At 37.3% G+C, this 72,089-nt stretch overlaps 2 protein-coding genes and 2 non-coding genes across 4 annotated transcripts; all 4 read right to left on the bottom strand.

Moving 5' to 3' along the window:
• Positions 1-53,168: 53,168 nt before the first annotated feature.
• On the bottom strand, positions 53,169-57,141 carry LOC133801313 (PRA1 family protein A1-like). The gene is made up of 8 exons (XM_062239482.1): positions 56,808-57,141; positions 56,327-56,367; positions 56,155-56,233; positions 55,831-55,917; positions 55,653-55,741; positions 55,447-55,518; positions 55,215-55,339; positions 53,169-53,612 (listed from the first exon to the last, which is right to left on the bottom strand). Exons 1-7 carry the CDS (start codon positions 56,963-56,965, stop codon positions 55,236-55,238), a joined length of 630 nt encoding a protein of 209 aa, XP_062095466.1. The 5' UTR covers positions 56,966-57,141; the 3' UTR covers positions 53,169-53,612; positions 55,215-55,235.
• A 58-nt stretch (positions 57,142-57,199) lies between these two features.
• TRNAV-CAC (transfer RNA valine (anticodon CAC)) lies at positions 57,200-57,273 on the bottom strand. Its single transcript has one exon. It is a non-coding gene; the product is annotated as a tRNA-Val (tRNA).
• A 1,929-nt stretch (positions 57,274-59,202) lies between these two features.
• Positions 59,203-59,655, bottom strand: LOC133800361 (uncharacterized mitochondrial protein AtMg00810-like). Its single transcript, XM_062238320.1, has one exon. It carries the CDS (start codon positions 59,653-59,655, stop codon positions 59,203-59,205), a length of 453 nt encoding a protein of 150 aa, XP_062094304.1.
• Positions 59,656-70,859: 11,204 nt separating this feature from the next.
• On the bottom strand, positions 70,860-70,966 carry LOC133802910 (small nucleolar RNA R71). The gene has a single exon (XR_009877655.1). It is a non-coding gene; the product is annotated as a small nucleolar RNA R71 (small nucleolar RNA).
• Between the last annotated feature and the right edge of the window lie 1,123 nt (positions 70,967-72,089).

The raw sequence follows: 72,089 nt of genomic DNA, 5'->3' as shown, positions 1-72,089 counted from the left end.
GCCAAGAATGGATTCAGATTCAGGGCACTGTATTGAATGGTTCAGCAAGGCTGTGAGAACTTAAGGTTCAGTTACTGAGTAATATGGCGTTCTCCAAGGTGGATCTTCGATCTGGTTATTATCAGCTAGAGATCAGGGAAAAGGATATGTAAAAGAATGTTTTATATCAAATAGGGGCATTGGGAGTGTTGAGTTACGATTTGAGAGTTTGATTACTGTTGAGTGTCTTGATGAATTAGATGAATAGAACATTCAAAGGTTTATTTGAATGGGATTTGTGATCGTCTTGGACGATGGTATTGTGGTGTTTTGTCTGCGGAGATTTGCCAAGGTCAAGGATCGCCTCGCTAGGCAAGAGTTTCCTTGGATGGGCAGGATATTACATGTACCTTGGAAAGAGTTCTGAGTCATCTTACAGATCAAAATCATTTAGTAAGTGGTTATGACACCTCAGTGACAGAGAAAAGTGATTTCTTATGAAACATGTTGGTTAAAGGTTTTGACTTGGACTAGAGTAGAGTTTAAGGTGGGTCAGGTGGTCAGTTTTATGCTTGAGATTACTATCTCAGAGAATATTCAAAGGGAATATTGAGTGGAAAGTCTTAGCTGGATTAGCTAATGGTGTTGCAGTGTCAGATACGAATTTATTATGGTATAAGGATCGGATTTGGAATCCGACGGACACCGGGATTAATTGGGAGATTCTGGATGAATCTCATACTACTCATTTTTTTCTCTTCATTCAGGCATCATGGGAAATGTAACAGGGTTTGAAATTTTTAATAGTGGTGGCCTAAGACGGAGAGGGACCTAATTGTATATGTGGTAAAGTTCTTAGCTTGTTAGCAGACCAAATCAGAGTATCAGAATCAATGGGGCCATTGTAGCCTTTGAGTACTTTATAGTGGAAATAAGAAAGCATCGCGATGGGTTTCATGGTGGGGTTGCCCAGGTTAGTGGGCCAGTATGGGTGGCATTGGGTCATTATGGACCAATATTTAAAGTAAGTTCATTTTATCAGTAAGGATGAGTAATACAGCAGATGCCTTCTTGAGAATTCAAGATCTATCTTATCAGATGAAGACTCTATTATTACTTCCAGGTTTTGGAAGGGTTAAGGAAGGCCATAAGCATATAGATGGAATTCAGTATAGTTTATTGTCCTCAGACTGATGGTAAATCAGAGAGCGGAGAGAGAAAGAGTTATCCAGTATTGGAAAGGGACCTTATGAGATGAGGTATGCTTGAGAATGTTTATCACCCGTTCGTTGGGATGAGATGGGTGAGATGTTATATCTAGATCCTAAGGTTGTTCAGGGGACCATTGATATTATTAGAGGTTAGAGCTTGGATGCTCACTTCTCAGAGTAAATGGAAAAGTTTTACTGAATTGAAAAGCAGGAACTTAGAGTTCCAAGTAAAAGATTGTATCTTCCTAAAAGTATCACCATGGAAAAAAGGGTGAGGAGATGAAGGTAAGTTAAGCCTTAGATTATTTTAACAGTTTGAGTCCTGGATAGCACTTGTTAGGTTGATTTTGGATCGACCTTATTTTTGGCATTGCTGGTTATACACAGTGTATTATGTATTTCCATGTTGAGGACATGGGTTAAAAGAAACTCATGAGTTGAGTTGTGAGAATCTCGGAATTTGAGGCTAAGTTATCCTATAAGGAACAGCCAGTCCAGATATGAAACAGAAAGAATAAGTTTCTGAGGAACAAAGTTGTACCTTGGGTTAAGGTATGTTGCAGAAACAGTGGGGTCGAAGGAACGACCTGGGAAATTGGAGTCAGTTGAGCGGAATTTATATTCCGGGTGGTTCAGATAAATTTTGAGGACGAAATTTCTGTAAGGAGGGGATAGTTGTAATGCCCCAAATTTCCTAATAAGGGTTAGGACCTTGATTAGGAGGTCGGGAGGGCCATAATTGATTTATTATGCTATTAAATGATAATATGCATGTTTAGGTGTATTAAATATGCATGTGAACCCATTTTAGAGTGATTGGGTGATTTTCATATTTTGGCCATTTAAGGCATATTTTGCATATATGTGATATGTGTGTGTGGTGCTTTATTATTATTGGGTTATGCCAAGGTTACCCAGCACAAGACGATCCTAGGAGGTAATCTAGTGGATTAGTCACAATGAGATTTATTCTTGACTCAGAGTGAGTCAAGGGGTATTTAGAGCATTACCAGGTTATTGGGTAATGGAAATCAATATTTGGTGATAAATTGGGAGTTAGTAAGATCAGGGGAAATTCTGGAGGTTTTGACTATTTTGTCCCCGGGAGTGTTTTCTGGACTCCGAGCATTAGGATTTGGTTGAAGCTACTTAAGCTTGAAGTAACATTTTAAGAAATAAAAAGACCGTTCAGTAAGTTCTCTCTCCCTCAAAGTTCCATTTCCGTTTCCCGATCGCATTTTTTAAGGTAACGTGAGTTCTAGGACTCGGATTCAAGCGAGGATCAAGGCATAGCGATCTTAGGAAAGATTAGAAGCTTTTTAGCCTGAGGATTTAGTTGGAAACAACTCAATTTGAGGTAAATCAAGTTGTAAGTTTTAAGTTTTTAAGCTTGAATTGAACTTTGTGTTTTGATGAGTTTTTGTTAGATTTGAAGCATGGGTTTTATGGGTTTGGATCATGGGGATGTTTGAGAACTTTGATTTTTGAGTTTTGAGATGTTTGGATATGTTTTGGGGAGGTTTTAAAAGGTTAAAGTCGAAGAAAAATGGCTGGTCCGAGGTCAGGCTGCGGCCTTGTTCTTGGGCGCCGCGGCCAAAGCTCGAAGAAGCAGGCGGAGTACTTTGGGAGCTCTGGGGGCCACAGCACTAGGTGTAGGGCGCCGCGGCGCTTGCCCCTGGTTTTCTTGTTTTGGCTGGAGGCCACATTTCAAGGTTTTGGGGCCACAACGCTTGAGGGTATATATGGCCGAAATGATGTTTTAAGCTTGGGAACTCAAACCTTAGGCCTTGGGATCATTCCTACTACCCGGATTGGTGGGGTTTGATGTCTCGGAGGCTAGGTCTTGGTTTCAGGATTGGTTTTAGAACTTGAACTTATTGGATCACCGTTCATGGTTGTGACTAGGTTTCACTAGAGGCTTGGAGTGAGGATCGTGCTTGTGGCTCATTTATTGGTAACCTATGCTTGGACCAAAGGTAAGAAAACTGCACCCCATATGTGACATGCATGACTATTCTTGATGCATGTTGGATGTTTAAATGTGAACATTGATGGCATATCAAATGCTTAGCAATCTTTCTCACTTGTGTATGGTTATTAATGAGGCATGTCGAGTGTTTAAATGTGATGCATGTAATTCACGAGAAACATGTGTTTAGGGCATGCCATGAATGTTGAATATGAGATTGATCAGAGCCTGAGTCTCTGTGTTTGTGCATGATCATAATTGTGCTAGTAACTGATAAGTAAGCATGCTGAATGTCCTATGTTTGGATATTTGACATATAATATATGCCTGGTAGCATTGCTTACTTGTGCATGGCACTGACTCATTAGTTAGAATTGGAATTGGTGTCAGCATCAACTGTGAAGCTGTGACTCATTAGTCAAGTTCGGCAGTGGTACTGAGCACTGGTCACATGATATTGACTCATAAGTCAAGAACGGTCTTAGCATGTTTAACACAAGCCGATAGAAGATTAGATCTAATCGACATTTGCATTGAATGACTCGAATCAGCATCAATGCCGGACCGACCCCTAGTTCGATGAAAATTAAAAGCGTTTGTCTAGTCTAAGGGCTAGTTAATTAGAACCAGAGCCAGAAAGGCTAAGGTGACCTACATGTCACATGGCTAGGAGGGTATGGGACCTCCAGGGTATGACTCATTAGTCATCCACACAGAGATAGACTCATTAGTCATCTATACAGAGTGTGACTCATTAGTCACCTATACAGAGTGTGACTCATTAGTCACCTAGACAGAGATGGACTCATTAGTCATCTACACATGGTATGACTCATTAGTCATCTATACAGAGTGTGACTCATTAGTCACCTATGCAGGATGTGACTAATTAGTCACCCACTCCAAGATTGACTTACTAGTCATCTATTCAAGAAACAGGTCCCCAGAGATTGACTCATTAGTCATCTAATCAAATGCAGGACCCCATAATCATTTGTTTGTACCTTCTTGCATGCATGCATGATGAAGGCTATTATTGCTAGGCATGCACATTATGATTTGATGACATGTTAATACTGTTCATGAGCATATTAAGTTTTCTTGCTGGGCTTCGATTCACGGGTGCTATGTAGTGCAGGTAAAGGCAAAAGAAAGCTGGACCATCCTTGAGTTGGAGAGCTTAGGTGACGACATGTACATATGCGGCTGCTTAACCACCACGGCCGAGGGTTGAAATAGGAACTAGGGTTAAACCCTGCTTTGCCGCTTAGATCGGCTAATTGTAAATATTTTCTTATAATAGACCTCTAAATTATATTTTTGGGATCCCAACGTATACAGTAAACGTTCTAGTAAAACGTTATATCTTAACCAAAATTTTTAATCCCTAAACCGCTAATCATACTTAGTTACACATTTATGGCCAAATGACTCGATTAGCGAGTTTAGCACTGTTTATAATGTGCATCGTAACGGTCCCTGGAGTTAGGGCGTTACAGCTAGGGCACCAATCTTGGTGCCCAAACCCTAGATCCTAATTTTGTGCAAAATATCTTTTATTTTATTAATTTTTAAATTATTTGAATTTAAAAGTTTAATTATCTTATTTTATTTTATTAGAAAATAAAATATCTTTTAGTTGGTTAAGATATTTTAATATCTTAAGTTTAAATAATTATTTGAATTTAATTATTTAATTATTCAAATTCAACTAAATTAACAAGATGAAAAAAATGGTTATTTAATTAAAAGTTAGTTTTAATTAAATAAATTAATTAGAAATTGTGTTTCTAATTAATAAGTTAGGAAAAACAAAGTTCCTAAAGATTAGCAAGAAAGCTTAAAGGAGAGGAAAAGCATTCTTGGAGAGTCTTGAAAGCTACAAATGATTAGATTACGATTTTATTTCAAATTTTTTTAAAGGGTTGTAAATTTTATAAATACCTATTATTACTCGGTTCATCATTTATTTATTATTTATTTATTTATTGTATTTATTTAAATAAATATTCATTGATGTTTGATTGATAACACGATCATGCATTAGTCAATTACATGTCATTCATGAAACCCCACACAGTTTCTCATTAATCATGCATCTTTTAGAAACATGATTATCTAGGATTGTCCTATTTGTTTACATGATTTTTTTTAATGAAATCAATTGCATGTAAACTACTAAGTATTAAATTAGTTAAAACTTGGTAACTCACACCATAATAAATGCAATAGTTTTTATAGGCCTTTAAGATAAGCAACTTTATGTAAAAAGTGTTTTAGTAAAGTTAGATGAATGTAATGGGTAACTATTTAGATCGCATTAATTATAGAAACAGGCTCTTTTATAATTATGATTTTTGTAATTAATTACATTCATAGGGTTATTAATAAACTAGTAATTAATTTGGAATTAATTGATTAGTTTAATAAAACACATTTAATCTAAAATAGTAAGTGGGAGAAGGTGAACATCTCAATGTGACATATGGTCTCCATTATTAGTACAACACCGTGAGATATGAATAGGGCCTTGAGGCGGCTTTGTTTCCTTCCCCCTAAGGAAGGTTTCTAGACATATCAATACCAAGGTTGTCTTCTTACGAAGATAGGAGGAAGTGATGTATTTTAGGCTTGACCGACCCTAAGGCAGCACTCTCAAAGTTAAGTCATGAATTCTGAAATAATGGGTTACACTTACAAAGATGTAATTAAGCTTTTGCGGTGGATAATTACATCTTGAACAAACCAGCAGTACTTTATATTTAAAAGAGAAAATAAATAGTTATTTTAAGTTTTAAATTATAATGATAAGATTATCTTATAAGCTATCTGAATTAAACTTGACCGACCCTAAGACGGTACTTTATTTTTTGGATAGTTTTATCGTGGAAAAGTAAATGTTAATTAATGTGTTTTAATTTTTGCATTCATGCATCGTGTTTACTTTCCAAAACATTGATATTTTTTCAAATGTTAATAGTATTGTTTTTTATTTATTTCAGTAATGTCGAACGGTGGCAATCCAATAACCGCTTTACTATCACTTGAAAAAAAATAATGGTGATAATTTTATAAGATGGAAATCAAATCTAACTCTTATGTTAATCTATGAGAACCACAAATTTTTCCTAACTAAGGAATGTCCTGAAGAGTTTGCTGCCATTGCCCCAAAGAATGTTCGGGACAAGTATGATGTATAGATTCAATCCAATAATAAGGCAAAATATTACATGCTTATGAGCATGAATGATGTTCTGAGAACAAAGCATGAAACCATGGAAACTGCATTTGAGATAATGGATTCTCTGCAGGCCATGTTTGGGCAACAATTTGATCAAAGTAGACATGAGGCTACTAGAACCTACATGACTATTAAGATGAAGAAAGGTGTTTCTGTACGTGAACATGTTTTACACATGATTAATGTGATGCATGAAGCAGAAATACATGGGGCCATCATTGATGAGCATACACAAGTAAGCATCATATTTGAACCGCTCACTCCTGCCTTTTATGTGTTCACCACCAACTATATTATGAATAAGTTGGAATTCAACATGACCAACCTATTGAAGGAACTGCAAACATTTGAGTCTCTTAACAAATCCATTACAAAAGAGACTGAAGCAAATTTGGTATAGGAGAAACCTTCAAACTCTGAGGAGAAATCCAAGAAGAGAAAGAAGAACAATAATAAGGACAAGGGAAAGGGCAAAAAGTCAAATAAAGGCAAGAAGGCATCAAAAGCCAAGGAGAACAAAATTGACAACAACTCCAAGAAGAAAGAACTAAAAGGAAAATGTTTCCACTGTGGAGTTGAAGGTCACTGGAAGAGAAATTGCAAGAAGTATCTCTCTAAGCTATAAAAGAAAGATAAATACAATTTACTTGTACTTGAAGTTTGTGCAGTGGAAGACGATATGTCATTCTAGGTTTTAGATTCAGGAGCCACTAACCATGTTTGTTCTTCCATGCAGATACTTGAGTCATCAAGGGAGTTGGCAGATGGCGAGGTGACCATGCTAGTTGGAAGTGGAGCGCTCGTTTCAGCAAGAGCAAAGGGAATATTCCGTTTAAATTTTGGGAACAATTATTTAGTTTTGAACAATGTTTATTTTATTCCTAGATTTTCTAAAAACTTAGTTTCTTTATCCATGTTACATGAACAATTTTTTTATATTTCTTTTAGTAATAATGCGATTTTTATTTCAAATAATGGTTTAAAGATATGTCAAACAGAACATAATAACGGGTTGTATATGCTCAAACCAAATGGGCGAACGCTCAATAATTCAGAATTATTTAAAGTAGCAAAATTGCAAGGTACCAAAAGACAAAAAGTTTCAAACGAGAATGACACATATCTTTGGCATCTTAGACTTGGTCATATAGGTCTAGACAGGATAAATCAGTTAACAAAAGATGGACCTTTGAGAGAACTAAGAGTTGGAACTCTTCTGGTTTTTGAATCTTGTCTAGAAGGAAAAATGGCCAAACGTCATTTCTCAACGAAAGGCAAAAGAGCCAAAGAACCTTTGGAGCTTGTACACAGCGATGTCTGTGGTCCAATCAATGTACAAACAAGAGGTAGGTATGAGTATTTCATCATTTTAATTGACGATTACTCAAGATACGGTCATACTTACCTAATGCTTAGGAAATCTGAAACATTTGGTAAGTTTCAAGAATTCAAAGCTGAGGATGAGAAGCAGTTAGGTAAGACTCTAAAGACACTTTGATCTGATTGAGGTGGAGAATATTTGGATTTATAATTCAAAGATTTCTTGCTGGAGCAGGGTATTCTATCCCAACTCACAGTACTAGGAACGCCACAACAAAATGGTGTTTCTGAAAGAAGAACAAGACCTTGTTGGACATGGTCAGGTCAATGTTAAGCTACTCTTCACTTCCTATTTCATTCTGGGGATATGCACTTCAAACAGCGACGTACATTTTGAATGTAGTCACTTCTGAGACCATTAGCAAAATGCCACTGGAACTGTGGAATGGAAACAAACCTAGTTTGCACCATTTCCGCATTTTGGGCTGTCCTGCTCATGTTCTTAGTAGGGCTGATCATTGGGCGGGTTGGTCGGGTTACAAGGCATTTTTACCCGTCCAATGTCATAATCGGGTTAGAAAAAGTGAATTCGTAACTTGCCCAATTAAGAAAAAAATAAAGTTAACCCGTCCAATAGTTTGGGCGGGTTGGTCAGGTCAACCCGCCCAAACCGAAGTGGTATTTTTTTATATATTTTTGTAGTTTTTTTTCTTTTAAATACTAGTACTAATAGTGTGAAGTTTATCTTTTTAAGCTTAAACAATATTTTAAATTTATAGTAAAAAAATAAAACAAAACTTAATTAATTTATATATTTATTTGAAAAAAATTCTTATATATTAATTGGCAATATATTAATAATTGCATCAACATTAAAAGTATTAAACAATGTAACAAACATATATCATTAAAATGAAAAAGAAAATTAATATAGTCCAAAGTCCAATTACAAATATAAATTTAATTAAGTATATATAGATTTAATATATTGATTTAAATGTATTAAAAATAATAAATTAATAATAAGTTCTTAATTGGGCGGGTTGATAATTATTTTCAACCCGCCCAATGTAACAATTGGGCGGTTTAAATTTTGGTCGGTTTATTCGGGTTGCGTTTTTTGGCAGTTTTTTTGGGTTGGTTTGGGCGGTTTATTCGGGTTGGACGGGTTGTAAAAATTTCTGCACAACCCTAGTTCTTAGACCTAAATCAAGGAAACTTGAATCAAGGTCGGAAGTGTGCATTTTTGTTGGCTATACTCCAGAAACAAGAGGTGGTTATTTCTATAGTCCCAAGGATCAAAAGGTATTTGTTTCAACAAATGCGACATTCCTTGAACATGACTATATGAATAACTATAAATCTCGGAGCAAGGTAGTACTGGAGGAACTCACAGCTGATAAGATTCCATCACAATCATCTTCATCATTAAATGATAAACAAAAAATCGAGGAAACCATGATTCCTAAAAAAGAAATCCCAGTGCAACGTCGTAGTAGGAGGATTGTGAGACAACTTGTTCACTACGAACATGAGGCACATGTCCTTGTTTCTGATTCAGACAAGGACGATCCATTAACCTTTAAAGAGGCAATGGATGATCCTGAAAATGAGAAATGGCAAGAAGCCATGAACCAAGAAATGGAATCGATGTATTCCAATTCTGTCTGGAAACTTGTGGATCCACCTGAAGATGCAGGCCCGTAGGGTGTAAGTGGATAAGAAGAAAATAGGTGTAGATGGGAAAGTAGAGACTTTCAAAGCGAGGCTTGTAGCCAAAGGTTACACTCAGGGAAAAGGTGTTAATTGTGAAGAAACATTTTCTCCTGTGGCCATGCTCAAATCAATTCTTATCCTCTTATCCATAGCGGCGGCCAATGATTATGAGATATGAAAAATGGACGTCAAGACAACATTTCTGAATGGCTATCTTGATGAAAGTATCTATATGGTACAACCAAAATGGTTCATAAAGAAAGGGGAAGATCAAAAGGTGTGCAAGTATCTGAAATCCGTTTATGGATTAAAACAAGCATCTAGATCTTGGAATATCACTTTTGATGAAACAATTAAAACATATGGCTTCAAATAGAATGTCGACGAAGCATGTGTGTATAAATACATCAAAGGAAAAGTGGTGGTTTTCTTAGTTCTTTACGTTGATGACATTTTGCTCATTAGAAACAATGTAGAGACATTGTCAAACGTAAAGAAGTGGTTAGCTGAAAAGTTCCAAATGAAAGATTTGGGCGAGGCGAGCTATGTTCTGGGAATCCAAATCCTAAGGGATAGGAAGAACAAGCTCTTGGCACTTTCTCAGGCTAATTATATAAATAATGTGCTTGAAGGATTCTCTATGGAGAATTCCAAGAAAGGTCAATTACCGACCAGACATGGAATTGCTCTCTCCAAGGAACAATGTCCCAAGACACCTCAGGAGGAAAAGGATATGAGAAAGTATCCCTATGCTTTAGCAGTTGGGATTCTGATGTATGTTATGTTGTGTACTAGGCCCGACATCTGTTATGCAGTTGGGATTGTAAGTCGTTATCAATCAAATCTTATTGGTTTGGAACACTAGATTGCAGTAAATCACATTCTCAAGTATCTTAGGAGAACGGGAGACTATATGTTGGTATATTCAGGGGTGAGCTAAACCCTACTAGACACACTGATTCTGATTTCCAATCAAACAAAGACAGTCGAAAATTGACATATGGGTCTGTGTTCACTCTTGGTGAAGGAGCTGTGGTCTGAAGAAGCATTAAGCAATCCAGCATAGCTGATTCAACCATGGAAGTCGAATACATAGCGGCTTGTGAAGCAGCTAAGGAGGCGGTTTGGTTGAGGAAGTTTTACACTGATCTGGAAGTTGTTCCAAACATAGATAAGTCATTAATCATTTACTATGACAATAGTTGAGCAGTATCTAATTCCAAAGAACCTAGAAGCCACAAGAGATGGAAGCATATAGAAAGGAAATATCATCTGGTAAAAGAGATTATACACCGAGGTGATGTGACTGTTATGAAGATAGTGTCAGAACAAAACCTGGCTGACCCGTTAACCAAGATACTTCCTGCAAAGTCGTTCATGGGTCACATGTGCAATATGAGATTAAGGGAAATGTCTCACTTGCTTTGAGGGCAAGTGGGTGATTGTTAAGATTAATGCCCTAAAAGCATGTAAAGACATTTTATTGGTTTTAAATAGAAGTACAATTTTATTATATTTGAATGTTATAATTCTTTTTTGAATTAATTATATAATAATATCAAGGAAATTCCCTATTCATTCACGAGAATATGATCTTGTATTAGTACGAGAGAATTAAGATCATATATAATGAATAAAATAGTTAGTAACATATTAAAGTAATGAATCTTTAATGAATGGTTGCTAGTGTGGTTTGCTAAGCATACAAGATGCAAGTAATCTAGATTCAGATTACTGATGTGGATAGACATCTTAGTAAAGTTGTTGTATATAATAGAGATTATATATGACAAGACCGATGAGAACTAATTATCTTTATGAACTTGTCGTTTGACGTAAAGATTTAATTCTTGTCATAATAGATGATCATTTGTAGATCGATCTAAATCATGAATATTCATGAACTCCTGTTTATGTTTATTGGATCTTTTGATTCACTCATTAAGGTTTCTTAGAATAATGAGGCTAATGACTTTTATTTTGGAGATTCAATATCATGGATGGCTGGGAACATGAATTACAATATTGGAATCCATGCTTTCCCAATGGATCAAATATTGGTTTCTTTAAGGGTTGATTCTGGAACTGAATAGTTATTAAGCTCAAATTTATAATTATATTATAGATTAATTATTCGCTAGTGAATTAATTGTGTTTAAGGATCAAGAGGTAATTAGAAGGGTAAAACGGTAATTTTGACCAGCTCTAATTAACGAACCAATAATGGAGGACAGAACTACATATATTGATTACCTTCTGGGTGCTAGGCCTGATGACCTTCTGGGTGTTAAGCCTGTTGACTTCAGCTTGAACGAGTGTGGACTTTATCTAGTGAAATGTATTAGGGAGTTTAGGCCGACCACCCATGTGGCTTTTGAACATGTCAGGCCAACCACCCCTAGGGGGTTTAGGCCTGGTCGACTTCCCTATAGGTCCTAGACCTATCTTTTTTGCTCATCGGTCTTTTTCAATACTTCGTCGTTTTTCCCTGATTTGTGATGCCACGTGCTGCTTTCTCATTCACCACGTCATCCCTGGATTTTTTAGGGATAACATTTTCCCCCCAAGTTTATCGTAATATTTTCAACATTACAGTAAACTTGGTCTGGCCTGAGAAACATATCGCAGCAGTACTTTAACAGCAAAGTCCCTCGGGACATTACGTAGTACTTTTATCAAATATCGATAATTTACTCAACACGAATTTTTAAGGAGAATTGTAATTCCTAAAAATAATTATATTTTTCAAGGGAAATAAATTTCCTAAAAATCTAGTATATTTTTCAAGGAATTTTGAAGTCCTAAAAATATAATATATTTTTCAAGGAGTTTTGAAGTCCTAAAAGTATAATATATTTTTCAAGGATATTAATTCCTAAAAATACAAAATATTTTTCAAGGAATTCTAATTTATAAAATTATAATATATTTTTCAAGGAATTTGAATTCCTAATAATATAAGATATTTTTTAAGGAATTTTAATTTTTAACAATATCATATATTTTTCAAGGATTTTGAATTCCTAAAAATATGGTTAGCTTGATAAGCTATAAGTAGGGCCTCACTCATCAGACTCCTGGCCCATGCGCCTCCTTCAGGAAGTTCTAAGCTGTGAAATCCTCCAATTTTTCATAAACTCTGCGTATTTCCTCTTTGGTAAGTATTATTTCCCAATCTTTACGTCTTTGATGAATCTATCTGAATTTCTTTACTTTTCTCTGCTTTGATTCAAAACAACTGACAAGTCTGAACCAAAAACTTGTTTTTAATCAAAAATTGGTTGTATCCTTGCCTCTTTCTGCGTGATGCTTTAGGGTTTAGAGGTCAGTAGGCCGACCACCTTCATATTCACTAGCCTGGGCGATTTCCAGGCTTGTAAAACTCTAACCTAGGCCGACGACTCTTGAGATTCACTAGCCTGGGCGATTTTCAGGCTTGTAAAACCCTTGGCCAAACCACCCTTAAGTTTCCTTGGCCTGGGCGATTTCCAAGCTTATGAAAATTGGGTTGGACGATTTTAGGGCTTCACATCTAGGCATAGGCGACTTCCAGGGTTTCAAATCTAAGTATAGGCGATTTCCAAGATTCCAAATTCAAGCCTAGGCTGCATTCCCTATGCCCTGGGCGATTTCCGGGGTTCCTTAACCCAGGTGGTTGGCCCTAACCCTAGCATAGGCCGACCACCACACTCATTGGGCGATTTCTAGGGTTCCATAGTCTAGGGTGGTCGACCAAGCATAGGTCAATCACCTAGGACCCTAAAAAAAATTCTTTATTGTTGATCTCCTTAGGTTCCTCCTTGTATTTTATGATTTATTGGAGACTTGAACCCTAGCCCCCTTGCGTTTTTCTAAAGCTTATATCTCCAGGGTGGTCGGCCTAAGATGGTAGGCCAAACACCTATGGCCTTTCTTTTATGCTTTTTAAGCTTAGGGCTAAGGTCAACTTAATTCCACTAGGCCGACCCTACTTTTGTGACTTCAATCGATTTCTTCACTTTTTCTCCTTAGTGATGGATATCTCCCCAGCTATTGGCTTCATTATGTTGATGTACTAACTTTACTCTTTATTTTTCCTTTGTTGCAGATGTCCAGCTCCTCTTCGTCAGATAAGTCTGTAAGCGACGTACTCCATAGGCGCTCTTGGAAAGGGTGAAAATGATTTTCCCTCACTCCGTTTTATATTTATTCAGTGAGGAAGATTTCTTGAAAAGGTATAGCCCAATGGTGAGAGTAAAACAGACAACTCGGCAGCCCTTCGAAGATAATCCTCATATTATTAGGCACATCACTCAGGGCTCTTCGCCTGGCTCTTCTCAAATATCTTCTCAACATAGTACTCCCTGTGGCTCTCAGGGCACATCTCATCGAAGTTATTCTTCTCAGCGAAGTCTGTCCGGTCAGCGAGACTCCTTGCAACGCCCTTTGCATCGGGATACCAGTCGGGTTCCCCATCACTCTTCTTCTCAACGAGAACATACCGAGGGCTCTCATCGCCAAGCTACTCATCCTTAGGAGCGTTCTATTCACAGGTTCCGATGCAAAATCGATGTTCTTGTGATGCAATCATGAAAACTTGATTTTTGGCTAAAATGATGCTTTTTTATGCAATTTCGATGCTCTGCACTGAAATTTGACGAAAACTTTGGAGGTTCATATTTTTTCACTCAAATGTCTACTTCAGATAATTTTTTTTTTTAATTTTGTTATTTTTTCAAGATCTACGATATTAGAATGAGAGAGAGTGAGAAAATGAGAGATGTTAAAGAGAGAGAGAGAGAGAGTTCGGATTGAGAGGGAAAATGGGTGTTTGAATGTTAGGGGTATTTTTGTCTAAAAATTAAAATTGTCATATATTTTGGATAGTAACTTATGTTGGCATGTTAAAAAATTTAACTATGTTATTGTGTATATAACATGAAAATTCCCTTATAATTTGACGGGGCTATGTTTCGCATCAATAAATCTCAACCATCACCCGAGCCGATGTGTTATATCCATATATCGGTCCTTTTTTTTTTAAAGTTAATGGTATTATCAACGCATATGAGGGTTCGTTGTTTGTATTAAAACTATTTGTATTTTTTTTTTTTCGGCCCGGACTTTTTTTCCAGTATTATGCAGCACTTCGAATTACGAAAAATAGTCTAAATCAAACGGAACAATCCGCCTCGCCAATATTATATATATATACCTATAAATACATATTATATTGATGGAAACTGAAGGTAAAATAATTAAATTGAGCAATACATGACTTTGCTTGTCTGATCAATTTAACAAAAAAGAAACTTGATCATCGAGTTTGAATAATACAAAGCAATGAAAGAACAAAAAAATGTATTTTTACACCCTATAGAGACTAGACTTATAAATTATAACATCAGACCTCTATATCTTTTCAATCGACTAGTAGTAGTACGTAGACATAAACCCAAAAAATCTTCACCAAAACTTGAAAGCATATTAAAGAGAGAGATCATAATTAAATTAATGAATCCTCGATCTTCAACATATAATTTAGACTATACTAGCTCCGCCGCGGCCGCCACCACCAAAATCAGCTCCGCCACCTCCTATGTGAGCTCCGGGAAGAGGATGAGAATCTCCGCCACTATTTCTACCGCCCAATCCAAACCAAGTACGGCGTCTCCGTCGACAGAATAAAGTCAAAGCAACAAGAACAATGGCCACCGAAAGAAAAACTACTATGAATATTTTTGCAGTCTCCATCTCTAATTTCTTTCTTATGATACAATACAACCCAATAAAATTTGATTCATAAAATTACTTATCTTATAAGCTCTCCTCGTTATATAATACATTTATATATATATATATATTGTGTGTATTGAACTGGTCTAAAACGACATGTTGGGGAAAGCTATACGTAATTACGTATTGGCAATTATTACGTAAGTAATAATAATAATAATAGATATATATATATATAATAAAATAAAAAGGCTTCATAGACGATGATTCATCATAAGTTGATTTTGAGTTCGAATAACATATGTTGTAATACGACAAAAGATGAAGCTAACTATACCAAGTTGTTTTTTTACATGTGATGTAGAATTAATATATTAGGAAAATTTTAGAGTGCACACATGTTTTTGGGAGCAGTGCACCCGTTTTCTAATTTTAATATTATAATGATTTTTTGTGTAATTTTTTATTATAAGGGTGTATATTATAGTTATTTAGAGCATTCTGTAAATTTTTAAAGAATTCGGAATAATTTATAAGCAGTTATCCGCTTTTGTAACGGTTAAAAAGGGTCGTTTGTTCTTTCTTCAACAATTTTTTATCTCTAGTGTACCTCTCAGTAGGATTCGAACCCAAATGAAGTTCTGACGATCTCTCATAGAAAAAAGAACGAATGGATTAAAAATATGGTTCAATCAGATTATATTCTACGCCCATAAGAAAAAACAATCATACGTGTAACACACTATTTAAATGTTATTTTCGGCACTGTAAACTATTCAAAATTTCTTAAAAAATTTAAAAAATACTCTAAATAATTATAATATACATGGTCATAAAAAATAATTCGCCGAAAATCATCATTGTATCAAACTACCAAAAAGATGCACCGATATATCTATTTTTAAGGGTGCACCCTACAAGTACCCAATACATTATAGTTGATATAATATATTTTGTTGTTATTTACGTGTACGAATTGACTTATAGTATTATCTCAATTATAATAGTTAGGATTGGTGTTGCGTGACCCTAAGGTTTTGAAGCATGTGTTTAAAGAGTTTAGCTTTGACCCCAAGAAAGAATATTCAAACAAGCATAATGGCCGAAAGAGAGAAGAAATTTAGTATGATCATCTAGATGAAATGATCAATAATGATATTGACAGATTCACTTTTGCTCAAGTAAGAAAAAAGGTCAATGGAAGCTTTGTTCGATGTAGTTCTATAATAAATACTAAAACGAATGCATTATTAATTAACAATTACTCGTTGAAATATATTAATAAGGTAGTATGAATTAAGGAAAACAAAAGGGTAATTTTACAACTTTGTTGAAACTCCTTATTTTTTTTGGATACTTTATTGAGAAAATTACATTTTATATGAGTTTTTTAATAAAGTTTGCAAAAATATAGGTCATTTTAAAAAAAAAATTATTTTATGATTTTTGTTTTAAGAATTTCTACTTTTATAGATTTAGTTTTTTATATTTTTGTATAAAAATTAGTTTATGTCATAGTTTTATTCTTAAAAAAAAGTATAATCCTTATATTTTTCCACATTAATGACATAGAAACATATTTATGAAAAATCTCCAACTTTATTATATATAGAGATATCCTTTTTGCTTATTTTCAATTCTTTTGAGGGGGAAGATAACTACAATCAATACCAAAATTACACACATCCACTTGTCTCTCAAATGAAGATTATGCTCGATTCTGTCTAAATTTAGAACAATTTGCTGAAAAGCCCCTTCTTTTGGAATTAGTTAGCTTTATCCACACTTAATATCCAGCTAATGCTTTAGAACACCTTTATTTTTTAATTGATTTATAACACTTATATATGGGTTTAGTGGAAAACTATAAAATATTTACAAAAGGAATTGGTAAAACATTTTAATTTTAAATTTGGCGGTAAAATTGATTAATTAGTATTTGTGTAGTTGGTACAACTTTTTAGGAGTGTTCAACATCTAATTCAAACCACATTCCAATTTAATCAAGTTAGTAGATTTGAATATTTACTTAATTTTGATGATAAATTTTTTAAAAAGAATTGTAGCAATGAAAAAATCCATTGAAGACAATATGTATGATACATGAATAATAAAGAAATAAATTCCCTTAAGTTTTGTTTGGATGTTAAATTATGCCAAGAAATTTTTTTGTTGGATAGAAAAGTAGAGAAAAAAAAGTAATTTCTTTGTTTTTTTATTATGGGAAATAGGTCTTATTGAAACCCATCAAGAGCAAAATCGAATGGAAAAAAACTCAAGAGAAGAAAAAGAATGCCTAACAAATGTCATTGATAATTGAAAGATAACAAGAACACTAACTCAATAAAGAAAAAAAGTTTAAAGATAACAATTATGTAGGAGCCCAAAAAAACAGAAACAAAATTTGAAAGATAAAAGTCACTTCTAATATAATCATTAAACTAAATTATCAACCTAGGCAATTCAATATTATTCTTATTAAGGTTAATAATGTTGGAAACTTTTATGAGATATTTTAAAGCACCATGCTCAAATTAGATTTAGAGTGAATAAGAAATTATCTTATAAAGTAATTAAATTATAGGCGAATATATGAAATTTGGAATTTGAGAGATTCTTTCATTGCAAAAGTAACTCTCATTCATTTTCCTTTTAATATTTTAGTTTGAGATTCCCACATTGTCTAAGAATCACTCTACTGACCATCTTAAATAATATAAAAGGAGAGTTCCTCCTTTTTCTTCACTTGCACCATTCGAAATAGCTCTTTTCTATTTTTTAAAATAAAACCTTAATTCATCAACCAAAATATATCTATCAAAATATAAAGATTATCTTGACACTATATACATAATCATATTCTTAAAAATCTTATTGCAATCTAATATAATTGATATATTACATAGTGTTTTTTCATATATTTGGTTTTTTTTATACAATTTTACATTTATATAGTTTTTCTAAAAAATAAATAAATTAAAAAGATATTTGCGGCGAAAGTACCTAAATTATTACATTTATAGTTACAGTTGTTTATTTTGCCGCTAAGTCTACCACGTGATGTCAAATTTGCACATTACTTGTTTACTTTTGCCGTAAATATCTCATAATTTAGGTACTTTTACTGCACATATATCTTAAATTAGGTATTTTCACTGCAAATATTAATTTAATTTTTTCTGTCAATATGTCACAAACGCACTTAACAGTTGGAATAGACGGCTACAACAAAACATGAACATAAGGTACTTTCGCTGGCAAAAAAATAATTTTGGTACTTAAGTGCTACAAATGTAATAATTTAGGTACTTTCGCCGCAAATATTTTTAAATTAAAATATGGAAAAGGATTAAAAATTTACAAATGAATAAAAAATTTGATTTTCTTATATAAATCATTTTTTCATATTATTCTTTATAAAAATAAAATAGTGTGCATTTTTTGGATAACTGAGAATTTTCCATAATTCTCACCAACCTCTTCAATGTCACTTCTCAATCTCTAAAATTGACACTTCACCATCTTTGAGCTATCATTTTTTTGTTGGATTTTTGACGAAATTGATGGCTTTCGATCGACCAGCCTTCCAATTCCAATCATTTTTGTTTGAATATGAGAACTAGATAGTTATTAGTTATAATATATAGACAGGGCCGGCTCAAAGACTTTTGGGGCCTGGGGCATGTTAACAGTTACGAATTTGAATTGTTTCTGGTTTTAATATTTCATTTATTTTGTATTCTAATCGTTTCAGTTCTTTGAAGGTGATTAATTGTATTTCCCCTATATATATATATATATATATATATGCTCTCTATTTTAGGTTGTAAAATATACAAAAATAAAAATTACTTTTCTACCGTTCTTCATATAGTAGCATAGCACTAAGGCTCTCTATTCCCTCCCTCTCTTGACCACCCTCTGGTTTTTCTCCATTTTTTCCGTTGATCGTTCCTCAGCTTTCAGACAACGTTCAAAGTGCTCCAGACGAGGTCTTATCTCTCGTGCACCGATCAAGTTGTCCCTCTGTCCATTCGCACGTCCCAGACCAATCCGGTCCAGCGTGTTCCAGGCTCTCAGGCAAATCAGTTCGGCGACGTTCCATGCAATTCCCAGGTTCATGAAGTCCCAAGCCTCGTGTTCCCTCGTCAAATCCCTGGACCTTTGTCCCTTCGTCAAGTCCCAAGAAGCCAAAAAAAAAAAACACTCTATCTGAAGCACTATTAACCCAAGCCCAAAAAAAAAACCCTTTGTCTGAAGCCCTAGTAACCTAGGCCCATTTTTTTTGTCGCAGCCATTTTTTTGAGTCCGGCAGTCTACCAGTGAGGAAGTTTCTTGTCATACGAGAGGATCTATTCCTCCATCGCAAGCTCAATCCGGTGGCTCTGTAGGATCTCTGTATAGTCATGACAATAGCTCTCTTCATATCACAACCCACAAGCTTGATGGAAAAAAATTATCTCCAATGGCCTCAGTCAGTCAAACTCGTCATTTGTGGATGTGGGAAACTTGGGTACATCACTGGTGATCTCCAAACACCACCATCCACGGATCCTATGTACAAGGTATGGCAAGTTGAAAACTATATAGTTCTTGCATGGCTAATTAATTCAATGGATCAAAAATTAGTCGCAGATATTTATTCTTCAAGATTGCTAAAGAAGTATGGGACGCTGCTCGAAAAATGTACTATGATCTTGGTAACGCTTCTCAAATTTTTGAGATCCGCACCAAACTCAAAGAGATTAAGCAAGGTAGTCAAACTATTACCCAATATTTTTTGGATTTACAAGACTTATGGCAGGAACTTGATCTGTAAATGGATACCACACCACTATGTACCAACTGCACTATAATCCAGTGACAACAACTAGAGAAAGAACACGTCTTTGAGTTCCCATCTGGGTTGAACAATAGTCTGGATGAAGTCAAAGGTCGTCTGGTTGGTCGCTCTCCATTTCCTGATACTGAAGAAGCATTCTCTGAGGTCAGGCGTGAAGAAGCATGTCGTCGTGTCATGCTCACTAACTCGGAACAACAATCAATTGAAAGTTCGACACTTGTTTCTAAACCTGGCCCACGACAATCTGGAAAATCCAATCATGATTCTTGACCTAACCTGAAGGGTGACAGACCTTGGTGTGATCATTGCCAACATCATGGTCACACCCGGTCTACTTGTTGGGAAATTCACGGAAAACCACCAAATTGGACTCCTCGTCACCAGAATGACAAAACGGCCAACCAAGTTCAGAGTGAACCTAAAAATACTGTTGTCCTTTCCTTCAGCAATGCACAAATTGAGCAGTTGTATACTCACTTGAGTCGATCTTCCATGGCACCCAAATCTGGATATGAATCCAATAGTGCTTCAACGGCACATTCTGGTAATTTCTCTTTCGCTGCCCAAACTCCGTGGATAATCGATTCCAGTGCAACAAATCACATGACAGGTTCATCTCATTTATTTGATTTACTGATTTACTTCTTAAATCAATTCTTTATGTTCCTTCTTTGAAATGAAATTTAATTTATGTTCACAAATTGACTTCCAATAACAACTGCCTTGCTAAATTTGTGTCCAATTCTTGCCAATTTTAGGATCTTTCATCGGGGAGGATGATTGGCAGTGCTAGGATTCGTGACGAACTTTATTTCTTCAACAGACAGCATCCAATCAACAAAGTTCCAAGTTATTTTTCTACTTTTGTTTTAAACTTTGTTTCTGATTCCCATTTTAACACCATTATATTATGGCATTGTCGACTTGGGCATCCAAGTTTTTTATATTTAAAACATTTGTTTCTATATTTATTTATCAGTAAAAAGGTTGCTAAATTTCAATGTGATATCTGTCAATTAGCCAAACATACACATGTTTCATTTCCTCCATGGATGTATACACCTTCTAGTTATTTCTTTCTTGTTCGTAGTGATATTTGGGGACCCTCCAAGGTCTCTACTTCTCATGGTAAGTGTTGGTTTATTACGTTTATTAGTGATCACACACATATTACTTGGGTTTTTCTGCTTAAGCATAAGTCTGATACATGTCAGGTTTTTCAAAACTTTCATCATATGATCTAAACACAATTTCAAACCTCTATCAGAATACTTCATACCGACAATGGTACTGAATATTTCAATACCACTCTTGGTCCCGACCTTCTCCAAAATGGGATTGTTCATCAAAGTTCGTGTGTCGATACTCCGCAACAGAATGAGGTTACTGAACAGAAAAATCGCCACCTCTTAGAAGTAGCCCATGCTCTCATGTTTACTATGCATGTTCCAAAGTATCTTTGGGGCGATGTTGTTCTCACTGCTACGTACCTCATTAACCGCCTTCCAAGTCGACCCCTTCAATTCAAGACACCATATTTTGTCTTTCAATCACTCTATCCTCACACTTCTTCAAATTCTTTGCCAGTCAAAGTCTTTGGCTGCACTGCCTTTATTCATGTTCACTCTCACAATCGTAGTAAACTTAATCCTAGAGCAACAAAAACAGTGTTCCTGGGTTATTCTCCTACCCAAAAAGTTTATCGGTGTTATTGTCCACTCACAAAAAAATCATACATCTCAAGTGATGTAACTTTTTTTGAAAAAGTTCCATATTTCACCCCCACCTTGCTTCAGGGGGAGCACAGTCATCACAAGCAAGAAGCTCAGTGGTCGTGAGGTTTAGAATTACCTCTAGACACTCCATTCTCTTCAGATCCAGAAAAAGCAAATCCTTCTTCTTCTTCTTCTTGTAATGCCCCAAATTTCCTAATAAGGTTTAGGACATTGATTAGGAGGCCGGGAGGGCCATAATTGATTTATTATGGTATTTAATGATTATATGCATGTTTATGTGAATTATATTATTATATGATGGTGAATGCATGCATATGGGTTCATATTTTAATTACAAGGGAATTTTGGCAATTTGGCCCGTTGAGGGCTTGATTGTGTATTTTCATGCATATGGGTAAATTATAAATGATACCACATTATATGTGGATTGGTTCGAGCCATTCGGCATGAGACGATCATGGAATGCAAGTTTTCGGTCTAGTCATAACGGGATTAAGTTCGGGGCTCGGAGTAAGTCTCAGGGTAATTTGATGATTAGAACGTTGCTGGGAATTAAAGGGTAACGGAATGTGAATTATTGGTATTTGAGAATATTGAGAATAATGGGAATTAGAGGGTGTTAATTATAATTAAGGAGATAGGCGGGAAATGACGATTTTACCCTTGGGAATTTTTAGAAGCCTTTATTTGACCTAGGGGCAAAATAGTCTTTTCACCCCTAAGATATATATCAGCCCTTTGAGTTTAGAAGGCTGTGGAATCGTTAAAACATAGAGCATCAACAACCTTCTTTCTCTCCCTCACCCGTGCACCATTTTCCCTCTTTCTCTCTTTGGAATTTTGAAGCCAAATTTGAAGGAATAAGCTAGGAAATCAAGGTTTGAGTTTAGGAACTTGATTCAACCATTGAAGGGGATTCAAAATCAAGCTTGAGGTAAGGAAACTCAGCCATAAAAGTCTTGTTATACCTTGTTGTCTTTTAAGTTTCAGTTTGTCATTTCTTGGTGGTTAGTTGGAATTAATGGAAGTTTGGTTGGTGTTTAACTTGGGTTTTGATGAGGGTGAGTTGTAGATGAAGTTTAGGGGTTGAATTGGGTGTTAGGTTGATGTTTGGGATTGGTTTGAAGGGTTGGTTTCAAGGAGAACGCAAGGGAAGAAATTCTGGTTTTTGTTGTTTTGCATAGTGAGCCGCGGCCCATGTTGCTTGGCAGAGAAGGGCCGCCTCTGTCTGAGGGGCGAGCCGCGGCACGGCTAGGGAGGGCCGCGGCCCATAGGGCATTTTTGGCCAGAAATGAGTTTTTAGCTTGGGGATTCAAGCCTTAGGCCTCGGGGTCGATCCTATTACCCGGTTTAGTAGTGTTTGATGTCTCGGAGGCTAGGTTTTGATTTGGGAACCTTTGTTTTCGTTTTCATTGATGAATCCTATATCTTGGTTATGACTAGGTGACCGCTAAAGGACTAAAAGTTGATCGTTCTCAAGGGTCGTTCTTTTAATCATTCTAGCTCGAATCTGAGGTAAGAAAACTGCACCCCATATGTGACATGCATGATTATGTTTGATGCATGTTGGATGTTTAAATGTAAACATTAATAGCATATTGAATGCTTAGCAATCTTGCTCATTTGCACATGATTATTACTGAGGCATGCTGGATGGTTAAGTGTGATGCATGTGATGCACGAGAAACATGTTATTAGGGCATGCCATGAATGATGAATATGAGATTGGTCAGAGCTTGAGTCTATGTGTTTCTGCATGATCTTTATTATGCTCGCAATTGTTAAGTAAGCATGCTGAATGCCCCATCTTCGGATGTTTGACATATGATATATGTTTGGTAGCAATGCTTACTTATGCATGGTACTGACTCATTAGTCAGATTTGGCAAAGGTGTTAGTATCAATTGTGAAGTTGTGACTCATTAGTCAGGTTCAGCAGTGGTACTGGGCACTGGTCACACAGTGCTGACTCATAAGTCAGGACGGCCTTAGCGTGTTCCACGCAAGCCAACAAAGATTAGATCTAATCGACATCTGCATTGAATGACTCAAATGAGCATTAATGCCGGACCGACCTCAAGTTCGATGAATATTAAAAAGTTCTTGTCTAGCCAAAGGCTAGTCATTTAGAGCCAGGGCCAGCGAGCCCCGTGACTGTTAGGTTACATGGCTATGGACACCGGCCCCACAGTGACGTGCTTGTTAGTCACTCATCTGATTAGGATTGTCTTGATAGTCATCCACTCAGAAGGGCAGGAATTCCTATCCTGGATACCCCAGCATTGTTTGAACTCATTTGCATGCCTGATTGGACTTATGTTTGTTAGGCATGCCAGATATGGTTTGATATCATGATATGATTGTTCATGAACATATTGAGTTTTCTTGCTGGGCTTCGGCTCACGGGTGCTTTGTGGTGCAGGTAAAGGCAAAAGAAAGCTGGATCATCCTTGAGTTGGAGAGCTTAGGTGATGACGTGTACATATGCAGCTGCTCGACCAATACTTGGACGAGGTTTGAAAGAGGAACTAGGGTTAAATCCTGTTTTGCCGCTTAGAACGGCCTGTTGTAAATATTTTCTTGTAATAGACCTTTAAATTATATTTTTAGGATCCCAATGTATATAGTAAACGTTCTAATGAAACGTTATATCTTAACCAAAGTTTTTAATCCCTAAACCGCTAATCATACTTAGTTACACGTTTATGGCCAAACGACTCGATTAGCGAGTTTAGCACTGTTTGCAATATGCACTGTAGCGGTCCCTAAAGTTGGGGCGCTACACTTCTTCTTATTCTTCTTCTGAGAACATCTTGAAAACAGAAAAACCTCATCAAGACTTACAGAAATAAATTTGGGTGTACTCCAGAAGAAATGAACAAGTCACACATCCTCATCACAATCAAGAGCTCGATCCGGTGATAGAACCGCTTCCCGCAAATGATTCAGGTACTCATCCCTCAAACACTCATTCAGATCAAGACATTCCTATTGCATTAAGAAAATGAACTAGATCTTTACTCAACACCCTATTTCAAAATTCATCTCTTATTCAAAATTATCATCTCCATTTAAAGATTTTTCCTCTAGTCTATCAAATGTTGTGATTTACAGGAACATCAATGAAGCACTTGATAATACTCAATGGAAGGCAGCAGTTCTCGAAGAGATAAAAGCACTCGAACAGAATGGAACTTGGAGATTGGTGGAGTTACCACCAGATAAGAAGATAATAGGGTGAAAATGGATGTTTACAGTCAAGTACAATGCAAATGGGTCCATTGAGAGGTAATAAGCTCGATTATTTGCCAAGGGATTTACTCAAACTTATGGAATTGACTACATTGAGACATTCGCTCTTTTTGTGAAACTAAATACTACAGAGTATTGCTCTCATTAGAAGTCAACTTGGATTTGGAATTGCATCAACTCGATGTAAAAAATGATTTCTTAAATGGCGAGCTGGAAGAAGAGGTATACATGAGTCAGCCTCCGGGTTTTGAAGAATCTCCCAATTCAACTAAAGTCTGCAAACTAAATAAATCTCTCTACGGTCTAAAACAATCTCCTCGAGCATGGTTCAATCATTTTCTAAAGGTTGTCAAGGCGCTTGGATATGTGCAAAGTCAGACTGACCATACTCTCTTTATCAAACACTCATTCGAAGGGAAAATATCAATTCTAATAGTGTATGTTTATGACATAATTGTCACTGGAAACCATACTGAAGAGATGAGTATGATTAAAGAAAGTTTGGCAAAGGAGTTCGAAGTCAAAGATCTCGATGCTCTTAGGTATTTTCTGGGAATGAAATTTTCTAGAAGCAAAAGAGGGATTTCTGTGTCCCAAAGGAAATGCACTCTTGATCTCTTAAAGGAGATAGGAATTCTTGGTAGCAAGCTCAGCAAGACTCCAATTGAGAGACAAAAGGAAAACGTTTGAAGGAAGACTAGTTGACAAAGGGAGGTACCAACAGCTAGTAGGGAAGCTTATCTACCTTTCACATACTAGACCTAACATTGCCTTTGCAGTGAATCTAGTTAGTCAATATATGCATGATCATTGTCAAGGACATGTCAATGCAGTATATAGAATTATGAGGTATCTTAAGCAAAGACCAGGAAAAGGTCTTTTCTTCAAAAAGACAAATGAGAGGAAAGTTGAAGTGTTGACAAATGCAGATTGGGTTGGGTCAGTTGATGATAGAAAGTCTACATTTGGGTTTTGTACAATTTTTTGGGGTAATGTAGTTACATGGCGAAGTAAAAAAGCAAAAAGTGGTTGTAATGCCCCGAATTTCCTAATAGGGTTTAGGACCTTGATTAGGAGGCCGGGAGGGCCATAATTGATTTATCATGGTATTAAATTATTATATGCTTGTTAATGTGAATTATATTATTATATGATGATAAATGCATGCATATGGATGTATTTATAATCATAAGGGCATTTTGGTAATTTGGCATGTTGAGGGCATACTTGTAAATTGGGTGCATATTGTAATTTGTGAATGAGTTTTTATTATTATGGAGATATATTCGAGCTATTTGGCATGAGACGATCATAGATTATGAGTTAGTGGTTTTGTCATAACGGGGTCAAGTATTGGGTAATAAGAATGTTTATTTGATGATAAATTGGGAGTATTTGAGATCGGGATGGAATTCTGGAAGTTTTGACTATAATGTCCCCGGGGGTGTTTTCGGGACCCCGAGCCCTAGGTTTTATTTGAGGTTACTTAAGCTTGAAGTAGCTTGTCAGATAAGAACGTACGTTAGAAAATCTCTCTCTCTTCCTGATAGCCTATTTTACCGTTCGAAGCTTTCTTAAAGGAATTTCGAGTTCTAGGAGTCGGAATCAAGTGAGGGTCGAGGCATAGCGATCCTAGGAAAGATTAGAAGCTTCTTAACCAAAGGATTTGACGGAAAACAACCCAATCAAAGGTAATCTAAGTTTGAAGTTTTGAGTTTCTAAAGTTTTTAAGCTTAGAATTGGACTTTGTAAATTGTTGAGTTTATGGTTGGTTTGAACCTTGGGTATTGAGGGTTATGGAGTTTTGGGAAGCTTGGGAACTTTGTTTTGATGATTGGGGAATGTTTGGGTATGATTCTGGAAGCTTTTAGAAGTTGAAAATACGTTTGGGCATGGGCCAGGGTTGGGGGCCGCGGCCCTGTTCTTGGGCGCCACGACCCTAGCTCGATGAGGAAGGAGAAGGGTTCTGACTTGGCTGGGCGCCGCGGCCCTTGGTGTTGGGCGCCGCAGTGCTTGCTTCAGGAAATTCTGGGGGCCGCGGCCCAAGGTGCTAGGCCCGCAGCCCTGTTTTCACCCCGTTTGCTCGTTTTGACCCCGAGAATTTAGCTATAGGCCTCGGGAGTGTTCCTACTACTTGGATTAGTTTGGATTGTTGTCCCGGAGGCTAGATTTTGGTTTGGTAATCTATGTTGATAATTTTTATTGATGGTATCCCATATTTGGTTATGATTAGGTGACCGCTAAGGGCTTAAAGGTTGATCGTTCTCAAGGATCGTTCTTATATTGGTTCTAGCTCGAATCTGAGGTAAGAAAATTGCACCCTGTGTATATGTGACATGCATGGCTATTATTGGTGCATGTTGGATTGTTAAATATAATGCATATGATGCACGAGAAACATGTGATTAGGACATGCTTTACATATTGAGTATGATATTGTTCAGAGCTTGAGCCTCTGTGTTCATGCATAGTCCTAATTGTACTAGTACATGTTAAGTAAGCATGCTGAATACCTTGTTTATGGATATTGGATATGTGATATATGTTTGGTGGCATGGCTTACTTGTGTGTGGCACTGACTTATTAGCCAGAATCGGCAATGGTGTTAGATCCATGTGTGAAGCTGTGATTTACTAGTCAAGTTCACAATGGGTTGAACATTGGTCGTGTTTTACTGACCTAAGAGTCATAAATGGCATAGCATCAGGAACGTCAAGCCAAATGAAGATTAGATCTAATCGATATCAGCAAAGAATGACTCATATGGGGTAACGCTGGACCGACCCTAAGGTCGATGAACTTATAAGCGCTTGGCTAGTCTGAGACTAGTTATTCAGAGCCAGGGCATATGGCCCGGTGACTGTTTCTCACATGGCTAGGGAACGTTGTTCCAAGGTTATGACTGTAAGTCATGGGGAAGGTTATGTTGGTGACTATTCACCATGCACCTATCCTGTTCAAACTTATGAAGGTTCTCTTATCAGTTAAGCTCGAGTGACCACGTCACATGGCTAGAGGGGGCTGTACCCACATTTGTGACTGTTGCAACTGTCACCTATTTTTTTGGACTGAGAGTCCTGGATGATTATTACGATCATTGCTGATATTATACCGTGCTTTATTGTGTTTTCTTGCTGGGCTTCGGCTCATGGTGCTATGTGGTGCAGGTAAAGGCAAAAGAAAGCTGGACCATCCTTGAGTTAGAGAGCTTAGGTGATAAGGTGTACATATGCAGCTGCTCGTCCACCACTGCCGAGGTTGAGAAGGAACTAGGGTTAAATCCTGTTTTGTCGCATAGAACGGCCTGTTGTAAATATTTTCTTGTAGTAGACTCTGAAATTATAATTTTGGGATCCCAATATATATATATATATATATTATACGTTCTAATGAAACATTACATCTTATCCAAAAAAAAATTAATCCCTAAACCGCTAATCATACTTAGTACACGATTTTGACCAAATGACTCGATTAGCGAGTTTAGCACTGTTTACAAGGCACACCATAACGGTCCCTGGAGTTTAGGGCGTTACAGTGGTTGTGAGGAGCAGTGTAGAGGCAAAATATAGAGTCATGGTCCATGGAGTATGCAAAGCAATTTGGATTAAATGCCTACTAGAGGAGTTAAAAATTGAGTATGTAGCTCCCATTCAGCTTTGTTGTGATAATCAGTCTACCATCAGCATTGCTCATAATCCTGTACATCGTGATCGAACTAAACATGTAGAAGTGGATCGTCACTTCATCAAAGAGAAGATTGATAGAGGAATCATGAGTATTAGATATGTACATACAGATCAACATCTAGCTGATATTCTCACAAAGGGGTTGTCCAAGTGAGTATTTGATTTTCTTGTAAACAAGCTTGGACTTATCAATATCTACAGTCCATCTTGAGGGGGGTGTTAACAGTTACGAATTTGAATAGTTTCGAGTTTTAATATTTCATTTATTTTGTATTCTAATCGTTTCATTTGTTTGAGGATGGTTAATTGTATTTCCTCTATATATATACTCTCTATTTTAGGTTGTAAAACATACAGAAATAAAATTTATTTCCCTACCGTTCTTCATAGGGAAAAATTAAAAAATAGGGCCTTTTTAAGAAGAAAAAAATTAAACAGAACTAAAATTTAGACTCAACAATGGTTCGAACCCATATTGTATGTGCAAAACAAAACTTTTCTCACCACTCACCACTTACACTAACTAGTATAAGTGTTACTTAATTAACTAAATATATATATATAATATTTCATTTAATAAAAAAATACAAAATGACTAAATGTAAACATTTACCAAGGAAATTTATGTAAACGTGTCATATTCGTGTCGACGCGATTATGACACAACGCAATTAAGGTAAACACGGACACGACATGATTATTAAACGTGTCAAAAATATGAACACGACACGATTATTAAACAGGTCAACACGACACGATAACATGATTATGACATGATTAATCATAAGTATATGAAAAAAATCATAAAACCTATGAAAATTATTCGTGTTATCGTGTCTGACACGATTATTAAACAGGTCAACATGATTATGACACGACATGATTAAGTTAAACACGAACACGACACGATTATTAAACGTGTCAAAAACTCAAACACGAACACGATTATTAAACTTGTCACTCAAACCCAGTTATTTTCATGTCGTGTCGTGACCCAAATTGCCATCCCTAACCAAGGGTCGAACCCCATATCTGCGTATAGAAATAACACCATTCTTGCCAATTTTGCTAGCTTAACCATATGGTAATTAGTTGACTAAATAATTATATATTATATATTTTTCTATTTTATTGAATATATATTTTAATTTTGGGGCCTCCTCAAGCCGAGGGGCCTTGGGTCTATGCCCCTCTCGCCCTACCCTTGAGTTGGGCCTATATATATATATATATATATATATATATTGCAGTATTTATTTATTTGAACTGTATTGCAGATTTTATTATTGTAGAAAACTGCAGATTTCACTACTTATAATTGAGTTTTGGCCAATCTTTGTTCACTTAGTTTTTTGTGTGTGTGTTTCTTTTACAAAGGTTTTGTGTTTAACTAATAACCATTTGGATATCGTTTCTTTATGCATTGAATCATGTTTTTTTAACATATATATAAATAATAGATAATTTATATTGTTAAACATATTTGTTGCAATGGTCATTTCATTATGCACTAAGTCATGTTTTTTAATATATATACATATATATTTATTTATATTGTTAAGCATATTTAAGAAAAATGAATATATAGATGACTGTATATTGTAACATGGTTAATAGTTGTATTTTTACTCTTTTTCAAAATATACAGCATAATTTGAATGAAATTGTACAATTATCTTTCAAAATTATGATTTGGATAGCAAGCATGTCACCATTTGCTAGTTTGGTTGGATCTTACATCTTTTTTGTTTTTTTTACCAGGTAACTTTAAGTTTTAACTTTTTTTTTATGTTCAATTAGTTATGTATATCTTGGCGTCCATATAAATATTGAGTTTTATGTACCAAGTTATATTGGGTTCTATATTTATTTAATAACTAGATTATTAAAATAACCCAACACTAGAACAGAGAAAAAAACATGAGTATAACATATGATTTAAAGTACTAGGTTACCCCAATTTGATATAACAAAAAAAAAGACAGAAATTAAATAATCTGGTACTTTTCAATTGATACAAGTAACAAAGACAAAAAAAAGTAATTTGATATATTTTTAACACCATAAAAATAACCTAGAAAGATAACAACAAAAAGTAACTTGGCAAGTAACAAAAACAACAAAAAATAACTTGGTATTTTTTTAATGCCATAAAAGTAGCCGGGAACAATTACAAGCATAATAAAGACAACAACTAAAAGTAGCATGTTAAGTAACAAAATAACCCGATACTTTCTTAACACTATAAAAGTAACTTGATCAATTACAAGCATAAAAAAAATAACAATAAAAAGTAACTCAGTACTATACATTCTTTAAAAGTAACAAAAACAAGAACAAATAATAACCTGGTACTTTTTTAACACCATAAAAATAATTTGAAACAATTACAAGTATAACAAAGGTAACAACAAAAAGTAACCTAGTTTTTGCAAATTGATAGAGTGATTCTTATTTATGTATTTTAACAATTAAGCTTTTTAATTTAATTAGTAATTAATTCTATTTTTTAAAATTTAAGTATACTCAAGGTTGATCAATTTTAAGATTGTGGAATCTGAAGTAACTCATAATTGTTACAAGATCAGTAAATTTGACATAAATCTCATTTTGGATTACTCATATATGATACACATGAGGGTTCATGTGCATCATATATTATATCAGTAAACAAGTAATGCTTTCAACGATATGCTAATATATGAACTATCAAACCACTAAACTAAATGCTACAAGATAATACATTTGCAATATAAAATTACTGTAATTGTTGTAACGCTCTAGTTAGCCAAGACTGTTATACTGTGTATTTAAAATAGTGCTTAACTCGCTAAGCGAGTCATTTGGACTTAAATGTGTAGTTAAATACTAAATCGTTGTTAGGTATTAAAAATTTTGGTAAACAAAGTAAACATTCTTCAATAAAAGTGTTTTGTTTCTACATGGGATCCCAAAAAGTGGTTACAGAATGATAAAAGACAAAAAAAAATACACCCTAGCCTACCTAGGTGGCAAAACAGAGTTCAACCTTAGTTCCTCCCAAGCTATCCAATCTGTGGCGGTCGAGTAAGCTGCATTAGTACACACCGCCCCTGAAGCTCTCCAACTCATGGTTGGTCCAGCTTACCCTTGCCCTTACCCGCACCACAAAGTACCCGTGAGCCAAGGCTCAGTAGGAAAACTTAAATCAATAGATTCAATAGGTAACAAAATATAAACAACAAGCTTAGCAGCAATAATCTGCTCAAACAAACACATAATATAATTTAGCAATCAATGAGTTAGACAAGTGCAATCGGCACTTCTGAATATTTAGGTTGTTGGGGTTTTATGTCCTAATTAAAACCCAAATTCTTTATAATCTCATATTATTATCAATAAAAGAATAGAAATCATTTTTTTGACTTGGTCAACTACTTTGCTCACATGTTTTATTTTCATGATTATTTGTTTAATATAAACTTCTATCAAAATCTCGAGCATATAGCTAATCGTATTTATAGTGACGTAATCACAGTGGAATTAATATAAATATGATTATATGTTCAAAATAAGTTAGTCCTAAGATTAGTCAGTGCACAGGATTTACACTGACTTGTTAATCTACGATATGATCTACTTAAACATTGTAGTGTTATGTTCTTTCCATAATATTAGCAAAGTAGATAAGATCATATGTATTTGTTCCATCGGACAGGACCGATATTGACAGTTGATATAAGTAGACATATCGCTATTATCTATTCTAGTCATATCATACAGTTGACCATAGGTCAATTCAATCTCAATTCTGAGTGGTTAGTATTCTAACTGATTGTATTATTTGAGTTCTTTGACTTGTTCGTTACCAGCTTACCCTACGAACTAGCCCATACTTACATCTTGGGAACTCGGTAGTATAATTGAGTGGGAGTGTTAATCATAGATATGAACATCTATAGCTTCTGATGAAGAAGTGAAACGATGGTTTCCTTTTAGTTTGGTTCAAGGTGTTAAATGATAGAGATCTCATTTCAGTAATTAAATTAGTTTACTGAAATATCATTTATAATGAACTAAGTGTTTTAAGGATAAAATACAATGAAGGGTAAAACGGTATTTTAGTCCTATCTCATTGTAGAACATCTATAGAGGATTGAGTGACAATTGTGGTTGTAACAATGGATAATTAATAGCGTATCTATATTTGTTATAGAGTGTTCTATGAATTCAAAAGTGCAATTCTGAGTCTACAGTGGAGTCACGAGGAATTAATAAGTTAGTAAATTTATTTGTTATATTTATGATAACTTATTGGAGCTTGATTTCATAGGTCCATGGTCCCCATTGTACCTTGGATAAAATCATCTAGATAGTCTCAATTAATTGATTTAATTATCAATTAAAATTATTAAAGTTGACCAGGTCAATTTTGGATAGTTTCATAGAGTTATATAATTTTGAGAAGAAAAGATAAATTGGGACAAATTTATTAATTAAGATAATTGGTATCTAAATTAATAAATAAGTTTAAATCAAGGTTCAAATTATAAATAATTACTTTGATAAAGGATTTAAATAATTATTTAATTAATTAAATCAATAGAAAATAATACAGGTCTTGATTTTAAGTCTAATGTGCTTATAATCAAATAGGGAATTTCACGAGCCTAAAGCCTATGATAATTTCGACCTAGGGCTTCAAATTTGCTATTATTTTATTTATTTTTTAATTAAATTAAATGGCCTAATTGAGTCTATAAAATGAGTACTTAGAGAGAAGTTAAGACAGACGACAGATAAGTTTAATCACTGGTTTTTTTATAGTTTTAGATTCTCTCTAAACACAAATCTTTTTCTAAGCCTCTTTGATATTTTCTCTTCTTCTTTCTGTATCTATCTCATGTGTTGCGAATTTCCCACACTAGTCTAGGTGATTCTAAGGATACTTTGGAAGACTGTGAAGAAAATTGAAGATCGGTTCAGTTTCTTGATAATACTCTGTGACAGAAAGGATACAAGAGTTAGAGAAACTAAAGGAATGAGTCTTTCATTCTTATGCGTATACTATAAGTATTATTTTCATTGTTTCTCTTTGAATTCAATTTTAGAAACATGTTTTAGGTTATCTCATATTAATTTGTTTAATATTAGATCTACATGAAAATAAATAAAGATCTTGTATAAGTTTTCCCAACATAGGTGACGTTCAAGCCTGGCTCTCTTAGGTCGAGCTCTCAGATCTTATTGCCGACCCCGAATCTCTTAGGCCGAGCTATGTTTCGCACGCTTGATGTCAGCCCCGACGGCCTTAGGCCGGGTTTTCAGATTAGATATAATTAAACATATAGATTGCATAATACACAAAAAGATGCAGCATACACAAGCATGCCTAATCGAATAATCACATTTAAAACCACAGTCATATCCATTAACAGGGTTCCATGGCCCGATTACAACCCGGGTGCAGTTTTCTTACCTTGAGTCCCGAGCAGATAGCGTATGGCGACGCCAAGCACGATCCTTACTCCCAAGCCTAAAGGTATAACCTAGTCACAACATAATAACGGATGACCATTAAGAACTAAACTATTTAAAAGCTTCAAGATAAATTCCTAGCCTCCAGGACTTCGAATTCTACCAAACCGGGTAGTAGAACTCTTCCCGAGCCTTTAGGTTTGAGTTCCCGAGCTTAAAAACCCCACTTGTCCTAAATTTTCCATTTGAGCTGCGGTGCCCCTCGCAAGCGCCGCAACCCTCTACAAGTCAGAGAGCCTATGCCCTCATTTCCCTAGACATACACCGCGATGCAACCCACCCAGTGTCGCAGCGCTAAGGCGGTTCAGAGAACCACCTCAGCCCCAAAGTTCATGATGGTCGTGGCGCTCCAAGAACAGTATCACGGCGCAACCCCACGAACCCAGATATTCTGAGTTTTTTTATCATTTTTCCCCAAGCCAAAACTCCCAAAACTCACCTCAAATCACAACTAAACCCAAAATTAAGTCTGGGACTCTCAATAACACAACCTAAGCATCATAACCACCCCCAAAAACTAACCCAAATCCATACAAAAACTCAAAGTCAGAAACTAAAGTTTAAACCTCAACAAAACTACCATAACATAATTCATCAAGAAAACAGAGTACAAGTTTTACCTCCACTGAGATTTACAACTCCCAAGCTACCTCCTAATCCAAGTCCTTGCCCAAGCTCTCGATTCCAAGAATTATTCTCCAAAATTCAAAGAAAATCCTAAGTGCCTCAAGGGGGAGAGAAAGAACCGAATAGAGAGAGAGAAGGTGACTGAGTGTTTCCCTTTTTGTTTTGTTCTGATTTTCTAAAGGTTTCTATGGCCTAAGTCCATCTAAAGTTAGGGAAAAGACTAAAACGCCCCTAGCTTCAACCTTAGTCCTTTGATGCCTCCGATGGAAAAATCGTCATTTGCCATCAATTCCCACTAAACCTCAAATTATACCTAGAATCCCGACATGCCCAAACTATCACCAAATAAATTTCCCCAATCCTCGGTAGACCCCAGTAATGTACTAAACTACTGAAATACCCCTAGGCTCACCCCAAGACAGGTATTTATCTCCAATGTGACTTTTTCGCCAACTTGCTCGCTAGGATTGTCTCAGCCCACACATCTTAAATATATCCACATATCACTGTGGCCTTACTCATAAAGCATATATATAATACAAATATACCATTAACGGGTCAAAAATTACAAATATGCCCTAATTAACAAAACAATCTCACATGCATATTTAATACACATAAACATGCATAAATATTCATATCACTATACATATATTCAATTAATTTCACATGTAACTTCAATTACGCCCTCCTAGCACAAGAATCAAGGCACTAACCTTATTAGCGAATTTTGGACGATACACTTGTACTCAAACTAACTTTGAATTTCTAATGTCATTTTTAATATTTAATGTTGATTATATTATCTCATTATTTAGAATTAAATGATCATGATTTTGTTAAACAAACTCTCTAAACTTTCTAAATAATCCAACAAAAATAAATATTTCTTTTGTTTTGTTTTTTTTTTTCATATTTTTTAGTTTTCTTTCCTCTATTTTTTTTCCTTCTTTTTTCTTCATTTTTCTTCATTTTTTGTACTTATTCTTTTCTCATTCCATTTTTTCCTTTTTTTTTCACACATATATTTTAACATTACATAATTATTTTAATATTTTTTATTTATTATCTTTTATTATTGTATTTTTTTTATAGTTTTTTCCACTATATGTAAAAAAAATCAAATCAATTTTTTCAGCATTTTCTTTTTACTATAACCCTTATAGGAACATCCAAATTTGGAAAGAAAAATAATAAAAATGTGAAAATGTGAATGGGTAACCAATTACCTAATGGGAGCATTTAATTCTAGAAAAAAATTATATTAAAATGTGAATGGGCAACCAGTTATCCTAGTGGCAACATTCAAATCTGGAAAAAAAAATATATGAAAACTTGAATGGGTAACTAGTAACCCTGATAGAAACATCCAAATTCAGAAAGAAAAAAAATAGATATGAAAACGTGAATGGGTAACTAGTTACCTTAACGGGAACATTCAAATCTAAAGAAGAAGAAAAATCTGATGAAAATTTGAATTGGTAACCAGTTAACTAGTGGGAACATCCAAATTTGGAAAAAAAAATTAGTTATGAAAATTTGAATGAGTAATCAGTAACCGTAATAGGGATATCCAAATTTGGAAAGAAAAAATAGATATGAAAAACTTGAATATGTAACTAGTTACCCTGATGTAAACATTCAAATTTGAAAAGAAAAAAAACTGATATTACAACGTGAGTGGGTACCTGGTTACCCTGATGGGAACATCCAAATTTGAAGAAAAAAAATCATATATGAAAACAGGATTGTTATTAGTTGCTTAACCTGAACAAGGATAAAAAATAGTCATGATCTTTAAAAAAATAGACAAAAAAATTGATTTGATTTTTTTTTTTTGTATGTAAAGTAAAAAAAATAAGTACAATAATAAAAAATGATAATAAATAATAAAATATTTTGACTTGAAGGGGAAGCGACTTAATAAGAAGTTTTCTCTAAAAAAAAGTTTAACAAAGAGGGATGAGAAATAAGATGTCAACGAGAAGAGAAGTTGAAGAGATAAAAACTAAAAATAGTAAAGTGAAAATGTATTTGTGATTTTAAATTGTAACATTAAATTATGAAAAATAAACATTAAACAATATAAAAACAATAAAATAGATTAACTTTCCTTTTTAAAATACTACGTCAATATTGTATAATGAAACTAATATAAAAATAATCAAATGAAAAATACTTAAATAACTAAAATAATCTCCTAATTTAAATAAACTTAATTAGAAGTGAAACTATGGCATAAACTAATTTTTATACAAAAATATGGGATAGTAAATCCATAAAATTGAAACTTATTAAAAAAAAAAGTCATAAAATAAGTTATTTTGAAAAGAAAAAGAAAAAGTCATATTTTTGCAAACTTGTTAAAAAAAACTCATAAAAGATGTAATTTCCTCTTAAAAAAATCACAAATTAAGAAGAAACTTAAAATGTCTATATTTATAAAAACAAAATTCATACCTCATATAATTTTTACTATTATATATTAAATTTAATATATATATTTATATAGTAGATTCAATAAATAAAAATAATATATATGTAAATGTTATATTTTTATAAGATGTTAAAATTTAGAACATCTCCGATTGGAGATATAAATATTGTGTTATATTTTGCACAAAAATTCAATATGTGGTATATTTGGCATAGTTTTTATTAACAGTATGCTCCAATGCATAATTGTAAAAGTTGATACAAAAAGCAATCTTTCATTTATGTTCATTTGATATTTATTGAAAATATAAAAAAATATTAATTTTCTTTATATTTTATTGTTGATAGTTAGAAATAATAATAAAATAATAAGGTAAAAAAATATAACATTTTAATAGTGATTATTGAAAATAATGCTAAAATAAAAAAAATGACATAAAAGTAAATAAAAAAATGTAGCATTTATGGTGATACAAAATATACATTATGTTCTGTTATATTGTACGACAAATTTGGCACAAATTTTAGCATTGGTCAAATTTTGGACATCTTTTGGCATATTATCATAGCAACATTTTTTAAAAGTGAGTTAATAATTCATCACCAATTTGGCACTGAGATTCAGCAAGAACTTTGGTGGGTGTTTTGAACATGGCAGATATTCGGAGGGAGCTCAATATTTCATTTGGTTGCTGTGATACATCAATTTAGCTACTACAATTTTATTTCTGAATATATATATATAAGATGACTCTGTTTTGGATAAGCAAAACAGGGTAACCTACACCCAATTCCCTTCATATATATATATATATATATATATTGACCAACTCTAAGTTGCAAGTCTGACCCAACTCACTTTGGACTAGAAGATGGTTGCAGATAAAGTTTCTAAAAAGGCAGAGAGCAGTAATGGCAAGACTCAGCACAATTGTGGCTGAGGGGAACAAGATGCATTTATACTCTGATAAAGGAATACAAGAACCAATTACATATTGACAAGTGGCCCTAGTGTTGGTAACCACCCGACCACTGATAACAGAAATAAAACAATACAATTAACAAATGTTTAAGTGACTTGATTACATTTAGCTACAGAGGTAATTACACAATACTGGGCATAACTCTGTTCTTAACACCCCCCCCCCCCCCCCCCTCAAACGTGAGGGTGAAGTCTTCACACCAAGTTTGGAGATAAGATAGTGAAACCGAGCATGAGGTAGACCCTTTGTCATACAATCTGCTATCTGCTCTACAGATGGTATATACCGAACCTCAAGTTCTTGTTTGAGTACCTTGTCCCGAACATAATGAATGTCCAACTCAATATTTTTGTTCTTGCGTGGTAGACCGGATTTGAAGCAAGGGCACTTGCACTTGTGTTGTCACACCAGGTAACTGGTTTCTCTGGCTGAGGAAACTTTAATTCTCTGAGTAAGGATTCTATCCAAGTGATTTCTGCACTCACATTAGCAAGAGCTCTATATTCAGATTCTGTACTAGATCTGGATACTGCTGCTTGTTTCTTTGAAGACCAGGATATTAGTGAGTCTCCTAGGTAAACACAATAGCCTCCCACTGACTTTCGATCGTCTACATTGCTGGCCCAATCCGCATCTGAGTACCCTGTGATGTTCATTCTGTCACTGCAACAAATGTGTAGTCCGAGCGTGCGAGTGCCTTTCAAATATCTCAAGATCCTCTTGGCTGCCTTCCAATGAGCATCGGTTGGAGCCTTAAGGAACTGGCTAAGAGTGTTTACTGCGTAGTTTATGTCTGGCCGAGTGTTACACAGGTATTGCAAGGCACCAATCAAGCTTCTGTAAACCGTGGGATTTGTCATTTCTTGACCATTTGTTAGAGATAGAGTTTTTCCTGAAGCCGTGGGTGTTGGACACGGTTTGAGGTGTTGCAGGTTATTTCGTTTCAACAGTTCATCAATATACTTTGTTTGAGTAAGATAGAGACCAATCACATCTCTTTCGACTTCTATTCCCAGGAAGAACCGTAGCTCTCCTAGATCTTTCAGAGCAAAGTTCTTGTTCAGCAGCTGAATAAATTCATCCAGTTTATGATTGTTGTTCCCAGTGACTATGATGTCATCCACATAAATCAACACCAAGATGATGACTTTGCTGTCTATGTAGAAAAACAAGGAGGTATCTGCTCTTGAGTTCTGAAATTTCCACTCCAACAATGTGCTCTTCAACTTATCAAACCAGGACCTTGGGGCTTGTTTCAGCCCATACAAAGATTTGTGTAGCTTACACACATGGTCAGGTTGTTTTGGGTCTTCGAAGCCCTCTGGCTGCCTCATATATATATCCTCTTCAATATGCCCATTTAGGAAGGCATTATTGATATCTATTTGTCTGATTTCCCAACATCTTGATACGGCTATACTTAGAATTACTCTGACTGTGGATGCTTTTATGATTGGACTGAAGGTCTCTCCATAATCTACCCCTGCTCTTTGGTGATAACCTTTTGCTACCATTCGTACCTTATATCTCTGGAATGACCCATCTGCATTTCTCTTTATTTTTAGTACCCATTTGCAGCCAATTAAATTCTGATTGTGTTGTCTTGGAACAAGGGAATATGTTTTGTTGGCCTTTAGTGCTTCAATTTCGTCCTCCATGGCTTTTCTCCAGCCTGCGTGCTTAAGTGCTTCAGTCACACTTTCTGGTTCTTCATCTTGTTCTGTCCACTTTGATTCACTCAAGTATGTCTTCGGTTTGAAGATGCCTGCTTTGGCTCTAGTTATCATTGGGTGTGATGGCTTCTTGCTAGTCATTTCTCCTTCAACCCGAGCACCTGCTTCAGTAATCTGTTCAGTAGTTTCAGCAAGAGTTTCGATATTTTGGGCTTCATTCTGGGCTATTTCGGGTACTACAAAGCCATGATCAACCACATCAAGAGCTTCACTTACAGAGATAGAGTTGCTTACCTCTTGTTGGGAAGGTGTCGCGCCTTCAGGAGATGCCTGAGATGGTGAAGAATGAGGCTTGTTTAAGGATACCCGACTATATGGACTGAAATGTATATTAGGGAGTTGAGACCATGACTCATTATGAATGACAAGTTGTTTTTCTGGTGCCAATGTATTCAGGAACCCACTCTCAAATGGAAACTCTTTTTCATTAAAAACAACGTTTCTTGATATGTATATACGCCCAGTTGTACTAAGACATTTGTATCCTCTATATGAGTCATTGAACCCCAAATTTACACATTTCAAAGAGTGAAACTGGAACTTATGGCTTTGATAAGGTCTTATACATGGGTAACATGCAGCACCAAAGGTTTTAATTTGCTTATAATCGGGTTTCCTACAGTAAAGAGTCTCAAAAGGTGATTTTCCCTGCAGAACTGGAGTTGGAAGTCTATTTATTAGATAGACTGAGGTTTGGAAGGCATCTACCCAGAATTTGAGTGGCATTTTGGCTTGTGCAAGGAGGGTTAGTCCCATTTCTACTATGTGTCTGTGTTTTCTTTCAGCTCTACCATTTTGAGCTGAAGTACGTGGACAAGAATGTTGGAAATGGATACCATTGGTTTTAACAAGATTTTCGAACACCTGATATTCACCACCCCAGTCACATTTGATGCTTTTAATCTTAGTTTCAAATTGATTTTCAGCAAATGCTTTAAACTCAACAAAGGAATTTAGTGCATCTGACTTGTGTTTTAAAGGGTAAAGCCAAGTGAACCTACTAAAATCATCAATGAAATGTATGTAGAATCTGAAATTAGTATTAGATGCAATTGGGGCAAGTCCCCACAGATCAGTATGAATCAACTCAAGCACCTTAGAAGCTCTAAAAGTAGACAATTTAAAGGGTAAGGCATGTGATTTGCCAAACTGGCAAGCTTCACAGAAATTTTCTATTTCATCTTTTGACAGTTTTACATTTTGAGAATCACAGACAGCTTTGAGAATTTTAGACGAGGGGTGGCCTAGACGCCTATGCCACACATCCTTCTTGGAAACAAAGACATTGGTTGGCCTAGCAACTCTTGATTTTGACATACTTGAGACACCTGAGAAATACAAAGGGTGTTTTTTATTACAACCAGATTTTGAGGGTGACGATTTGAACTGGTAGAGTCCATCTCTAAGCACTCCTTCCAGCAGCACCTTCCTTGTTGCTTTGTCCTTCACAAAACAACAACCAGAATAAAATTCCAGGAATACATCATTATCAGCTGTTAAACTAGATACACTAATCAAATTTCTGGCAATAGATGGAACAAGAAGCATGTTATTCAGCAGCAAAGTTTTCGACCCAGTATTTGTATTTAATTTGCCAGTACCAAGATGTGAGATGTTTAGTTGTTTACCATCACCTATAACCAGCTTTTCCTTACCACCATACTCTTGTTTCTGGCCCATGTTGCTTTCATCTGCCGTCACATGATTGCTTGCTCCACTATCTATGAACCAGGCTTCACTATCCACCACTTCAGGCGATGCAATGTAGGCAGCAGCTGATGGGTTCTGTTTTTGGTTGATCTGGTTGTTGGCTTTTGGATCCGAACCCATGTAGGATTCATCAAATCTGTTGTAACATATTGCTGCAGAGTGCCCATAACGCCCACAAACTTGACAAGTGGGTTTGGGTCCATTTGAACGACCTCCTCGTCCTCGTCCTCCATTACTTGCTCCACGAGTGTAATAACCACGAAAGTTGTTTGAGTTATGTGGTGCTGAGTGATAACTGTTGCTGCCTCTACCCCGATTGAATGTGGACCGATTCATTACATTTGCACTTGGAGAATTTAGTGGGTGACTGGGTTTGGTCCCAGCGTTGATACTCAGATTCTGGAGGCGCTCCATTTTGTTGTCAAATGCAAGCAAAATTCCTTGCAGCTCCTGCCAAGTGGTTGATTCACGGGCTTCTATCTGCAAGACGATGGGTAAGTACTCAATATCTAATCCAGAGGTTACATTAGAGATGAGTTGACGTTCTGGGTACGGCTCCCCTGCTAGAGCTAGAGAATCGGACCAGCTTTTCTTCTGCTTCAAATACTCCTCCATCGACATTGTCCCTTTCCTCGTGGTCTGAATCAAAGTCCTCGTCTCATCCATTTTAGACTTTGAATGAGCCCCGTACAAGTTCTCAAGTGCCTTCCAGAGTACAGCTGCAGACTCACAGCCCATAACTTCCGTTGCTATCCCTTCGGTCATAGAGCTATATAGCCATCCCATTAGTAGTTGATCTCCAACTATCCATTGCTCAAAGTCTGGGTTGATTGTCACTCCGAAACCTGGTTCTCCTTCACCTGTTGTTGGAGCTGAAATGTACTCAGGGGGACAAGGTCGAGTTCCATTGACGAAGCCATCCAGTCGGTGACCTCTAATCACCGTAGACACCATGGTCTTCCATAGCACATAATTTTTACGGTCCAGCTTCAAAGGAAACGGTTGATTAAGGGTATTGAAAGGCTGGGTAAAGGTTTGAGGAGGTACAGTAGAAGAGCTAGCAGCACCTGCTGCTGCCGTGGTGGTGGCCAATGGAGTCTGCGACTGGGAGGACATGGGTACAAGCCTGGCGCTCTGATACCAAGATAAAGTTTCTAAAAAGGCAAGGAGCAGTAATGGCAAGACTCAGCACAATTGTGGCTGAGGGGAACAAGATGCATTTATACTCTGATAAAGGAATACAAGAACCAATTACATATTGACAAGTGGCCCTAGTGTTGGTAACCACCCGACCACTGATAACAGCAATAAAACAATACAATTAACAAATGTTTAAGTGACTTGATTACATTTAGCTACAAAGGTAATTACACAATACTGGGCATAACTCTGTTCTTAACAGTTGCAATTAATAGGTTCTATTCTCTCATTTATTTACTAGCAATTTATCTATTTTGCTGTATTTGCTTTCAAATGTAGTTAATAGAAACTTAAGAAGTTATAGCTTTACTTTAGAAATGTATAGTCTCCAATAAATTATTTTATTATCTTATAACCATTTAGATATTTTATTATCAAATTAAAAAAATTAATACAGTTAGTATGAAATTTAAAAATAAAAAATAAATCAAAAAACCGATTCAATCTAGTTGATGTATGGGATTTGACATAAATAAATATATTGAATTAGATCCCATGGACAAATGATGAGAAAATAAAATGACTAAGAGAAGGAAAGTTCTTTTTACAATAGCAATGACCATGAAATTAGTGTACCATATACAGTAAATCATGAGATAAAACAAGAAGAAAAAAAGAAAAACTAATCAATCGTATCATAATGAATATTACAGAAAATAAATTAATATAATTCGATGAACAACACACCTATGTTATTCACAAAAGTTAACCCAAAAATGAGCAGAGCAGACACTATACTCTTAACCCAAAACTTATATGGAAAAAAAAAACTAGTTAGCAATAGCAATTAATAATGATATAATTTCAATTTTCAAACCCCCGCATAGCCACCGTCGCAGCTGCAGCTAGCGTTGGCGGAGCCGGGGTCACCGCCGCCGTGTTGGCGAGGTTTGGTGCTGAGGCAGCAACACATGAGACCTACCAACAACATGAATCCCCATGCTGATGCTACTGCTTGTGCCCAATTCAGATAATGCCCCATAATTCTTCTTAATTCTGACCAAACATCTTCTTCTTCATGAAACAAACAATGGTAGATCTTGAGAGAAAGAGATGTGTATGATTTATAATTATGAAAACATGGCCAAGCCATGTGTGAATTTATATGAACTGAACAAGACAGTGGTGTAACTTGATCATTATTACAACTTGAAAAGTGAGAACCATTTATGTTTTTTTTTTAATTATTATTAACCACATTCTAAATTTCTATAAAAATAATTAAACTAGGAATCACATGCCCTGATGTTTCTATATATTCTTAGTTGGCTGCTCTTTTATATATTCTGTGGGTTTTTTTCTTTCCCCCGGTCTTTATAATAAGCTTTAATTTCAATATATAATATATAATGTCTAAAAGAATATGTATCAAAAGATCTATACAAATACAAAAGTAATTTTATTCCCCATACCACCTTTTAAAAACTCGTGGATCTTTATCCGATCTGTTTAATTATTAAAAGAGAATTTTTAGTTTTATTTTCAGATTAACTTTTATAATTTATTTTTTTCAAAATTGTCCCCACTATTTTTTTCTTCCATTTTGGCCCCACTATAGCCTGGGCTGGTCAAGTATGTTTATGTGATCTCAACATCAAAGGGAACTAATTTAGATTAAAATTTCAAACGGCAAAACTTGATTAACAAGAAGTGTGTCTGCTCGATTGAACATGATAGAAATTATAGGAAATTGCCTAAAATAATGGCATCAAGAAACTAATGTCTTTATTTTTTTAATTGTAGAAAAATGATTGTACGCCCTGGTTTTCCCACGGGCTGATTAGCAGGTCGACCCTCGGACTAATAAAGGTTAGTCCGTAAACTTCCCCAGGTCGGAGATCCTGTTTTCCAGGTCGAACCCCCTTAGCTCGAGGTATCCTCAAGAACTTGCCAAGGCTGCCCAAGACTGGGAGAAGGAATCCTTGAGGCCGAAGGTCGGGTCAGGGAAGCAGCTCGTGCCACGAGCTCCTCCTCCTAAGATCTCTGACCCTTTGTAAAGTCAACACACGCAAGATAAACGTGCCTATATCTGACATCACGTGTCCGATATCTCCCTGACTTCTCGAACACGCAGCAGGAACGTGCGTATTCAGACACCCACGGCTGGGTTGGGCCGTGCGGCCCATTATCTCCTTATCTATCGATTTGACCATACTCATGTGTCAGGTTTAGGAATTAATCATGAATGTCACAGAGTTGATATGACAAATAAGAAGGTCACGGGATGACCTCCTTACCAACTTCCAGGTGCCTTCTCCTATAAATATGGAGACCCTGGGAGTTGATAAGGGTTGGAAAAAATAATCTCAGAAGAGATATACACTTTGTAATCACAAACCCAGAACATATCAATAATATTGACTAGTGGAGTAGAAGGATTTTAACCTTTGAACCACTTAAGAACGTGTCTTGAGTCACCTAGTTCATTCTCTAAGATTTCATCTGTGACGGTTCTACTTTCAGCACTAATCCCTTTCTCTTCTTCTCTTAATTACCTGTTGCCGAAGAACCGCGTCAACAGTTTGGTGCTTTCATTGAGAGCAAGTTCAATTAGTGCTGCCACAAACATTCAACTATGGTGACCACTCGATCCAGGCATGGCAACGAAATAGAGCAGCAGGATGGGCAGGAGGCCCACCATATTGCCATCCCTGAGGAACAAATTCCTGAAGTCCAACAGAGGCCAGGAAAGCATCCGGCGGGCCAAGACGACACTGGTAGCTCAGCACCCCGGCCACCTAATCCGAACCCGTGTTATTATACTGCGGTGGAGATGGAGAATGCTCAACTGAGGAGCCAGTTAGCAACAGCCGGTCGGCAAATCTAGGATATTCTGGCCCGACTACCCCCTCTCACAACCAACGTTAACGTTGGAGAGAGGCAAGGTGAGGCTCCTAAGTCTCACCGGGGTAATCGGCCCAGGCATAGCCGTTCGGGTAGGCCTCATGCAGCCAACTCCACCCCTTCGTCACACCATCAAGAGGCAAACTTCAGGGAAATGCCTGAGGTCGGACAACAGCAGTACAGTCGTTCGGTCAGGACGTCAACTCCTAGTTCTCAACCTTCCTCGGGAACGCTCCGGAGAGCTCGAGGAAACTCCCGAAGGAGATCCGGGGCGGGCCAGCAGCGCCAGCCCGTCCCAAAAGACCGTCCTGCGCCTCGTCCAGCTCGCCCAGGGCGGGACCAGCAAGCTGGCAGGGCCGAAAGGCCCCCGCCAAATTTGATCCGTCTGGACGGAACTAGGATCGCCTCCCCAGTCAGGCATCCTCCTTCTCCAATCAGATATCCGTCTCCTCGGCCTTTCCGAGACATCCCGGCTTACGGAAGTAGTAGGAGAGACCCACCATCAGCGGGACCTTCCCGGCATAACAGGGCGCCTGAAGAAAGCTCAGGTCCTCACCACCAAAGGTGGACCCCAAGCCTATCCGGCAGGAGTCATTGGACCGGCAGCCGCCGGAGTGATCTCTCTGGAGGAGACCTGCGTCAGCGACTGAGTTCGGCACAGAGCCACTAGACCACCCAGGGAGGCGACCTTCGAGATTGCCTCAACTCTCACAGAGAGGACAAGGCTAGGGATGGTAGTCAGGCCCGCTCGGCGGGAGTCCGATCCGAAGTACGTAACGGAGGGAATGTCCCAAATAACCTATCTCAAGATAGGAGGGGCAACAACCCACCTAATATGTACAATGGGTCCGGAGCTGTGGAACAGCCCCGGAATAACCCAGGATCTCAGGACCAAACCCTCGAGCGTCTAACTCAGATGGAGGAGCTGATGAGGAAGCTCCTAATAGAAAAAGAAAAAGACGAGTATGATTCGGGCGACGAAATGGAACTCTTCGCCCCCAATATAGCAGCGACGGCATACCCATCTGGTTTCCATATGCCCCCCTTGTCAAAGTTCAACGGGGACGGGGCCCCGTCGGATCACTTGGGGATGTTCAACACCCTAATGATGGCTCTCCTTGAACTTGTAGAAATGTTTGACGCCGTAGCTCGCCGACTCATACACCGTCCCCCGGAAGGCTTCTGGGATCTTCTCCAGATCCGGGGCGTCAATCGTGATGCGTACGCCGGGGGCCCCTGCAGCCGGGGGCACGACCTCCAGTCCCACGTCCTGCGCGGCTGGGGGAGATCGCGGGGTCGGCGGGGGCATGTGTCCTGCTCCGCCAGAAATAAGAATTGCTCCCCCGACCTGTGATGGTGGGGTTTTTTCCTTCTCCTTTGCCGAGGATTTGGTGGAGCCCCCAGCCGTGCTCTTGGACCCTCGGAGCCTTTTCAATCTTGGCCCTGCCGGGGGACTCCCCCCGAAGTCTATGTCCCGCAGACTATCCTCGGGCTGAGACATCTCTTCTGCGAAAACAAAAAACATAGTTATTACAAGTTAGTAATCAGGCAGAAATAAAAGCAAAAGGTTAAAGGCAAAAAGTATACGAATACTAGAGGAGCCCTACCCCCCGAGCTGGAAGAACCTAAGACGATTATTTCCCGAATAGGCGCAAGTTCGGGGTCTGGTTCTGACTCGGGACTAGACTCTTCTACATACTGCCTAAGCCCCGGAGCATAGATGCCTCTCTGGAGTGATGGCCATGTACGCAAATTGGTCCCATACTCCTCAAAAATGATCGACCTAAAAGCTAGGGTGTTATCTACTACTATGGTACCCCTAGGCCGACTATCCTGGTGATCCAGCACGAGCCGGTCAACACAATGAAGCAGGAATGTGTTCAGGTCCGGGTTCCTTTGGTGGCGATGGACGATCTGCCTAGGATTGAACCTAACCATCCGGGGGTCCGCAGTGGCCCTATCTACATTCCTAAGCAAGAAAGGGTTACCTTGGCCGGAAGGACCCGCGGCTGCTCCGGATTGCATTCTCTCCTCGTCCATCCCCTGGGCGACCTCCAAGTTCCTCTTCCTATTCCTCACGAGCGGAACTTCGGCTGTTTCGTCCTCCTCTTCCGCGACCTCCTCCACGGTGATAGGTCTGTTTGCGCGAGCTGGGGGCGGCCCCCGTGGCCTCTTCAGGTTCAAAGTTTGATTCGGAAAAATCAGTTTGCAGAACACCATCGTCTCATTCGTCACGAGCACGCGATAGTCCTTTTCACTGGGGGGCAAGCCCGCCAGTGTTTCATATTGACCCCCGAGGGTCGCAGACTTCTCGGTCCTCGCGTATATGGCTGCAAGATTGGGCTGTAATCATAATGGAATACGGGAGGAGCTAAAATTAAACAACACTTAAAAGGCGAGCTAAGGTCAGGGTTCACTTACGAGGACGGTTGAAGTAGTGGTGCTCACAGTTCCGGAACCTAGTTGACATGAAGAACTGGTCCTTGAAGTCATTTGGATGGCTTGGCAGCTCGATGACCGCCGCCGTATTAGGAAAGCGGGTTAAATAGTAAAACCCGTCACCTCGCCCCCGCTGATCCGGGCTGGCTTTGAGGCAAAAGAAATATAAAATATCAGCAGGAGTAGGGACCTCCCACTCCTGCTTCTTGAACAAGTACCTCAACCCTGCCAGCAGACGGTAGGAGTTGGGGGGGAGCTGAAAAGGGGCCAACCCCACGTAGTTCAGGAAGTCAGCGAAGTACTGATCCGGGGGGAGGAAGGCCCCTGCCTTGAAGTGTTCACCACTCCAGGCCGCAAACGATTCGTCTAGCGGCGTGCAGCTCCGCTCGCCCTCCGCAGCAGGTCAGGCTATGACTGAGGCTTTCCCCAGTGGGATCTTGTGGGTGAGGAAAAGTTTGTTGATCTTCACCTGATCGGTCACCTTTGAGACGATTCTCTCCGCCTCAAAGAATGCATCGGGGGCCACCTCGACTTGTTTCTCCACGGCCGGCCCAAAGTGGGGGATCGGCGAGCTGGGTATCACCGCCTTTCCCTTCTCCTGCCGGGAGGTCGAGCTTCCAACGTTCTTCTGAGGGAGGTTCTTTTTTGGAGCCATCTGGTCGCCTAGTGAACACAAGAAAACATTTTAGAAAAGGCGACCCAAGCGAGAGGAAGAATAATTATTATTTACACGAGCTGAGGAAAGCCTAGCTCGTGGGAAGTGGAACCACGCGATTCAGTGAACACGCGCGTATGCTCCCAACAGATCCCAGATTACTCGGAATTCGCGTGTCAGGAGGTTCAGAGTGAAATTTGCCTTGGGAGGAAAGTTTCAGTAGGCAGGAATTGCAAAACCGCCCATGAGGCGTGTTCCCTAAGCTACCCGGTTTTGCACCCAAAATTCCCCAAAACTCCTACCCAGAAAATGTCCCAGAAAAAGCATCCTGAAACCCAGACTCTAAGGCGATTTCCTACAACCAATATGTCCTAGCCTAAAGAGGGCTGTCACCCTCCTTATTCACGCAACCTAAAAAACCCTTGCATGCGGCTACAGTAAATTTTTTTACCTAAGCTACCGTAGCATGTGTTTCAAAATGAACAGGGTCAAGAAACTTACAGTATATGGCTGGAAGGTCGAAGAGAATGCTGCGTTGATAGGAGCTTCGTCGGTGAGATAGCTTCCAAAGCTTCGGAGAAACCCGTGCGCCTAAGCTTCTTGAACAATGAGAATGGCAGCAGCGAAGGCGAGGGTTTCGTTTTTCTGAAAGTTAGAGAGGGAAGAATGAGAGAAATTTGGGAAATTTTGAATGAAGGGGTGGCCCGTGCGTAGGGTGGCCACCCCCTTTTTATATATATGTGAAGTATCACGTGTAGAAGGCTCTTGGATGACCCTAGTGAGGGATCCGAGGCCTTCCACTCGAAATAGGAAACGATGGCTGGGCTTAGGCTAGGCCATTAAATGCGATTCTCGTAAAACGTACCGTCACCACCCATGGCGTTCCACGTATCAAACGCCTGCACAAAAAGTGGAATGCGAAGGATTGTGGGGAAGTCTAAAAGCCCCTACTGTGGTTTTCTATATATGACGTCATATACCACGAGCAGGAGCTTGGGGGGCAGATGTACGCCCTGGTTTTCCCACGGGCTGATTAGCAGGTCGAGCCTCGGACTAATCAAGGTTAGTCCGTAAACTTCCCCAGGTCGGAGATCCTGTTTTCCAGGTCGAACCCCCTTAGCTCGAGGTATCCTCAAGTACTCGCCAAGGCTGCCCAAGACTGGGAGAAGGAATCCTTGAGGCCGAAGGTCGGGTCAGGGAAGCAGCTCGTGCCACGAGCTCCTCCTCCTAAGATCTCTGACCCTTTGTAAAGTCAACACACGCAAGATAAACGTGCCTATATCTGACATCATGTGTCTGATATCTCCCTGACTTCTCGGACACGCAGCAGGAACGTGCATATTCAGACACCCACGGCTGGGTTGGGCCGTGCGGCCCATTATCTCCATATCTATCGATTTGACCATACTCATGTGTCAGGTTTAGGAATTAATCATGAATGTCACAGAGTTGATATGACAAATAAGAAGGTCACGGGATGACCTCCTTACCAACTTCTAGGTGCCTTCTCCTATAAATATGGAGACCCTGGGAGTTGATAAGGGTTGGAAAAAATAATCTCAGAAGAGATATACACTTTGTAATCACAAACCCAGAACATATCAATAATATTGATTAGTGGAGTAGAAGGATTTTAACCTTTGAACCACTTAAAAACGTGTCTTGAGTCACCTAGTTCATTCTCTAAGATTTCATCTGTGACGGTTCTACTTTCAGCACTAATCCCTTTCTCTTCTTCTCTTAATTACCTGTTGCCGAAGAACCGCGTCAACAATGATCATTTTACATTGTTGATTATTTAAATTTTCATTTTTTATAATTTGTTATTTATTTAGTACCGTATGACTTTAATATAGTGGTATATGTATATTAATTTTGTTTAATTAGTTTTTATTTTAATGACATTGTTTTTTTAAGTTTTTTATAGGTTGTTGGTATATTATTTTCCAACTAGTGTATATGTTTTTTGTGGTTAAGTATATTATTTTTTTATGATATTTAGTTTCTATCTTATTATACATAATGATTGTATATAATTTTGTATCATGGTATATACATTTTAATGGTAGTATATAATTTTGTTAGCATAGTATATACATTTTTAAGTAATAATTTTGTAAGTTTTGTTAGTATATTATTTTTCAACTCAGTATATGTATTTTGTGGTATGATATATCATTCAACAATACATAAAAAATAAAAACAAAATAACTTTAAAATAAAAACTAATTAAACAAAACTAATATACATATACCATAATATAAAATATTATAATAAAATAGTAATTTGTTAAACGACATATTTGGTAATATATAATATTACAAAGATTGTTAAGCTATTTTACTATAAAATTAAAACACATGCATATTTACTTACTTTCACAAAAAATAATTGGTTTAATTATCTATTTTAATACAAAAATAATGCAGTATACTAGTATTTTGATTAAATAAATATATAAAGAAGAAATTTTTTATTTAATTTGTAATTATACAAAAACAAATTTTAAAAAATAAATAAAGAGCTATGCAGGGTAATGGCATTCTTTAGGTAATTTGAGAGAGAAACATTCCACATTATTTTATATAGACCTCATCAAGTTATTTATTTTATAATTTTATTAAACATATCAATGAAAATCATTGCACGGAAATAATACCTTATGTAAATATCCCACAATAGAAATATAACTAAAGTATTTTCACTTATAGTTCTTTTGGGTGTATCTTTTTTACAAATTTTGCTGTCAAAACTTCCAGAGTATTTCTTTCCTATAAATATATATATCTGTACCTCTATGAACAATTAAAGTATGCTGATGCAAGTTGAGAAGTGAGAACTACCTTTCTTTTTTCTTTCTTTCTTTTTTCTTTTTTATAAATAAATAAAGAAGCACATGCTTAATGGTTAAAAAGGAAGGAAAAAGAAAAGTTAATGATCAACATCCCTATTCTCTTAATTTATTCAGTGATTTTTTCCTTTGATGTAATAGTAATATCCAAATTAAATAATCTAAAAAGATAATACACAAAGGTTCCATATGGGTTTTATTCCCCGTAGTACCTTTTAAAAGCTCGTGGGTGGATCTTAATCCTGATCTGATCTCTTCAATTATAAAAAGACATACTTTAGTTTTATTTTGAGTTCTACTTGTATAAGTAAAAAAGTTAATTTTTTTTCAAAGTTGTCCAGCTATTACTTACTTTTCTTATATTTTAGCCCAACCGCGGAAATGGGGGAGCCCCGACGCTTTACGCATTCCCAGCAGCAAATATAGCCTTGTCTAGTTTTGCCTGGTCGAGTATGTCCATGTGCCCTACGTCCAAAGAATTACTTTTCTTTTCTTCTATGTTGTTTAGGAATGAAAATTTTGTTATGAGAAAATTACTATTTTATTTATAAATAAAAATACAGAGATTGAAAAATCACAAAAAAAAAACAAAGCTAAAAAGATTTTGACTAATAAGTGGCTTAAATTCAAATTACAGATTTTAGTCACAATAATTATACTTGTGCTGATGCGATGTTTAGTACCATTATAAAAATTAATGAAAATTTTTAAAAATCTCTTCTCAGACATAATACAAGACTAATTTGGAGTAAAAAAAAACTGCTTTTATGATGAGGTTCCCAAAAATTGTTTACTAAACTTTTACATAATGCATTATTCTAATTTGATGCCACGAAACGCTCACCCTGATGCGAACGTTTTTCAAACTATCAGATCTTGTCAACAACTACAGCTAATGATTGATTACGAGATAATTGTCCTATAAAAAAGGATGAAATTAATATTATAAAAGCCCCCACAACCACAAAGTAATAAAATATCCCATAGAAAGCAAAATCGAGATACGTCATTCCGAAAGCCAATAATTAAACGAGAAAGAAACTACGAGATTTGAAGTACAAGCTAAACTGTTCTCAACCATGAAAAAAGCCGCTTTTACAAATAAACAATAAAGAACAAGCCTTGCGTGGCTTTAGATGGTTGTGATAACAATATAAAAATGACAGAGCTCTTCATTCACAAGGAATTATCAGAAAAAGAAACTTAAACTGGCTAATAATTTCCATAGCATACGGCTAAAAAAATTCCCAGTCCAATAGCTAAAGCCTAAAAAAACAGCTAAGCTTACAGAGGCTGTGCCCACAATCTAGATGAGTTTAAAGCTTTAGAAAATTATAGATGAAAAGAGAAAATAAGAAAGCTAAACAAAATCCCCAATTATCCGAACAAAATCAAGCATTACTCATTAAAACAATGAATCTTGAATGAAAGCATTATCAGCCCAAAAAAAAAAAAATAGGCTTGATGAGGTAAGAAGCATTATAATTCTAACATAGACCAAATAACTCTCAAACTATTAAATCGCTCTGAAAACCATTTATTAGAATAGTACACATCACAGCATCACTCGACGCTAGCAAGTGAACTAGTAGCCTCTCTAATAGGAGCAACGGAGTTCTATGAAAACCGGAGAAGGGTATGAAGAGCAATACACTAATGTTCTAAAGTTGTTAGCAACTACTACTTGCATATAAAAATTCTCCAATATTTTTCTGACGAATATGGAAAATAAATAGTGAGCAATTTGATTTACAGAAAAAGAAAGGGAAAAAAACATTCATTACAATTTACAACCCTTTTGGGATCAAGAAAGATTGGCAACCGTCTTCACCTGAGAATTCTATCCAGCCAAATGAAATCACTTTGTACCCAGCAACAACAATAACAGCAGTTTAGCCCAAATTCAGAATAGCAACTTGTATGAGTGATAATTGACACTAAATTCCCTGCAAAGCAAAATTCAGAAATATCAAAACAAATATGCCAACAAGCAATGCTACATCCATGCAGCAAATTACTAAAGATTGGCTTGATTAGTGGAGGGATCAACTTATAAAACCGATCACAAAAAAACTGAGCAGAGCACTAAATTTCAATGTATATGCCCCAAAACACAACACACAAACATTGTGTGTATATATATATATATATATTTATCAAAAAAAATAAAAATAAAAACTTGTCAACATGAAATGTAGCCACCAAGTCATGTTTTTGATCTGACTAACAAGAAATGCAGTTACAAAACTCATTCACATCATATCAATCAGATATATTTAATATATAACCAACACTTAAAACGGCGATAACCTGGTTTGATACCACAGGAAAAACTAAAAGCATTTTCTTTATTAGGTGAGCTCAAGCAGAATAGGAATGATAAATTTAAAAATATATCACTAAAGGAATGATAAAAATTTAGAAATTTTAAATTATTAAAATCATATTTCTTTCTGCTTTAGGTCGAACTTGAATTCCGCAATTAAAGCCCATATAAATCATAGATAAGTAATCCAAAAACATATAAACATCTAAATCAGAGTCTCAACTCTTAATGAAGAAGTAGCATCAGCAAACTTTTACAGTGTAGTCACATTCTTCCCACATACAACACATATTACGATGTAATCACATTCTTCCCATAAGGCCTTCGAACACACTTTGGTTAGTGAACAAAGTACATGAAAAGACAAACCACATAAATACGGATCAAGATCCAAGCTTTTGATCTAGTGAAAATCATGGAGTTTTGGAAAGAAAAAAAAAAAGAGGTAGCAGGAGTGGTAGCAATTAGGAAAGTACCAGGGCCAACAGCTGAAACAATTAAATCAGAAGGAGATGGTTTACAATAGGCATGGAAAGAGATTGGTCGCTGTAAGAAGTTTGGGGAGTATAAATTGTAGGCAGACATGGTTGACAATCCATTAACACTATGTACAGCATTTTGAACAACAACGGGTTTACGAAAAGTAGTGTAATCCGGGAGTTTAAGGTAGTAATCTCATTAGATGTATGGAGAATTGGTGGACAAAAAGGGTAATAACACTTGTTATATTTTTTAGATTCGTTTTGCATTATGCAGTATAGGGATTAATAATAAATTTATATTATTAAGATTATTAGTTACCATTATTTATTATTATGGTTTATTTAATTTTTGAGTGACTATGATTTAATAGTGTTAAACTATTAGAATATATATTTATTTCTGAATAACAAACACGAAACCAAGCTAAAAAAATATATTATATATTTATATAACTGGTGTGTGTAAGGTAGAAAATAACTTTTAAAACACCTATTGAAATTGGCATCATTTAAGTGGTAAGTAGATTACTGCCATGGTTCTCATTATATAACTATATTTCCTCAATTGAGATGCAAAATCTTATGTTTGTAATTCGGTTAAGTTGTCCCTGGGAAACCCTATGCATGATAGTGTGTCCAATAAAAAATTCTAGCCTTTCAACTGCTCAAAATTAAGTGGAGATGGATATATGATATATTAAGATAAAAACATAATTCCATGTCAAGGTTAGTTTACTCACGTTGTAGAAACTCTAGATAATCTACAGCTCACTGTAGTTGCGCCAAACTGCACGGAATTCCTCACGAAATGTGTTCAGACGTGCTTTCAAGTTTGGTGTTCTAACGCTTGCATGTAGTATGGTGGCTGAGGGTGGAAGGACAAAGAACAGGCAACAAATTAGGATATATATATACATATATATAATTTATAACATGGAAAAAAAGATGAACAGAATTTTTTGAGCAACATACCGAGAAGTCCAATAGCAAGTGCCCAAAGAACAGTCAATAAACCAGCAGAAACAAACCATAGAATGAAACTCACTGTCAAAAGAAAAATGGTTATATGCTTAGTAAACAACAAACACACATACTAGCTTCTAACTCTATTAGACTACCGAAAGCTACTCAAGGAATTGTCATAGAGGAGAGATGGAATTGTTTCCAAGCATCAGTACCAGAAGAAAATAGCAAAACAAACACCCAGCGAGGCCGACCACATATGTGTATTGCTCTTTTCGCTGATGGACGTCCACGAATAACGGGCCTGGAAATGACATAAAACAACAAGATAAACAACAATTTTCGACTCAACCAAGCTGCCAAGAAGGCAAGAACAATAGTGAACAGACTTACGTAAGAGGAGGCCTCATCTTTGCCGCTAAATGTGGAGAGAACTGTCTCACCGTTCTTGTTACCTTCTCACTAAAAGTACCTGCAAAGCTGTACCAATAATCTTTAATATAGAACAAGAGAATGGCTCCAAAGTATAAAAGGTTAATATTAAAAAAAAAAAGGCAATCTCTAAAACTGGATGCTATCGACTTGATCACATGGTCAAATTGCACAAGAAAAAGTAAAATGATTGATCAATGGGGACGACAAAAAATCAAAACAGCCCATAAACACAAAGTAGAGATGAAATTCCATACAAGCACAGAAGAAGTAAAAGAGGGTTACCTGTCATTCAGAAAAGCAATGCTAAGAGCTGTAAGGAAAGCAGCCAGAAGAGACACTGGCCTCCGAATAAATCCCAACCCTGCAGTTGAAGGTGCATGTATAAGATATATAGGGTATGCACACATATTGATACTCAAAGAAATCAAATATAGATCAGTTCGCTTAAACTTACCAAGAATAAAAATGATCAAAATGAAGTAGTTGGTTCGGTAACTGCATAACCAAATATAACAAATCAATCACAAGTATAAGAAGAAATATACAAATATAAACAATAAAACCGAATTTTTCTACTACAATTTTCTTCGGACAGTTCAGAGCTTGATGGAATATATTGAAAATTCATTATGAGAAGCTAATGAAAAATAACAATATTCATCCAAACAACATAGCTGAACACCGCTTTCATGCAGCTAAGACAAAAAAATGTCGAATCCAAATTGCAGTCGGCGATGTAATCCAAACATCAGGTAACATCTTAGGGTTTATAGAGATTTTTCTTTGGACTCCAATTCATAGTAAAAGAAGCAAAAAAGCAATGAATCATCAAAACCAAATCATTCAGATTCGCAAGAAATCGACACAAGAGAACAATTCAAATAAAGCAAAGAATTGAAGAGTGGAATGAATCGCGATCGCAATCGTAATCGTACTAGTAAAGATTGCATTTGAGGCGGCTACTCCACTTGGCGTATGATCTAGGAAAAGTGAATCGGGAGAAGAATTCCGATAGGGGACGCGGCGGGGATGACCAATCGACCTCACGGAGGGCGTCGACAAGATCCTCGGCCGTGACGTTGCTCCAATCCATGGCAGTGACGTTGCTTCGTGAAAGTTCTAGAAGGAGTACGGACGATTTGGGGTTCGAAGAAAGTACAGAAAAAAAAAAGAAAAGTTGAGAGAGAGAGAGAGAATTGTGATCTGTTTTTGGTATTTCTGCAAATTGAGAATTGGAATAATGGAGAAATGAAAATGAGTTTACCGAGGAAAGAAGGATACTAACGAGTAACGAAGTCGTTAAAGAATAAAAAGGAAAATGAAAAAATGTCTGAGCCCGGGTTCGAACCGGGGACCTCTAGTGTGTGAGACTAGCGTGATAACCAACTACACCACCCAGACAGGATGTGACATAATTATAATATCTTATATAAATAAATAATATAATTTTTTTTTTTTGTAGCAAAGAGTGGAAGTGGAATTTTTTAAATTAAACCAGTAATTTCATTAATGAGAAACACACACAAGACAATACGTTTGTTCAAAAAACTATAGTGGCAAATCAATACCCAAAGAGCGAGCAATAACAATAACAGTAACTGATGCCAACCAGGCCAATATAACACCAATTTGGTTGGTAGTCAACAACGAAAGTCATACCATCCAAGATAGTAGTAATGCTTAGAAGCTCTTTTTGATTATATGTTTGGGTATTTAATAGAAAAGTGTTTATTATTTTTATAAGTCATTCCTATGGAATCTAGAAATCTAAATGTAATTTTTAAGAAACAAAAGTCAAGAGTGGGAACCGGAGCCCAACGTCGGCCCTAGGCACAGGCGGGCTAGGCCTCTGCCTAGGGCCCCCAAATAAAAAGACTATTTTTTTTTTTAAATGCCACTAGTTTCTATACAAAATGCCCCAATTTTGAAAAATATTAACTTATATATAATTTTTTATAAAAAAATATCACATTTTATATTGAGCTTCCTAAATTTCAGAATCGACTCTATCAGAACCAACCAAAGCTTTGGTTGGATAAACTTTGGCCCTTATTGCGAGGGCTTTGACTTTTAACTTTTGCTTTTATAAAAGCTATTTTGCCAAAAGCACCTCCTATTAACTTGTTTAGGAATAACTTCCAAGTATAATAATTGATTTACATTATTAAATCCAAATATATATCATAAGTATTTTTATAACTAAATAACAAACGAAGTACTTTTAGGAAGATTTGTCGACCAAGGTTTTTACTTTTGACTTTTGCTCTTCGAAAAATTATTTTGAAGGAAGCTACAAATATTAACTTATAAAAAAAAACTCTTTAAATAAAAAGTTAAATTGCCAGAAATCCTATAAAATATTAAAGAACTTTTAGATGTTAAAAGCCCCAAAAAGAAATTTTATAAGCCCTCCCAACCAGGACCTAAACCAAAAACAACATAACCAGAATCAAAAATAAAAATAATAAAAAGCATCCAAAATAAAGAAGGATGACCATAAAAGCAACATTCAAAATATCCTCCACTACCTTCAATCACCGTGATTATGTCAACTTGTTGACAGAAGCCATGATTCCATTGGAGACCACTAAAAGAAATCACAACTCTTAGTTCAATAATCCATATCCAAAGGTCAAGGAAAAAAAAGAGTCAAAACTCCATCTTGAGAAAACACCCCAGCTAGAAAGAGAGGCTAACATCGACAACTCTTGGGAAGAGAGGCCACCAATCTACTAAGAGAAAAATTGTAAACACTTGTAATGAATAAAGCTCAGCTCCTTGAAGAATGGAGGCTGAGATAACATTTTGTATTTATATTTAGTAGGGTAAACAATTACAAAGCTTCTAGAATACACTACAGTGAGATACAACTCATCATCAATATACAATGCACGGGTGACTACATAAGGATATTCTAACAGAAAGAATCCTAACAAATAGCTTTACAAATATATTCAAATAATGAGTTGTCAAAATAAACCAGCAGAAACGACTTGTAGCATTTCACAGCAAACGACACTGAGTTGGTTATTTTCATTGCTTAACACCTCCTCTCAAACTTTGTGAGGATTGAACCACACCAAGTTTATCTACTAAGAATTGAAATTGTGAGTGTGATAGACTTCTAGTGAGGCAATCTGCAACTTGGTCATGTGAGGGTATATATCTGATTTCTAAAGTTTTCCCAAGGACTTTGTCTCTAACAAAATGGACATCTAACTCGATGTGCTTTGTTCAGGCTTGATAGATAGGATTCAAGGCCAAGGCGCTTGCTCCCATGTTGTCACACCATGTGACTAGTATACTCAGTAATGGAAAGTTCTATTCATGTCAAAGAGCTTGAATCCATGAAATCTCGGCTGAGACTTGTGCTAATGCACGATACTTTGAGTCGGTGTTGGAGCGTGAAACAACTGCTTGTTTCTTTGATGACCATGAAACAAGTAAGTCTCCAAGATAAACACAATACCCTGCTATTGATCTTCTATCATCCAGGCAACATGACCAATTGACATCTGAGTATCGAGTCAAGGCAAGTTGATCACAGTGTTTGATGTGCAATCCATGGTGTGGAGTACCCTTCACATACCTCAGAATTATTTTGGCTATGTTCCAGTGGCATGTTGTAGGAGCTTTAAGAAATTGACTTAGTTTGTTGACTGCAAAACTAAGGTCAGACTGTGTATGAGTAAGGTATTGAAGACCACCAATTAGGCTTCTATAAACTATTGGATTCTCTAACAGTTCCCCATCTGAGATGGAAATCATTTTTCCAACTATCATTGGTGTTGGACACGGTTTCAAGTGAAGCATGTTGTTCTTTCTCAACAGTTCTACTACATATTTAGTTTGGTTCAAATACATACTAGTACGGCCTCGATAGACTTCCACTCCCAAGAAGTGGTGTAATGACCCAAGATCTCTCAACACAAACTCTAGGTTCAATTTAGTGATGAATTGTTTCAGTGTCTCCAAATTGTTGCCTATGACAATTATATCGTCAACGTAAATGAGTACCAAAATAATTAAAGTGTTTGTTTTGAAGAAGAATAGAGAGGAGTCAGCCTTAGAATTCATGAACTTCCAGCTGAGAAATGTTTCTTTTAGTCTATTGAACCAAGCACATGGTGCCTGTCGAAGATGTTGGTTTTTATTGATCAAATAAGAGATTATACGCAGCGGAACAACAATCAAATTGTTAATTTAATCCCATAAGATTTCTAGATCTACTTCTTCACATGCATATATATATTGAATCAAAGACATGAATTGAAAAATTACCTCAGGTCCTTCCTTGCTGCTATCTTTTTGTATGGCTAAATCCTTGAGATTTCATACCAAGATCTTCCAAAATGTTCTCAGCACACAAAGAACGAGTGTGGGCTCGCTATACAAACAATAGGCAAAAAAAACTGTTTATCAGATGTTCTCAACACATGAGATCTGATAAAGTTTGGACCTGGGTTTTGTGAAGAACAGTGACTTTTGTTTGTATCACTGTTCTCTTTCTTTGAGAGAGATTTCTAGATATTTTTCTATCCCTGAAAAGTTATTGTTTACCGAGATTTTCGGAAACTATATTAATAAAAAGTAAGCGAGATTAATGATATGGAATTTAGAAGATATAAACAAGATTTTTACGTGGTTGGGGTGTTAATGAGCCTTGGTCCACGAGACAGTTGTATTAGAGCTTAGACAATCTTTTACAATGGAGTTTCTCTCTATGTTTTAACAGAGTAACTGTATACAATCCAAACAGATCATTTCTCCAGTGCTTTGTCACCTGTATTTATAGGCTCACAGGAGCACTGGGCTTGGGTCGGGCATGACTCAGGCCCAACAAGGATATAAATACCCTTGGCTTCTCTAACGGAAGCCCAATACAAAGGATAAAAGTACAAAAGACTAAGAATGATCAAAGCCCACTAGGGCAGCCCAAAGGCCTATATTTGGCCCGACAAAATGGGGCTTTTATTCTGGGCATTCTGAGTTACGAGGCAGATTCATGGGACAAAATTATTCAGTGTAGTGGCAGCGCAGGTTTGAACCAGCGGCGTGCAATCCCGAGGTGGCCTTTTCCGCAAGTGAAAAGTGGGGACAACCTTCACGCGTTATGGGGCGGCTTCAGGGTCACGGATGCCTTTTCCTGCCAACCTGGAGGACTTAACCCGGGTTCGTTTACCTCTGTCCCTCTTCGTCTACCGTAGGCCCGGATCGTTACCAGGCTCCAGGACCGTTTGCATACACTTCGACCGTAACCCCAGATAGCTATACATCTCCCTGACGATCGTCCCGAATCATCTTTCCTAGACACCGTCTGAGTCTGGACCCACACTTGGGCCGTCGTTCCCGGTCATTCCCTACCAAGCGGGCCTGGGCTGGGCCCAAACCCAACTGCCCAGACAGTGGGCCTAGACCACCGTCCCGGGCTCAAGGCAGGAAATGGGGATAACATTTACCCCCCAAGCCTTCGCCTGGGTCTGCGAGGTGGAGGCTTGCCTTGCTCCCGGATACTCCACGGTTGCCTTCCCAGTTCCTGCTTAGAATCGTGGGTCCGTGGCAAGGGGCAATGACGCTGGGCACACGCGGAGCCTGGACCATTTACCAATGTCCGGGTCCATTTACTGAAGTCCCACTTCGTGGTGAGGGATACACATGTCGCCAAGCGACTGATGCAACGATGGCACTTGACCTCGAAAGGTCACCTAACCACCTCAAGGGTCACTAGGCCTAGGCTAGTGCGTCAGCACGAATTCCGAAGCGTCCCATCCGCATGGGGGTCCTTCATTAATGCTTCTGCGTTGAGGTGGACCGTAAGATGGGGCGACCTTTGAAATCCCCCCCTCCTGGGACGTTGGATTGAAATGGTGACGATCCAGCTCTCGAGTGCTCATTAATGTCCCTCCACGATCTTGGACCGTTCGATGGGGGATTTTTTATCCGCTGGATCAAAGACCAGGATTTTGGTCTCTATAAATACTCCTCAGACATTCATTTGAAACTTTTACACTCTCGAGCCATTTTAAGAACTGAGGATCTGTTTATGTCTGATCTCGCCGACGACATCTTTCACCGCCTGCTCACTCTGCGCTGCCGCCTTTTTCCAATAGTCCCAGTGTATGCACCTCCGCCTGAGCGCACGTCCTGGGCCTGTCCTATCGACGAGTTGTTGAACCGCCTTCACCAGTTCAAGAACGAGATTCTGTCGTCCTTACCGTCGGACAACCATCATCTTTCACAGCCAGCTATTCACAGTAAGTCTTTCTGTCTTTCTTCTTGGTAAATACATGAACGTAGGCTGTCTTTTTGTTCATATGCTTAGGCTGCTAGAACTTGCTTACGCTTAGGAATAGTGCTAGGAAGGCCGCCTGGTCCAAGTTGCTCCGGGTCCGGATGCTTCCTGGACAGACGGTGGAGCCTATTTAGCAGCCCATTTTTCGTTCCCGATCTGGGTCTCATGGTTCTCTGGTGAACCCGGACCTGATCTGGAGGGGACTCCAAGCAGTCCGTAGGAGGCCCTCCGTACCTTAACCGACTTTCTTGGGTTTTGGTATTGACTGTTTGGTTTCTTTTCTTTGCTCCTAGATCATCAGCCATGACGTCAGGTGTCACCCTTCATTCGGAGGAGGAAGTCAACAGGCCCCCCTTCGCCCTCCTCGGGTCCCGAACCCCCAAAGGCAACAGATGGGGGATGGATACGGTGCTGAACCTGTTTCGGAACTACCGGATGATGTATGTCCTGGAGAAGCGCCTGGGCATAGAGTCCACTCCCGGACTCTTCCACAACCGCCTGCCCAGGATAGAGGAGCGGGCGTATACTTCCGTGGAAGGGTTCGGGGCCTGGAGCGCTGGCCAAATCAGTGCGGGTGCCACACTCCCGCTTCACGACTACTTAATGTGGTTCCTAACATACGTGGGAATCGCACCCTTCTAGCTTCTGCCTCAAGCCTACCGACTGCTTGCGGAATGGCGTGTCTTCTGCACCGCGAAGGAGATCACGGAGTCGACCCCTGCGGAGATCTTTTACTTCTACAAGATGGAACCACAGGTCAATGCCAAGGACAAGACCTTGGATGACTTCTATAGGCTGAAGCTGCGAGGTAGCTACCCCGCTCCCACAAGCTCCTGGAAGCATCCCCCAGACGTCCGGCATTATTGGTTCATGACGTCCGGGTTCCTCGTGGAGAAGAACCCCATGCTGCTGCTGGACTTACAGCGAGTGGGTAAGTGCTTCCCCGACCCTTAGCTGGTTGGTTTTTCTTTTTCTTTTCCTCTTTCCTTTTTTTTTTTTGTTTCTCAACGTGTTACTTCGGGTGGCAGGACCTTTTACCCAGACTCCTCTCACCCAGTTCATCTTGGACCAGAGAAGGTTTTACTCCGGGCTGAGCGCAGAAGACCTAGACGTAGGAGGCTACGTCAATACAGACAACCTCCGACTGGTCGGGATGCTCGCGGCCCACCAGACTATCGTCGTCCCGAGCCTTCGGGGAATTCAGTGCGAGAAGAATGCCATCATAAGGGAGCAGCTGGCCCTGGAGCACATCGTGGAGGTGGAGGCTGCGGCACAAGTGGACGCGACCAAGCGGAAGAAGGACTTGGTCCTGTCGAAGGCGGCCGCTTCAGAGGAGCTGGAAACCCTCTTCGAGGAGGCCCTGCCGAACACGGGTACCCCCGGGGCTAGCGTATCAGGGCGAGGTAACTCACCCTTGATCTTAACTTATGCTCCCCAAGTTGGGGATTTAGCTAGGGATAGGCTAGCACTTTGAGGCGCAGCGTTCGGTGTTGACGGGGAGCTGAGACCTTTGTCTCCCGTTCCCATAGGCTCGGAAGTTCTCTTGTTCTCGTCCAGGTTCCTTCAGTATGGGAATTTCTTGAACTTGGATGACATGGGGGATTGAGTCTACTTTTTCGCGTTAGATGAGTTGAGTCGCGCCTGGGGATTAGATAAGGGTTCTTCCCGGGTCACTCTTAGTTTTGACTTCGATTTTCCTGTTTAATCATACTAACTCTTTTTCATTTGCGTTTGTTGCAGGAGACTCCGACATGTCTACCCCCGTGGATGAGATGAGGCAACTCCTTAAAGCCCAGGCCGCGAGGGCGGCCAAGGTTGCGGCAAAAAAGGCTGCCAAGAAAAAACCAGAGGCACCGGGCCCGGTGTAGGATCTTGGAATTTAAATCTAGATGCATGCTTCCTATTATTTTTCCAAACACATAATAGAAACATAGAATAACATGAATTACATATGAATATTAGATTCGTAAATTAACATAAACACAATGATGTAGAAACTTACGAATACGCATCGGAACTGGAACAACTCCATCCTTCAATCTCTCTAACCCTTGATTCCTTTCTGTAGCAGAGTATTATCAAGAGATTGAACAAGATCAGCAACACAGTCTTCCTCACCAAGCCTTTGATCAACCTAGAACTAGTGTGGGCTGGTTCTCAACACATGAGATAGAGATCTAGAAAAGAAAAAGAGAATGTGGCTAAGAAAGGATTAGAGTGTCTAGATTTTCACTTACCCAAATCAGCTGAGACTGACTTGCTTTTGAAAACCCTAGATATCATATTCCTTATATAGGAAACTTAATGGGATTTATTTAAATTTAAATTAATTAAAAATAATAAACAAAAATAAAAGCCTTGGGCTACCATAAATGGACTTGGGCCCAATCTCTTTGTTTTGAATTTAAATCCCAACTGGGCCTAAATTCAAAACCTTTTATTTATTTATTTTTAATTAATTAATTAAATCCTTATTCAAATTAACTAATTATAATTTGAAACTTGATTTAATATTATTTATTTATATTGATACCAATTTATCAATATTAATAAATTTACCCAAATATTCTCTTTTATTCTCTAAATTTCATATCTCTGTAAGTTTTCCAAAATTGACCTAGTCAACTTTAAAAATCCTAATTGATAATTAAATCAATTAATTGAGACATTCTAGATGATTTACTCAAAGGTGATGTGGGGACCATGGATCCATGAAATCAAGCTCCAACAAGTTACCGTGAATTTATTTACGAATAATTTCACTACCTTATTAATTCCTCATGACTCCACTATAGACTCGGAATTGAACTCTTGAATTCATAGAACGTATTTTCAAAACCATAAATACGTTATCCATTGTTATAACCATTACAATCAGTCAATCCTCTATCGATGACTTACTAACGAGCTGGGTGCAAATTACCGTTTTACCCATCATCAGTATTTTATCCTTAACTCCCACTAAGTTCCTTATAAATGATATTTCCGTGAACTTAATCACAGAAATGAGATCTCAATCATTTAACCTTTTGAACAAAGAAATTAAGGAAATCATCTTTTCACTTCTCATACAGAAGTTATAGATTTCGTATCTATGAATAATACTCCCACTCAATTACACTAATAAATCTCCAAGATGTAAGTATGGGTTAGACCGTAGGGTAAGCTGGTAACGAACAAGTCAAAAGATTTAAATAATATAATTAGCAGAATATTATCACTCAGAATTAAGATCGACTTAATATATGGTCAACGTTGTGACATTGATTAGATTTGATAACAACGATACTTATTTATCAATCAATAATCAATATCGGTCCTAGTCCGATGTAACTAAATACATCCGATCTTATCTACTTGGTCGATGCCTTGGACAAGACATCACACCCTGAATGTGTAAGTAGATCATATCGTAGATTGCCTAATCAGTGAAAATCCAATGCACTGATCTAATCTTAGGACTCGTTCTTTTGAACATATAATTACAACTATAATTGATGGACCCAAAACGGGTATGTTTAAAAATTTATAAATTGCAAGCGCACGAATCGTTCATATAGAATAGTGATCGTGTAAGCAAGGATGTCGAACCCAAAGGAGTTGTCTAAAATTGAAAAGAAAACTATTTTAAATCAAAATTAATAAATTCTAACCTAGTTCCAAAGATTGATGAGAATTTGTAACAATAAAAATAAAATAAAGGATAATAATAAAGAAAATAAAGATAATATATATAAATAAATAAAAGACAATATATATAAATAAAAGACAATATATATAAATATAAATTAATAATAGAAATGAAGATGGTAAAATAAGATTATTAAGGATTAAAATCCACAAAATATAAGTTCAATAATATTTATAAGTACATTGATTCCCAAGTTTTAGTGATAGTTAAAATAAATCAAACTATCATTTTCCAAATAGATTTATAATTTTAAGCACAAATTACTTCTAAAAATATAAGATTTTTTTTCACTTTTCAAAATTATAATTTCAAAGTATTTAGTGTAAATCAATCTAATGAAATAACAAATAAATCAATGAACATTATTTATAAGGAAAAACATAATATTTTTGTTCTAAGCATGGATGTGTATAATTTAATGACACATCTTACACAAAGAATATTATGTATTTGCACTAATGAAGAACAAAGTTTAAATATGTGCTAACAATCCAAAATACATGATATTTAAGATGAAAGAAAATATTTGAAGAAGAAAATTCATAAACTTTATTGCACAAAATGGGAAATCAACATACAAAATAAACATTATCTAGTTACATATTGTTTCATCATCACCTTAATAATCTTAAAAAGATTAGAAACACATAACTAGAATAACAAATACAAACTAAAAATTACAAACATAAATAGGAAAATTTGGAGGAGAAACCCCCAAATTTTTCCTCTAAAAATACATAGAAAAAAATAAAAAGAAGAAGAAGATGAAGAGAATAGAGAGGTTTGAAATGTGTAGAGTTTTTGGTAAGGTAACCTCCCTCAAATGGACACCACAAATCCCTTATTTATAGCCAAAAATGATGATTAAAATAATCAATTCAAATTAATTAAATTAATTATAATATGACAAATAGGGGTAAATTATAGGGTGTAATAATTATGTTTTGGGGTAAAATGTGTAGAAAATGTGGTAAAAAGTGGTATTTTTGTCATAGGGGACAAATGGTACAAAAGCATTTTTTGGGCTCAAGGAGGTTGCTTTGGTTCATTTGGGCGGCTGGCCCAGGCGTGTGGCAGCTTCGGATGGCATCAATTAACTGAATTGGCTGGATGCATTTCAGGAAGAAGGGGCATTGATTGAAGCAGGCGTGGGAAGGAGCTGGGCATTTATGCTTGGCATTGATGATAGGTGCACATGGGTGGTCTTGTGATGTTTGGAGCAGCTTGGAGGTGATTAACCAAAAAAAAGGCCCAGGCGTGATGTGCTGGGTGGAGCATCAAATGACTTTGGGCCTGCTGAAGTGGGCCTAAGGAGGCAAGTGGACTGGGCCTTTGATAAATGCCAATTTTTCTTCTCCTTTCTTTCATTCATTTTTCTTGGCTTTTTAAGAGCAAAAATACACCAAAATCCCTACAACATAAATATAAAATAAATCATAATAGAATATTTTCCACTATAAAATAAATCAATTTAATTCTTTGAAAATATTAATTATAACTTAACTTATATTTAACACTTAAGCTCAATAATATAACTTTTTTTTTTACCACAAATTAAACTACAATATATTACAACAAAATAACTATAAAAACACACAAAAATATATAAAATTAAAAGAAGACTAATAAATTCAAAATTACTTAAAAACTTAATAAATCAATTAAAAACTCAAGAATTAAGCAACAATTAGCACATAAAAAGTGGTAAAATAACTCTATTTTGTAGAGTTATCAATAATCCACTGTGACCTATTCACTATAATTGTAATTATCCAAATGTTCGGGATTTTATAAATATTTGTATTATTTCAATAATCATGTAATAAAACAAGCAAGCAACACGGCTTTCAAACTAAATGATTTCTACTACTTTTATTGATAATATGAAATCGTGCTACATGTCCGACATGGTTTTATAAGGGCATAAAACCCAACACCCGGACCCCTCCCGCAACAAGGAGACGCTAGGGGCAAATCCTCGACCCGACGAGGGTGCAATTGTCGCGATCCCTGTCATGCCCGTGGACCCGGCTACCGTCCCCGGCCTTGCCCAACCCCCGATGATCGATCTGGAGCCGAAACTCGCGGTAAGCCAGAGTTCCGGGAAGAGGGCCTTGGACTTGGGCGCGGCGGAGGCCGAAACCGGGAACAAGAGGCCCTGGACGAGGCGGGCTGGCTCAGCAGATGAGTCGCACGGGGAAAGCCGCCTCGCTGCAAAGGAGATTCCCGCATTACTGGCCCTCCCCATACATCTGGCACTACCCGAGGAGGGGGAAGCCGTCTTGCAGGACGAGCAGTCCCGGCTTATTTCCCGGACTTGGGAGAGTGGCAGGGAAAGGAGAGATGAGATGTACAAGGCCCTGACGATTCGTTGTCAGGTTGAGTTCGCTGAGCGCCCGGCGGATTTCAGCGTCCCCCAGCTGATCGTGGATCGGCCAGCCGCCGAGACGGGCTTTCGCCCTAAGCTGGGGTAGGACACGACCCTTTTTGTGGTGGACTTGTTGGACCAAGTGAGGAACACCATGTCTAACCTCCAACTCAAACATTATGCCACCATCGCCAACCCAGACATGTTGTTCATCTCCCAGGCCCTCCGCCATCAGGCCACCGCTATAAGTTTGTTTCGTGTTTTTTCTTCCCCCTTTTTATTTGTTTGTAAGGATTCTTCTAACTTTGCTTTGTTCCAGGATGCTCTGCTGTCCCACCGGAATGCTGACCTAGTGGCCGAGGCAGGCATGAAGATGGAGATGCTCCAGCTGGAGCTGAAGGTGGCCATGAATCAAAGGGAGGCCGCCAAGGAGGCCCTGGCCAGGGACACGGCCCAGTCTCGGGAGACCTTGAGCAAAGTGGTTGCTCAGGCCGACACAGACCGCGCAGAGTTCGACCGAGTCAAGGCCGGGCTTGAAGAGATCTTGTCCCGGAAAGAAACCGAGGCCAACGAGAAGGCAGCCCTTCTGGAGGCGGTTGCGGCTCAGTTTGTTCGGGACGGGGAGAAGATCCAAAGCTTGGAGACCCGGGTCCGCGAGCTGAACGGCTCTCTTCATGAGGAAATGATGGCCAATAAACGAGTTTTAGGCTCGTTTATGGTCTAAGTTTTTAGGGTATTTTTCGTTAGTTAGGATTATTTTATTTCGGAAAATTTTTCGTTTGTTCATGTTTCAGGGTGATTAATGCTAAAGTGATACAAATAGTGAAAAAGAGTGAAAGTGGAACAAAATCGGGACGGATTTGTGCAAATTTGGGTACTGTTAGTAGCGCTACAGCGCTACTAAGGGAGCGCCATAACGCTGGGAAGGAGTTTGGAAGAAGTAATGCTTCTGACTTTAGCGCTACAGCGCTGGTGCCCAGATTTCTGAACGTATTGCTTCTGACTATAGCACTACAACGCCAAGAATACCTCGCTATAGCGCTGATGATGCGATTTTCAGATTTTATACGACTTTTTGAAGGGTGTTTTGGTCTTTTCACTTGGGAACACTTGAGGGCTATTTAAGAGACATCATTCTGTGATTTTGGGAGGATTGGAAGTTTTATAAACCCTAGATAAAAAAAAAGGCTGCTGTAATTAGTTTTCTTTTTCATCTAAATTCTTTAGGTTAATTTTATGAACAATTATTTGCAGTTTATTTTCATTATGGTGTTTATGAACTAATTTCTTTTATCTAGGAATTAATGTAGTCACTGGGATTTCTATTTAATTTTATTATGATTTTCTATTGATCTTTCTTTTCTATTCTAATCTATATGATGTGTGTTTAATGCTAGTAAATACTTGATCACTATTTGCTTGATTTAATGGTTTTGATTCAAAATTCGAAAGATGAGGATTAAATATGCTATCATTATATAGACATAGGGTTCATATTGGACGAAAGTACCTATATGACTTGTGTAGTAATTAGGTTTCTTTGTTTAATGCCTTTTATATGTTCAGGTTTATCACAGAAATGTAGAAGACTTGCATATAGATTGAGATCTTATGTCTTAAAAAAGAATAGGTATCGAATAAATTAACCTGCTATTAGAATAGAAAGAAGAGATTTAGAGTTCATCATTAAAATTAATAGAATAACCAGTTGATTAAATTAATTCCTAGGTTGTTTTTATTACTGATTTTTAAGTGGTAATTTATTGTTTTGGTTCTAATTCTTTAATTTTGGTTCATAGTTAATTGTTCATTGAAATTTTGATTAACCAAATAGAATTCAAAAAATCAATTAGTGGTACTTAGGAGATAGTCTCTGTGGGACAATATCCGTTCTTACATAATTTATTACTTGACACGACTACGTATACTTGCGTAGCTTTAAAAATTCGCAACAAGTTTTTGGCGCCTTTACCAGGGACTTGAATTCCAATATCACAATTATTGTTTTTTTCTTTCTAATTTGGTTATTTTATTTTAATTAGTTTCGGTTAACATTTCTTTGTATTAAGGTTCTATTGTGTTGCGGGGCTGATTGGTATATGCGAAGCAATAAACTAAAGGAGATTATACCAATTGCTCTGGAAATTGAAAGAAAGTACAGGAAGAACCGGAAAACAAAGAGGAAATTGGACTTTACCATGGCTGACAACTTGGGAAATGGTGCCAACAATGTGCAAGGTGCTGCAGAAATTCTAAGGGAGCAAGGAGCAAGAGCATTAAAAGATTATGTGCTCCCTGCTGTCACAGGAGTGCACTCTTGCATTAGACTGCCGACTGTTACTGCCAATAACTTCGAGATTAAGCCGTCGATGATACAAATGGTCCAGACTTCTGCCCAGTTTGGTGGTCTCCCCAATGAGGATCCTAACTTGCACATAGTGAACTTCTTGGAGCTATGTGCAACGTTCAGGTTTAATGGAGTAAGTGATGACGTGATCAGATTGAGACTGTTCCCTTTCTCACTCAGGGACAAGGCAAAAAGTTGGCTTATTTCTCTGTAGGCCAACTCAATTAATACATGGGAAGCGTTGGCTCAGAAGTTTCTCTCCAAGTTCTTTCCTCCTGCAAAAGCTGCCAAGTTGAGGGGAGAAATCAACAACTTTTATCAGAATGAAGGAGAGTCATTGTACGATGCATGGGAACGATTCAAAGACTTGCTCAGGAAATGCCCTCATCACGGTATTGAGAAGTGGATGTTAGTCCACAACTTTTATAACGGGTTGTGCGGTACTACTCGCACTATAATTGATGCAGCAGCAGGTGGTGCTTTCATGAGTAAAGGGGCTGATGAAGCATATGAATTGTTAAAGGAGATGGCTATGAACAATTATCAGTGGCCTGCCGAACGAGACACCTCACAGAGAAAAGTAGCTGGGGTATACGAATTTGATGCTATCACTGCTTTAACTGCTCAAGTTGCTTCATTGACAAAGCAGTTGCAACAAAACAAGATCTCAGCTCAAGCCCAGGCTATACAGATGCAATCAGGGTGTGAATTATGTGGAGGGCCTCATTTGTATGAACAATGTACAGCGAACAACATGTATGGTAATATGCCAGTTGATCAGGTTCAGGTACAAGCAGTTGGTAATTTTCAGAGGCCATATCAAAACCCGGTCTCCAACTCTTACAATCCTGGGTGGAGAAATCACCCAAATTTCTCATGGAGGAACAATCAGGGTCAACAATCACAGTTTCAAGGCCAATACTAGCAGAATATGTCACAACAGCCTATGAATCAAGCCTCATCGTCACACCAACCGAGGTCACAAATTCAACCAGAAAAGCCAAATGAGTTGCAAGCAGCTTTGTTGACTCTTACAAATACCCAGACTCAATTCATGACTGAGACCAGATCCTCTATTCGAAACCTTGAGACACAAGTGGGTCAGTTGGCCAACATGCTTAATAACAAACCGCAAGGGAATTTGCCTAGTAATACTGTGGTAAATCCTAAAGAGAACTGTCAAGCAATTACGTTGAGGAATGGTAAGCAAGTGGAGCAGCCTAGTGTACAAAAGTCAGTGGTTCAGAATAAAGAGCTGGGTGAGAAATCAGATACAAATGCGAAAGGGGTTACTGAAGATCACCAGGGTTCAAACAAGTGTCCTCCCTTTGTTGATGACCAGCCAGTTCGAGTTCCATATCCTCAGAGGCTTAGAAAAACTACACTGGATAAACAGTTTTCTAAGTTTTTAGAGGTATTCAAAAAGTTGCATATCAATATTCCTTTTGCTGAGGCATTAGAGCAGATGCCTAGCTATGTGAAATTTATGAAAGAGATTCTGTCCAAGAAAAGGAAGATG

This window comes from Humulus lupulus, chromosome 9, assembly GCF_963169125.1.
Source record: "Humulus lupulus chromosome 9, drHumLupu1.1, whole genome shotgun sequence".
NCBI classification, from domain to species: domain Eukaryota; kingdom Viridiplantae; phylum Streptophyta; class Magnoliopsida; order Rosales; family Cannabaceae; genus Humulus; species Humulus lupulus.
This window is presented reverse-complemented; position numbering and strand designations above follow the sequence as displayed.

What these genes read in the sequence shown, in the direction of transcription:
- LOC133801313 (XM_062239482.1), bottom strand. Translation starts at nt 56,965, where the DNA reads ATGGATTGGAGCAACGTCACGGCCGAGGATCTTGTCGACGCCCTCCGT. An exon ending in CTCAAATGCAATCTTTACTA is followed by an intron (nt 56,368 to 56,807) that starts GTACGATTACGA and finishes TTGGTTATGCAG; the next exon opens with TTACCGAACCAACTACTTCA. An exon ending in ATTGCTTTTCTGAATGACAG is followed by an intron (nt 55,918 to 56,154) that starts GTAACCCTCTTT and finishes TTATTGGTACAG; the next exon opens with CTTTGCAGGTACTTTTAGTG.
- LOC133800361 (XM_062238320.1), bottom strand. Translation starts at nt 59,655, where the DNA reads ATGATAGTTGGAAAAATGATTTCCATCTCAGATGGGGAACTGTTAGAG.